The following is a 72,089-nucleotide window of genomic DNA, read 5'->3' as shown; positions in this document are numbered from 1 at the left end:
CATCTGATTTCCCTAACTTCCTCTGTTTTGAAGAATTATCTTCAAAACAGATTTTTCCAGGCTTGAGATACATTCTACAGCAGTCTTCACATGCTTTATTTATATACGTATATTCATTTGCTTTTAAAGATGCTGCAAATGAATTGTTGTAATCATTTGTAATTTTTGTTACATATTTTTAAATATAAGTAGCATATTTACATAGTAAATATTCAATGAGAATGTTTAAAATATTTTAAAAACATAAAATAAATCAATTCTCCCTCCCTCATCTCCTCTGCCCCTCTTTTCTCTACAAAAGAGTTTTAGAACTACAGTTATATTTTTAAAAGTTTAATACTTAAACAATTTGAAATCTTATTTAGGGTCATGCATTATATCACATATAATGTAGTTAAACTATATAATATTTGAACCATTAAAATTATTTTGAAGATGATTTTAAAATACTTTTCATTAAAGTCACATTCTCAATATTGATGCTTTCCTTTGAGTCTTAGTTTGATATTTTCTTTCCTGAGATAAAGTAATGGCACTGTTTATCTTAAACATTCCTATGAATTGACCATTAATATGACTCAACATTTTATTCATTTTTAAATATGTTTACCTATTACATTTGATCTCATAGGTTGATCTAAATACTTTTACCTATTACCAAATTTGATCTAATTTTTAAGGTAATAATCTAACCTTAAAAAATGTGTTTTTAAAAGGTTTTAAAGTTTTCAAAGACCTTTTGATACAATGAAGTTGCATCTTCAACTAATTAGTAAAATGCTTAGAAAATGTTCAATTTTCTCTGCAGTCTTCTTCATTTGGGTTTTCTAATAGCAAACTACTCCCTTATCTCACATAGGTAGATTAATTGCTGAACAGGACAGGGAATCTTGAATTATTATTTTTTTCAAATGTTTCTGTGTGTAGCCTTCTAATCGTAGTATTGAGTATAGTTTGGCCAAGCGAAAGCAAACTAGGTTTTTCTTCAATGGCTTTACACCGAGAGGTACAGAATGGCTTAACAGCTTCCTGGCAGCCCACATGGATGATAACAGTATTTGGAATGCAGACATAAAGCATAAGAAGACGTACACTGCCCCACGGCAGTGATTAGATAGGACAATCTTGGAGCTTTGGAAACAGAAAGCAGACAGCAAACAACCAGGCAGTCTGCAACCCTGAGCAAAACCTCTTTCCCATCAAAACTCTGCTGCCAACCCAGCTTCACCTCTCCCAGACCCACAGGCTGGCAGAGGCAACCGCAGCCACTCCAAAGTGGAGTTTCAGGCCCATCCTTAGTGGTTTCTGTCACCCTCTTGGTGCTTTTCCTTCATGAATGAAATATGCAAATGGCATCTCACATTGGCTCTTTCAATGAGGAAGAAGAAGGTCAGGAGACAGAACTGACACAGCCGGCACGTTAGAGATTTGGGACCGATGTACTTACACCTCCAAATGCCTCCAGATTTCAGCCTCTGGAAATATCTAGCCCATTTCTTTATGGCACTGTTGCTTCCATCAGCTGTGAAAATTAACATAAAATAATATAGTAACCCAACAAGTGCTGGACAGCATACAGAGCATCAGATTAAGTGCACACTCAAGGCACACGCCAGTGTACAGAATCTGAATGGTAAATAGCAAGTAAATACCTTCCCATCGACCGGAAGGGGAAGGATGCTGAGCGGCTACAGCTGCTGCCTGCTCTCTTGTGTAACAGCAAAGGCGGCTCAGTCCCGCTGACAGGCGGTGTGAAGCGTGGCTGCCTATGGGCGCCGGGGCGGTCCTAGTGCCTGCCCCTGGTTAGCTGCCAAGGTAGCTCAGAAGAGCCTCTTACTTCTTGTGATACTTCTGGGGGCTGTCACCAAGGGTTTCAGGGACGTCGGCTTGTTAAGCATCAGTGCAGTGGGTCTGAGCTGGGGAAAAGTGAGTAAGAAACAGGGTCTGCTAATGTTCCAGACACTGATAGTGAAACCAGAACGGAGGATGGATGCTCCTGTCTGTTAACTAAATGGTGCCCTTGAGAATGTTAAAGCCCTTTAGGAAGAAAGCTAATTTGCACTTTATGGACGGCTATCCATACATTTTGTCCCCACCCCACATTTAAAATGCACAAGGAAAAAGAATGAAGGAGTAAGGAATTTTTTAAAGTTTGATTTATATTTTCTTATATTTGCAAAATGTTTATTAAAGGCCTCAAAACTCCACGTTTAGCATATTCTGTCCATAAATCTCAAAATAAATGCAAAAATAAACAAAATAGAGGCCTCCAGAAGCTTATTTTCTAGGAGGCAAAATGCGCCAGGCTCCATATACTAGTATATCAATGCCTCCCTTCATCCTTCTCCTTTATTTGCCCCACTTTTTCCTCTATAGCACCTTTTCCCCATATAACATCCAGATTTTCCTAATTCAGTTATGGAATAACTCCCCCACCACACTATAATCTGTATGAGGGAGTCTGCTCTATTTACTTGGGGAGAGTAATAGTTTGATAAAGAGTTTGATAGCCTAGAGGATTGCTCAGCACATATTAAGCCCTCAGCAAATATTTGTGGGAAGAATGAACTGGACACTAAGCTAAGAAATAACACTAAAGAAAACAAGTTCAAAAGTTGATCTCTTCACTAATTAAATTCAATTAGCAGAGATCTCTGAGCAGCTGTTTTATTTAAAAGACTGTGTTAAGTACACATTTGCCTTTAAGGAGCTTATAATTTAAATACAGAGAAAAGATACTAATATATGTGTGTAATCAAACAGTTATATATACTATAATATTTGCTATAAGAGAGTGAACACTAAAAGTCAGAAGGTGCTATATTTGCTATGTTTTGACATCATGGGTGAGGTGTTGAGCCAGGAGATAGGGCTTGAGAATCCCACACTGATTGCTTCTCCTACCCCAACCTGAGTATATAGTTAAAGTTTGGTTGACAATAAGCAGTTTGGTTCAGAAGGGCCCAGAATCTAGAACATTAACTCCAATAAGATTTGTTAGCCGAGTAAATACAGATACTAACACAGGTAAAGAGAGGGAGGGCAGGTAGGTAGATGCTGAAGGCTCTGGACCAAAGCCTCCAATAGTGAGGAGACAGCATGGGGGCCCAGCACCCACCAACAGGTGGTTGCCTTCGAGAGCAAGAAGGGGCTGCTCATACCTAGCGATCTGGGTGGTCAGACCACGTAGGTGACGTATGGCAGCCAGTAGCAAGATATATTGGCTCATAACAAGGTGTGCTGGTAAAGCTGAGGCTCAGAGGCCAAGAGGGAAAAGAGAGAAATGATAAAAAATTAAAGTAAGATTCTCTCCATGGAACACTCAAGGCAGGGTTTTCTTATAGGAAAAGTGCATCCCTACGGGGCACAGAGGGGAGAAACCTGTGAAGCAAATGGAGAAGGAAGACAGAGGAGATGGAGAGAGCCTCCAGATAGGAAAGTAAGGGAAGCAGGATGGAAAACAGGAAGGTCTGAGACTAGAGTGCAGTGCAGGCATGTGCCTACCTGAATCTCCTGCCACACCTGGTCACTAGGTAGGCATAGCCTGAGGGAAGTGTGGCCTGGGCCCAGATGCAGTGATGGAGCTCAGAGCACAGCAGTCGGTGGTGTTTTGTGAATTGCTCTTATAGCAGAAGTTATGACAAGTAATTCCCACGGCTGCCCCCACACCAAAATGAGACACTTTAAATATGCAGTTAATTGTATGTCAACTATGCCTCAATCTATATATATAAAAGAGTAAGCGACCATTACGACTAGATGACCTGGATGACCAGCCGATAGCTATGATGTGCACTGACCACCAGGGGGCAGATGCTCAATGCAGGAGCTGCCCCCTGGTGGTCAGTGTGCTCCCACAGCCAACCTCCTGCGGTCCCTCCCCCCAGCCAGCTGGCCCCAATCGGCCCTGATCACCGGCCAAGCTGAGGGACCGCCCCTCCCCCCCCCACTGTGCACAAATTCGTGCACTGGGCCTCTAGTAAAATTATAAAAACAAGAAAGTCACAATGGCAGATAAAGCGGAGATTAAACATAACAAGAGAGTGCTGTGGACAACCTTATGCCAATAGATTTGGAAAGTTGGAAATGTGATTTATCGAATCTTATTCAAAAGAAACAGAAAGTCTGATTAATACCAGCATTATACAAGAAATTAAAACAAATACTTTATAACCTAGTAACCCTGTTCAAGGAGTAATACCCAAGAGACACATACAAAAATGCTCAGGGCAGTAATGTTTGAATAATAAAAACTTGAAACATTTAAATCAGTGGTCCTCAACCTTCTGGCCCTTTAAATACAGTTCCTCATGTTGTGACCCAACCATAAAATTATTTTCGTTTCTACTTCATAACTGTAATGTTGCTACTGTTATGAATCGTAATGTAAATATCTGATATGCAGGATGGTCTTAGGTGACCCCTGTGAAAGGGTCATTCGACTGCCAAAGGGGTTGGGACCCACAGGTTGAGAACCGTTGATTTAAATAGACATAAAGGAGCTAGATAAATCAGTTGTGCTCTATTTACACAAAGAATATACAGCAGTAAAAATGTATAACCTTAAACTGTACACAACCAAATTTTGGAAATATAAAACATAATATTTACTAAAAAAGTAAATCCCAGAAGACTAAACATAATACAGTGTTCATTGAGATAACAAAAAATAGCAGAATTAATATGTTATTCAAGCATGCATGCAAATGTGATACAATTATGTATTTTAAAAAGTGAGGAATTCATAATCAGGCTAGTAATCCCTTCTGAGATGGGGGGTGGAGGGTGAAGCATGACAGACAATCTGTCAGGAATGATAATTCTTGGGTTTGCGAACATTGATTATATTATGGGCATCTACCTAGGTCAGATATCAGTCCTATTTACCATAACTCACATCTTCTCACCTTGTTAAGAAGATGGTCTTTGCAAACTTGACCTTGCTTCTCTTAGCCAATGCTGATTAGTCATGCTACACTGCAGATTTTCCAACAGGCGTAGCTCTCAGAGAGGCCTTTCGGGTTACTCACCATGAATTCAGAATTCATGCATCAATGGAATTTTCCGATTGTGACCAAAGACCTGGTAGATTTTCAGTTTGCAAACATGATTTAGTATCCCATTTCAAATTTTTATCTCATCTCACTTCACAATTTTAATTGCATATAAAAGTGGCATTTTCCCTGGTGACAAAAAATAATACATGGTTATGATAGAAAATGTGAAACTACAGATAAGCACAAAGTAGAAAATAAAGTTCATTATGATGCTAGCACTCAAAGATACATCCTGCTGAAAGATTGGTATACAGACACATATACAAACATAGTTCACAAAATTAGAAATACTGTAGATATTTCAAAGCCTGTCATTTTCCATGTTATTAATTATTTTTGTTAATAGTGCCAGATTGTCTCTAATAATTACATAATATTCAGATATAGGGATTGTCAAAATATGTCCTGAGGCCACAGCCAGCCAGCCACCTGTTTTTTTAAAACAAGTTTTATTGGAACACAGCCCTGCTCATTGGTTTACATATTATCTACAGCTATTTCAGCCTGGCTGAGTGGTTGTGACATAGACTGTAACATGAAACTATTTTGACCTCTGGCAGAAAAAGTGCCCATCCTAGCTAAAAGACACAATTTAATGGCTATATAATATTCCATTTCATGAATGTATCATAAATTAATTTATCATTAGTGCACATGTTGGCTATTTTCAATTTTTTCCTGTTTTAACCACCTTGAATCACAAATCTTTTCGGCCATTCTAAATAGAAATTGGATGTATCAAAGTAAATATCCTATTTAAAGCTTTTCAAACATGTGGCCAGGTTTCCTCTGGAGGATGGCAACAATTGACATCACTACACTCTTCACAGTAAAACTTGTGGATGGAATAGCTCCCCCATGGCATGCACACTCTTACCACCAACTTCTCATCATTTGCTCTTGGTGGGTTTTAATGATCCCTTAGTCACGATACTAATGACTTGTTTTGGTCTATCTTCCTTGACCTCTCTCAGGCCTTTGACATACTGACCCCCCTATTTCCGTGCCTCTGAGGCCCTCCAGTCTCCCGCTTTATCTCTGCTCACTCTGTCCTCTTAGCTATTCTTCTTCCTCCAGTATCTTCCTAGTGGAAATTTCCCAAGAACAGGCCTTGACTCTTGCCTAAGTCTCTTTCTTCTTAGCATTTATGTTTGATCTCTTTTCTCACACCCAGCTTCATACTATCCTGCCACTGGCGTCTACCTGGCATATTTTACCTGTATCCTATGATGCTGAAATAGCCTCCCCCCCTGGTCTACTTATAGTTTTACATTTTCCTCAATTTTTATATACCCCGAACAGATTGCTTTCTTTTAAAAGTTGTAATTAATTTCTGCTCATGAATCTGCAATGGATTCACATTGCTTACAGAATAAAGTTAAAATTCCTTTCATTGTTATTTAATACTCTTCAAATTGGGCCCCCAATTTGCCTTTTAGGCTTTAATTTCCTTAATTAGATTGTTTGCAAAACTGGTAGCTTTAAAATATTGAGCTATTCCCTATTCTTCAAGTATGCGTTTTTAAACCCTTATATATTTTGGTGAGCTCCACATGTATAATATGTTCTTTTATCATTTTCCTTAATGCCCTCTGCCCAGCCCATCAAATCATACCCATTCTTCAAGGCCTAGATTTCATTTAGAGTCTTTTACAAAGTTTTTGCTTTCATAGCATCAGCCAGAAAATGTAGCTGCCTCCTATGAACTCTCCAGAGTAATTATATGGTTATCTGTACCTGTCATATGATACTTTATACACAATAATTCTGAAAGTCTTTTTGTGCTATTTGTTTTACATTAAAGTAGTGAATGCTTTGTGTGCCTTCTTTTTCTTTGCATCCTGGCTGTGCTGTCCACAAAATAGAGAGATTATTATTGAATAAACGACTGAATGAATGAACTGCTCATTAACCCAATAGAAGAGAGGCTTAAGGTAGTTCAATACTTTGTAATTCATCTAGAATTTGGCATAAAAGACAGAGAATTACAGATTCAGGCCTTCTAATGGTATTATATAACTTACCATACCAATGTTACTTGCTCACCTAAAAAGAAGTATTATTAGGCACAATATCTGTTCCTCATGGTACATCAAGATAAAATACTAATACACCAAGTCAACCAGGTTTGAATCTGTTTCTTTCTAATTAGATTTCATGAGGGTAGTCACTGCCGATCCATTCCACTGAATAGGTGGTTGTGGTGTGGAACCTAATGTACTTCGAAGCAGATGGAGAAGTCCTTAAGTTTGAGGACACTTCCCAGATTTGGAAGCAGTAAAGGCTTCTCATTGTTCTGGTTCATTACATTAGACACAGACTAGATGGTGGGTTTTGTTTTATCCTCACTCTATAGTCTCAAAGATTTGTTTACCCACAAAAATCCATATGATAGAGAGACAAAAACAATATAGTATTCATTATTAATATTATCTATAGAATATAAGTATATCAGATAACAAAGAAGCATTTGTTATTGTAGGAAGTCAAAAATTCCCAGGCATAGTATATTTGCATATTTGTGTATGTTTTGTGTATTTGCTGAACACTAACTTTATCTAGATTGTTTTGTAAGGTTTAGAGGAAAAAGGACTTACATTGAAGGCAATTTTTGTCTAGGGTCCTTCAATGCCCAGTTATAAAACCTTGGGTACAATATTTCACTTCTCTGGGCTTCTGTTCCTTACAGTGAAGGGAAGGGGTGCAACTAGGTGATATCTAAGACCCTTTCTGAACAGCTGCAAATAGAGAGCAACATCTCCAATAGACATGCCACTGAGAAGCCTATGTTGTGTTATGCAACAGCCACCATAAGGTTTTGTGTTGGGAGACCTCCAAGGACATCTCCCTCCTTAACCAAAACTGAACCTACAATAAGGGGCTTACACAAAGCATGTGTTCTGAGAAAGACCTAGATCAGCAGCCTGGGAATTAAATTTTTGTAGAAGCCACTAAGCTGAAATGGAGTTCTTTAATATGAAAAAAAAAAGCTATTTTCTATTTAGAAGTAGCTAGGAGTTCTGGTCTTCTACAGTGAAGTAGATAAAATGCCCTGGACAAGCGCTCCCTGTTTCAATGACGCTGTCAACAACAGTCCCATGTTTTGCATGAGATTTTACTTAATTTTTCTTTGTACATTTATCTTTACAATAGTGCAATCTCCGCAACTTTTCTGAGAATTATGATTAAATCACCTCCTATTTAGTAGATATCAGACCAGGAGTGCACTTTTAAAAAATACCTGTTCTTCCTATATTGCTTTAACTTATTTTCCTTATATTTCCAAAAATCCTAACTGTGCTACAAGGGTCAGCTTTCCCCCATACTTCCTTGGTCAAAAATTTTACTGATTAAATTATAATAATGGCATGCTAGAGCTTAAAAGAATCATAGAAATAATTTGGTTCAATCTCTTCATGTTCCAGTCATTAAAATTGAAGACCATGGAGATTTAATAGTTTAAGGTCACTGTACTATCCTGGATTTCCTAGGAAACAAAGCCTGAGGCAAGGCTTAAATACTAATGCTCCATTGGGAGGGAAAACCCAGCTGCTGAGAGTCAGAGAAAGGGGAAGTGAGGCTGGGAAGGATGGAAAGCAAATATACAACGATGTGTTATTATGCTGCCCACTGATCCCCAAGATCCAAAAGACAAAGCTGGTGACTCTGCAGATACATGTGCTCAGGCTTTCAAGACAGCTCCAGACACCCGTACCAGGCTTCCCAATGGTCTGTCCGAGAGAGAAGGAAGAGAGAATGTACCTTCTGGATTGCTCTTGTTCTCCCTAATGCTCTTCAAAGTTCACCCGTGGGGAGTTCACTCCCTCACACTTCCAGGTTGTGTTACCTGGCCACTTTGGCATCTTCTGGGAAAGTCAAATCCCACGCCCTGTAGCAGGTTGCCTAGAAGTGTTGGTAGAAGCCTGAGGCTCTGGATGAGGTGTTAGTAAGCCTCCTGGGGCAGAAACCCAAATGGACTTGGTTGCTGCTGTAACTGTCAAAGCAGAACAAGTAGCTGGGTATTTTGGAGCCAGGAAAGGCCAAGAGAAAGCTGAAGATGGGTCCAATATTGTTACATCGCTTCAGAATAACACAATCAAGATCACAAACCAATGTCTTTACACTAAATGTAATGCTCAGATATTACCCCAGTTTCTCAACCTACCTTCAAAATTCTCTGTAATCTAAATTGACTTATTTAGTCAGCGCTTTGCCAACTAAACAGCTTTCTGAGAATTAACATCATCTGCAACTAAACAACTCAACCATTGGGACTGAGAACCCAGAACGCTTGTGTTGACATGACTTTTCATTCCAGGAAATTCTCACCAAGGTAGATAAGAATGCAAACTAATTAAAAAGTCAGTGTTTGCTTTACAAAATTCTTGCAAACCCATTTGTTCAATAAAAAGTTTTCTCATCTGGGCAAACAGCTTGCTTTTCAAACAATAGTTTGTTATTTTCAAGATCCTCCCTCAATCTTAAACTGTTATTTCACAAATTTTACCAAATTCCAATCATTCACTTTGAAGGGCCTGCTTTAAATTCTTGAGCCAAAGTCTCTACCTTTTGAAATAAATATTTGATTGTCTTAAAGACCCCCCAAAAATAAGCCGACCAGGAGATAGGCAATTAATTTATTTCATTGACAAATGACCAAATGATTCACACAAATAAGTGAAATCATAGTCTGAATCCCCAAAATAAAGTCAGAAAAGACCCCACAAAGAATGGATAAGACCAATCATTTATTCAATTCTAAAAATTCAAAATATCACAATGCAATAAAATTAAAATATATCTATTTAGAATTACATGAATATCACCCAATTTCATTGTGCATAGTGCCCAGTTTATTGTATAAATTCATATACTTTTCACTACATTCCTCTCTGTTTGTAAAATAGTGTGAAATTTTCCCTCAGAGGTGGATTGAATTAAATACCAGCCAGTCAGTCCAATGTAAGCTTTAGGTTAGGAATTCTCTTAACACATCTGTGAGTTCAGAAGATACATAAGTAAGCCTATGACCTTTTGTAACCAGTGAGATGAAAACGTTAAATAGATTGATATTTATAATAGCAACAATGCCATATAAAATGCCAACATAATCCCAGTTAGAAATTAGCAAAAACTACATGAAGGAAAATGTAGATTTTTACTAAAGGACATAAAAGTAGACTTGATTAATAGAGGGAGAGAGAGACTAAGTTCCTTGTTTTAAGAATTTAATATCGTAGGATCAAGGAGTCTCACTAAATTCATCTATAAATGCAATGCCAATAAATGTCCCCAAAAATTTTTTTCTAAGAATTAACAAACTGAAAAAAAGAATTAACAAACTGTTTAGAAAAGAATAATTAATTTTCTCTTGTTCTATTAGATTTGAAACCACATCATAAAAGTAGATTACGTTGGAAATTTGTGACATTGGTGCAGAAATCTGCACATTTCATAATAGAACGATTGAGCATGAAACAAAGGCACATATATATGAAAATGTAATTTATGATAAAGGTGGAATTCAAAATCAGTAGGAAAATGACAAACTATCCAACAAATAGTATTGGCATAATTGACCATTCATTTGGGAAAAATATGTCAGATACATCATTTCATACACAAAAATAAATACAAATGGAGCAAGTAATTAAAAACAAATTAAAAACAAATTATAATGGGATATTTTATAATCTAAAGAGTTTTTCTAAGCAATACACTAACCCAGAGGTCATAAAAGTGACACATAAAATTTTTAAAAATATGTAAAAATTTAAATATAAACTATGTATAGATTTAACATCTATAATTAATAGAGAACAAAATCGAATTAAAGAAAATAAAAACAAGCCACTTGATAGAAAAATGGTCACATTAGGTGGTCAGCAAATTTCCAAAAGAATATACACAAGTAAGATAAATGAAAAGATGCTCAACCTCATTACAAATCTGGGACATTCTAAGTGAAATGAGTTCTCAAGTTTTGTCCATGACATTGTCAAAAATTTCAAAAAATTGATCCCATACATAAATGACAACAAGGTAGGTAAAGTCAATTGCTGTCATATTTTATTTGTGGCATTACACATTGCTAAATATTTAAAAAGAGAAATTTGATGTTATTGAACAAGAAACAATACATAAAATATAATTCAATTATACAATTTTGAAATATTATTTGTATGTACACATGTGTATAAATGCCATGGTTAGGGATGGCAGGATGTCCATGATTCATGTGATCACTTCTAAAAACTGAGAATAAAATTGGGGGAGGAAAGGTATAAGTAAAATGATGCTTTTATTTCTCTATTTTGTGAATCATTTACTAAAATTTTTTAGTCAGATCTCACTTATCTAACTTTTTACTGAGCATAATGTATGTTACACACACACACACACATACACACACACACACACACACAGACACACACACCCTCAGGCACTTAGGAGCATAGAAGGAAGCACACCTATGTGTATGCTTAATGAAATTTCCCAAGCTGAGCAAGTAATAGTAGTCAGGTTATAAAACCCTCTCCCTCAAAAGGTAACCATTATCCAGACATCTGACAACTAATATTATTTTTACCTATTTTGTTATTTTATACAAAAGAAATTGTGTGCTTGGTAATTTTTTTATATCTGGCTTTGCTCAACATTATGATTTTGAATCATGTTTATGAAGATTTTTCATTCTCAATGCTGTTGAACATTCCAGAATGTATTTATTCAATCTACTGTTGTTGGTCATTTGGGTAAAGATCCAAGTTAGGGCTAATATAAACAGTGCTGCACTGAGCATTCTTCTGCATGTCTTTAGGAGAATGAATATATGTACGTTTGTGCTGGGTAGACACCCAGTTATTCTTGAGAAGATGTTGCAAAACATTTTTCAATAGTGATTTTGCCAACTTCCACACCCATCTCTGGCATACAAGAGTTCAGTTTACTCTATAATCTTGCCAACATTTGATATTATTAGTCTTTTTCACTTAATCATTCTAGTACTTACTTAGTGGTATATAGTTATGGTTTAACTTGCACTTTTAAAAGAGTAATAAAGTTGAGTACCTTTCTGCTGGGGTCCAGCCCCAGCGGGTCCAGGGGTTCCCCATAGGTGTGGATGGAGTCCGAGAAGAAGGAATGACACAGAGGCAGCGTTCAGGTGATCATCATAGCCAGGTTCCTCCTAGCCAGGTTCCTCTTTTTATTGTCCTCTTACATTTGTATTTATACTATTTGATCTTAATCCTATCCATTCTATTCCAAATGTTAGGACGTTTCCTATCTCCATTCCAGGGTTACTCTATTGTTCTATTTAAGATACAAGGAAGTAACTGAAGGAGATCATTCTAAGTAAAGATTATGTTGTTTAAGCGTGATTGTTCGTAGTTAAAATGATTAACTACCCACCTGGCACTTAGTTAAGGGGTTTTACTGATAAAAATCCTCACCTGGGGAAACAACTTTTCTCAGAGAGGTGGTCCTGTTTAAAACACATAGCGTTAAGAGTGGGAGCAAATATATTAAGAACAGTATGCCATATACGCCAGGTCCCTTGAAACATAAGCTGTGCAGATGTTTCTTCCCTGCAGCGACTGCGTCAAGCAGCAAGGGTGGAACGGCTTCCAGCACCTTTCCATAGATTTATTGTTATTTAAATACTCTTTTGTGAAGTGTCTGATCAAGTCATTTTACCATTTCTATTCGGTTTATTTTTTATTTCATATATATATATGTATATATATATATTTACACACACACACATGCATATATGCTAAGTATCTGTTCTCATTCTGTGGGTTGCTTTTTAACTTTTTAAATATATCTTTTGAAGTGTATTTTGTTAATCGAGAGAGAGAGAGAGAGAGAGAGAGAGAGAGAGAGAGAGAGGTGAGAGAGAAACACCGATCAGTTGCCCTCCATACTCGCCCTGATCAGGGATCGAACCTGCAACCTAGGTATGTGTTCTGACCAGGAATCTAACTGTCACTTTTCGGTGCATGGGATGATGCTCCTACCAAATGAGCCACCCAACTAGGGCTAAAGAGTATTTTTTTTATTTTAATATAATCTAATTTATCATTTTTTATGTACCGTTAATCCTTTTGGTATCCTAATTTAAAAATTTACTATTCCTAGGTGGCAAAGATATTATGTGCTATTTTAGCTTACTTACCTGGTCTTTTAAAAGGAATCTGTATAGCCCTGACCGGTTTGGCTCAGTGGATAGAGCGTCGGCCTGCGGACTGAAAGGTTCCCAGGTTCAACGCCGGTCAAGGGCATATACCTTGGTTGTGAGCACATCCCCAGTAGGGGGTGTGCAGGAGGCAGCTGATCAATGTTTCTCTCTCATTGATGTTTCTAACTCTCTATCCCTCTCCTGTAAAAAATCTCTATCCCTCTCTGTAAAAAATCAATAAAATATGTATATTTTTTTAAAAAGGAATCTATATAAAAGCCTAAGTGACTGACCGACTGACCGGCCAGTAGCTATGATGCACAATGACCACCAGGGGGCAGATACTCAATGCAGGAGCTGCCTAGCGACAGCAACTTTGCAGAGTGCCCCCTTGCATTCCGGGACCCCTCGGGGGATGTCAGACTGCTGGTTTTGGCCCCGATCCCTGCAGGCCAGGCCAAGGGAACCCATCTGCCAGAGGACCCCACTTACTCTGCAGATGCCTTTCAAGCCCCGGCGCCACCCCAGGTGTGGCCAGCCGGGGAGGGACAGCCGGAGCTTGGCTCCAGGGCCTGTCCCGCCCATCTCACCCAGTCCCCCCCCACTGGCCACCTTCTAATTAATTTCCTTTCAATGTGCACAAATCCATGAACCGGGCCTCTAGTACAATTATAAAAGACTAGGGGCCCAGTGCATGAATTCGTGCACCTTGAAAGGAACTGTGGGCTGCGAGGCTATGGTGGGCACAGGGGTGAGTCTTGGCCCATCCTCCACGACCTCACCCAGCCCCTCCTGCCGCAGGCCCTTGTTCCCTGTCTCCCATGCTGTGACGACACCGGCCCTGCCCACACCCACTGACGGCACAGTGCTGTTGGGGTTGGCGCCAGCAGCAGGTGCGAGCAAGGCTGGCGCCGTCAGCGGGTGCAAACAGTGGCTGCTGCCCTATCACCCCTCAGGAGCAGGGAGAGATGGAGAAGCCCTCAGGGGCAATCAGGGCTGGCAACTGCCGCTCACACCCGCTGATGGTGCCGAGTGCAGCAGGTGCGAGTGGTGGCTCTGGCACTGGCCGTGGATGCAAGGGGGATCAGCATTGGCAGTGGGTGGGAGCGGCAGCTCCAGCGCCTGCAGCGGGTGTGAGTGCTGGGCAGGACCACGGCATGGGGGAGCAAAGAATTTTCAGTAACCACCAGAGGCTTGCCCCAATGACAACAACCAGCACCCCACTTTGGTCTGGTGCCCCCACTCACCTGCTCTACCATCCGGCCGCAGCCAACGCCTGCCATGTTCCGCACACACCCCCTGGTGGTCAGCACACATCATAGTGACAGATTGTTCAGTTGTTCGGTTGTTCTGATTGTTCTGCAGTTTGGTCTATTTGCATATTAGCCTTTTATTATGTAGGATTAACAAAATCTTTTTTACCCTGATAACACCTAAAAATTAGAGCACTAACCATCAATAGAATTTTACAGTGAAAGTCAGCACTTTCCTTGGCATGATCTTGCTAGGAGGAAATATATCGTTTCCATTTAGCATTATAAAGTTTAACACCACTTCAATATTAATAAATGAAATGCATTGCCACTTGACTATAAAACTGATGACTATAGTGAATAGGCATATGTAGAAAGTATAGGTGAATTCATTGAAAGACAATAGCTTAGGTATCTTCAGACTATTATTCATTATCCTGACAACTTTGGAAACAGACTCACCACCATGACTATCAAAAAGAACTTAAAAGATACTACATGCCTTCAGTGTTAAATTGAAAATGGTTATTGGAGTTAGCCAGCATAAATGAGAAAGCTATTTCTCTATCTTATTTTAAGCACTCTTTCTTTATGTCTTCTTATAAATTTCCTCTTTCTCATTTTCTTGGATTAGCAAGAAGAGTCTGATTGAAGATGGACTTTACTGAAAGAAATCAAATTTTTCTCTTTAGTCTATTTCTTTTCTTCTTAATTCTTAGTGATATTTTTGTTTAGAGTTCCACAGATTTATAGAGCTCAAAGAGATTTTAAAGTCTTATCCTATCCATCTTTCAAAAACATTCAAGCAATCTGAGAACCAATCCTGATTGTGACAATTTGCCAAGCCTTAAGCCTTAGGGAACATAATCATCTGGTTCTGTTTTTCATTTTGACTAAGTAAAATATGAAGACTATAAACAATACTGAAAAATCACTGAAATAAACTGGAAAAGTTGTTTTATTCAATGTCAGTTTTTTTTTCCTAATTTCTTTTACTACTGCAAATTCTTCAGTGATTGTAAAGTGTTACAAGATTAAATATATTCAGTGTCTTAATGAAGAAAATGCGTTCCATTATTCTCCCAAGGGTTTGGAAAGAAATTATATTGATTTGCTTAATTTCCCATGTATACTATTTTGTGTATATATTATCCTTTTTAAAAAATTCTGCTTGTCACCATTTGAATCTGAAACTTGCCCCTGGTGTATCTGTCAGTGAAATAGCTCCCAACTGCACTTTATCTCCTTAATCTCCTATATCTCCAATGTACCCTGATATTTTCAAGTTTATCTTCTTACTTTACCCAATTTTTTATGTTGTTTCACTTTGTGCATTAAACTTCAGTGGCTTCCCATAATTAAGGAAGTAAAACTCAAAGTGTCTCAATCAAGCATCATAGTTCTTCTAAAAACTGTTCTGAACTACCTCCCCAAACAATACTCATACATTCTCTGATGGCTACTTCTGATCTTCAATAATCACATACGTATGTATCTCAATTTTGCAACTATAATCAAATAATGTTCTCTACTCCTGGAAAGTTCTCCTTTTTCCTTGACTATCTGCCTCTTTCAAAGCTACCGTCAGGTCCTCGGCCTTGTCATTTTACTAATCACCCTTTCCCAGGGATAAAAACTTCTATAGAACACATTGGTTTTGTCATACATTTGAAGACTACTCAACACTGCCTGTCCTTCCATCCATCCATCCATCCATTTATTTAATGAATATGTTTTTAAAAACCTACTATTACTAGACATGAATCCCAGGCAGTAGATAAGCAAAGTCTCTGCTCTCATTAAGTTTACTTCTATTCTGGAGAGACAGAAAATTAATAAATAAATATTTGTAGGTGAGAATGAGCACTATGAAAAATAGAGCAGAGTAAAGACACAAGTCAAAGTGACAGTGCAGGTATGTGATCGATTTTACAAATGATGATCAGGGAAGACTTCTTCACAGAAGCAATATTTGAGAAATAAATATGTGCTAGGCAAAGTAGCTCTGATGTGCAATAAAAAGTGTCTGCATATTTCCACTGAGGGGGAATATCATATGCAAATCTCCAGCAAGAGAGTCTGTTGTCTAGGAATTCTGCAGAATTATTCTCTAAAATATTTATCCAAAAGATTTCTAAAGGGGAGACTTGTCCCTTTTTCTCCAAATAAAGTAATATATCTAGTAGAATTTCACCTGAGTGGAGGTCACAGCCCTGGGATGTTACAACACTGGATCATAGGGCCTCCTGGATTGCTATGAAAGTAGTCTGAACCTATATTGATCTCCTTTGGGCAAATAGGAAAACTCTTGGTCTCCCTCTAAATCTCATTTGTGGGAAATCTATGTCACTTATGGAGCCCATGATGATCCAAATACATGAAGTTTCCTACTTTCATATAAAGGCCAGATAACAATAAGGGGAAAGCCGAAACATGCCATGGCCATTGCTCTTAAAGGAGAATAAGGGAAGGGAGACACTTTGAAGATCACCTGTCTCCTGTTGTCTGAAATTTCCTTCTCATTGTGATGAAGAGACCCAAGGAGCTCTCTGGCTAGAGGATGAAAGAATCTCTGATTTCGGCAGATACTAAATTCCCAATAAATTAATATATAACTTTTGAATGAATGAATGAGATATTCTATCATCCTCATGGTAATTAAATCTTGGAAAGGAATTAATATACACAATGATGGTCAACCCAATATATATTCAGGAAATATGAGTTATAGAGCTAATTAATGTCAGGGTTTAAATCTAGTGTCTTAGTGTGCGTTTGTTCTAAATTCAGTATTTTTAATTTGGCTAGAGTAAAATGCACTAACATGAGAAGTATTTATTTTTATATTTAAAATCAGTCTTTTATTTTTCTAGTATAAAATGTTTTGCCATTAGCAGGTCTATAGTACAAGCAGATCTACAATAACTTCATTTAACCTTCAAAAGTAATTCTCTATATGATACTTTATACAATGAGATTACTTTCTATTGACTGAAGATGTTTGAAAACTAAAAGTTTCTGAAATTACATCATTAGAAGTCATTAAAATGAGATTCTGAACAATTTGAGAGATATTTTCTTTATATCTCCCATATTTCTTCTTGTTTCTTTCATTTCCATATTGAGTCACCAGGCTTGCTCACATCCCGAATTAATTTCTTTTCATCTTCCTTCTATGTTGAAGCTATCTGTGTAATTGTCAGTACGTCACTACTCCATCTTCATTTCGCAGATGACTACACTGAGGATGAATGACTTGACTTGGGACTAAGTTGTTAGCCTGGGTATACTTTGAGCTCTCAGCTGGAAAAGCACTGGCCGATGGAAGGTGTAATTACAATTTACAGCCCCTGATTCTGCAGCATGTTGCTTAGCTACTAACTCACCCTCCCTGTACACTGATCTACACTTCCCCTTTTGGTCTATTTCTCCTTACAAAAGCTATTATTTGGATACACCTCACTGTTACTCTTGTCTTCTCCATATATGAAAAGGAATAATTTTTATGGCAAATTTATTTTCTAAAAAGGTGAAAAAAATCCATGGAGGAAAGTGTCAAATCATTTTTAGGACTCTTTGTTTTTAAAATGAATTGTCTGCCGCATCTTTAATATTTGTGCAGTGCTACAAAATGTTCCTCATAAAATGATGCATGTGTAGGTTTGAGCTCATTATGAGTAAAGCTTTAAATTAAATTATTATAAGTGGTTTTAGAATACACCAATAATCCATTGACCATCTGTCTTCTCGATTGCATTTCTCAGTAGCTGACTCATAAAAAGAAATTCCTCTCAAATTCAGCAAATGTATAAATAACAGTTGATAATGTTTTTATTCCTAAAAATGTTAAATACTAAAATATGTTATGGTCTTTTCTGTTTTCCCTTACTGATTCATATCATCAATAAGAGAATTTTATGTAATGTATTTTGTGTCATTAAGAAGACTGAAATCTAAATGGGAAAAAAAGATTTCAAGGAATGATATAAAAGTGTATGCCACTATATTATTAAGTGAATCATATAATGATTCATAGCCTGGAAGGTGTGAAGTACTCAAGATTAGAAACAGACTCCTTGAGGTCAGGCTAATCTGGTAAGGCTTCAGAGAGTAGGAAAATGAAAAATGTAATGTGAATGAAATATTAAATGAGGAATGGCAGAAAGTAATCGCAATAGCAGAAAGCAGATCTTTACATAGTTGAGCAATAGAGAAATAAATCTAGAATGGTGAAGAGATGAGCTATGTGAATTGAAGATTTTGTACCAGGATGATGTGAGATGAGGTCAACTGATGAAGTTTAACCACCAGGCAGATTAAAAAATTTGAATTTAACCTGCAAAAGTGAACATTATTTTTTCATGAGCATTTTAAGTGGCATCTAATACTAATGGGAAATGTTTTCTATTCATTTAGTGAGCTGTAGACATGGAGGGTTTCTATGGTAGGTTGAGAATAAAATACAGATTTGGGCATTTTATAAGCAGAAATACTACCAAATAATTTTAAAAATGAGAATGAATTTAATTCTGTCTTATACCTTTATTAAATTGACTATACTATATCTATATTCATTAGTTGGATAGTAATATTACTTGGGGTAAAGTTTTCTGAGGTTATATGTCTCCAGATATTTTCTATATGAAGGTGTTTGACCCCCCAAACTTTCTTGCTGTATGATTTTCAATCCTCACCCAAGAATGTGTTTTTATTTATTGAGAGAGAGAGAGAGAGAGAGAGAGAGAGAGAGAGAGAAGAGAGATCAGTAGCCTCCCGTACATGCACCAACCAGGGATGACACTGCAACCAATTAAGCCACCCATCCAGGTCTTGCTGTATGATTTTGTAGAGTCACTTAAGCATGCAAATTTCTACGAGTCAGCTTCTTTCTTTAATGAGGAGTAATACTCCATAAGTCTAATAACAGAATTTCTTAACTTGAAGTTCATGGATTAAATTCAGCAGTCCTAAATTCTCCTGAATATTGTAAGCAAAATATATCTGTACATATTTTCATTTTTTATTTAGGGAATACAAAGCTTTCATCAGTTCCTTAAAGGGATCCATGATGTAAAACAGAGTTGAGAAACATAAAACTAAAGAATCATCATCAAGATCAATGAAAAAAATATTGTTATTAACATACATAAATAGTACATAGTACACTTGACAAATGCTTGTGTGCTTCTCTTTCTCCTTTCTCATTTATTCAGACCTCACCTATATGAGCTTTATTCCCCCAATTATATTACGACTCTCTTACTGGCAAAGTCTACCTTATAGTTCCTTGTATGGCTTCCATTGCAACGAATTACAATAGAAGACTGCTACAGATTGAATATCTGTGCCTCCCAAAATTTCCAATATTAACACCTAATCTCCAATGTGATGGTATTAGGAGTTGGGGCCTTTGGGAAGTGATTAAGTCATAAGGCTGGAGCACTCATGAAAGGGTTTCATGCCCTTGTAAAAGAGACCCCAGACAGCTCCCTCACCTTTCTGACATGTGACAATATAGGGAAAAGACAGCCGTCTAGGAACCAGGAAGTGGGTTCTGATTAGACACCATGTCTGTCAGCATCTTGATCTTGGACTTCTTCTGTTTAAAATTCTATTTTTAAATAAGTAGTGTATTCACATAGAACAAAATCCAAAAGGTGCACTTCATTGTATCATTGAAATTTGCTAAGAGAGTAGAATTTAAATATTTTCAACAACAACAACAAAAAGATAAACATGTGCAGTGATGTGTAAATTAACTAGATCTTGGACTTCTTAGCCTCCAGAACCATGAAAAATGTCTGCTATTTATAAGTAATCCAGTTTATGGTATTTGTAATAGCAGCCTGAATGGACTAAGACAGAACCTAATAAGTATTTTCTGAATTGATTGCCAAAACAGTCACCATGGATATATGAGTGTGTGTATGTATATGTGTGTGAAGAATTATTTTCAATATCAAATGGTTCTTTTCCTTTCCATGTTTTTTCTTGCAGTTTTTTATACATGGAATAAAAGGTTCATTTAAAATTGGAACCAAAATCCATCACCAACTCCTTTTGTCTTTCTCTTTATAATCCTATGTAATAAAAGCCCGATATGCAAACCGACCAAACGGTGGAAAGACCAGAGGAACGACTGGATGCTATGATGCACACTGACCACCAGGAGGCAGAAGCTCAACTCGGGAGCTTCCCCCAGCCTGCAGGCCCCAGGCCAGCCAAGGAGGGTGCCAGCAGCCCCCCCCCCCCCGCCCACTCCCGATCGCCCCACAGGTCGCCCTGCAGAGGGAGGCAACCGCCAGTGGCTGCAGGGACAGGACTGGCAAGTGGGCGGCACCAGGCTGGCCAAGGCGGGTGCCAGTGGGGGCCCCCCCGATTGCCCTGAAGGTCCCTCCACAGGTTGGCCCTGATCACCAGCCAGGCCTAGGGACCCTACCCGTGCACGAATTTTGTGCACCGGGCCTCTAGTATTTTAATAATACTTGTATTCTGAGAGTGAGAAGGACATCTTTACACAAATAATCCCATAGCCTACTTTTTCCTCAAAACTATAAAACTTTCTGGAAATGTGGAGAGAAAAGTTTTGGCAGCTACATCTCTTTACAATAATATCTATGATTGTGTTCTCCTTTAAAACTCCAGGCATCTTACCACTGGGTTATTTCCCTCAGAAATGCTGTTGTGGAAATTCCCTGCCACTCGGCTGTCGCTGGCTGCTCCCTTCCCTGCTCAGACTCCTCCAGGGACACATCCCTCTTGGTTGCTATGAAGTCACCCTGGGAGGCAGTGTCACTGTGCATGAGCTTTCCTCCAGATAGATGACCTCTTTCAACGTGTTTTTATTCAGCCATAATTTGAATCTAATTCTTTCCAACATTCTCAACTGTGGCTCTACTCTTGGATTTTGACAAACTATTATAGTACACAGGACCTGAGATTTCTACTCTTTATTTGTATAGGGTTTCTTTTCTAGGAATTCCCAAAACACAGTAAGAAACCAAGACAATCCAATTAGAAAATGAACAAAAGACATAACAGACATTTCATCAAAGAAGCTGTATAGATGGTAAATAAGCATATGAAAATATGTTCAACCATCATTAGCTATTAAGGAAATGCAATTAAAAATACAATGAAATATTACTATATACCTATCAGAAGAGCTAAAATAAAATAAACATGATAATAGCAAATGCCGACAAGGAGGCAGAGAAACTAGGTCACTAATATATTGTTGGTGAGAAATTAAAATGGTATGGTCACTTTTGAAAACAGTTTAGAAAGCTGCATAGAAGCTGCACATACCACATGACCAAGTAACTGCACTCCTGAGCATTCATCCCAGAGAAATGAAAACTTATGTTTATACAAAAACCTGGATGTGAGTTTCGTGTCAGCTTTAGTTGTAATAGTGAAATACTAGACTCTGATCAGATGTTCCTCAACAGGTGAGTAGTTAACCAACTACGGCACATGTATAGCCTGGAAAGCTACTCAGCAGTAAAAAGACACCAACTATTGCTCTACTGGAAAACTTGCATGAATCTCCAAGGAATCATGCTGAGTGAAAATGCCAATCCCAAAAGGTTATGTACTGCATGATTCTACCAATATTTATATAACAGTTGAGAAGTGAAAAAAGTTGTAGAGATGGAGGATACATGAATGATTGCCAGGGTTTGGCAACCCTGGGTGAGGGGGGAGCTGGGAAGGGGCTGCAAAGAGGTAGGTATAATTATAAACGGGCAACAGGAGGGGTCCTGTGGTTTAGAAACTGCTCAGTATCTCAACCATAAGTGGTGGGAACACAAACTTACATGTTGCGAAACTGTACAGAGCTGAACACACGCACACACACATACACAGATGAGTACACACAAAACTGAGGAAATCTGAATACAATTAGTGGATTGTGTCAGTGTGATATTATGGTATAGTTTCACAAAAGGGTCCATTGGAGAAATCTGGGCAAAGTGTCTACTGACCTCTCTGTATTATTTCTTACAACTACTTGTGAATCTGTAATTGTCCCAATAACAATGTCAATTTAAACATTTTTAATTAAAATATCCACACTTACAGAAAAGACGTCTTATGGCAATTATCATTTGCTTGATTCAATAAAGAAAAAGATTTTTAACCTCATAAGAGGATCATCACAGTAATTCTTCAACTAAACTTTAAAAAATATATGTGACGTGTAAAGTTTTTTTCCTATAGTAAACTCACAAGGAGATGCACCCATTGTTTAAAGTGAGCTGAGCATCTTCTTCCTTTACTGTCATTAGAGAGCAGGTAAGTCCCACTCTAATAATTTCTCTGCAAATATTCTACTTACAAAATGGACCCGGGATGATTGCTTTAGTGCTAGTGAAATCTCTACATTCCATCCTGAAATGCTAAAGAGAGTTGAAGGGACTCTTGAGCATCATGTGATTTTCCCAGGGGCAGGTCGCCAGCACTGAAGAAATACCCAGTGCCCCAGCCCAGGGCCCCAGCACTGAGGCCACAGTAGAATGCTTGAATGGTAACAGACAGGAAGCATAAGCTCTGCGGGCCCCCAGAACCTTTCCAAATTGTCATCTCTACTGTCAGTGGACTCCTTTCATGATGTCCTGTTTCCTTCCGGAGTGCCTTTTCCTCTGCTATTTGGGGATTAGAACAGTTGAGTATGACACAATATATTTTTTCTTGGGTCAAATGTCTTTCACCTGGATACCCGCTTCCAAAATTATAAATGTGATCATTTTGCAAAAATTTGTTCAATGTTCATAACTGACTATCTTTGTAAAGTACCCTTCTTTATTGTTTTTAAGATGAGATCAGAAGTGAAGATGTTAATGTAGGTATATTTTCAGATAGTATAGAAAACTTATTGTGGAAGAGTTTTGGTATATTTCTAGGGCGCTTTGGGCCTCCACGCACCTGCCCAAAATAAAAGGTGCAAATCTTCATATCATTGCTTCTCTGAACCCACAGACATCTGTGGCTAAACACCCAAAACCACGACTGAACTGAAGCACCACAGAGACATCTACTGGTTGGTTTCTTTTCTTCTGGTCTGGGTTTTTTTAGAGCTTATTTTCTTAATAAGAAAATGTGACTAACCGGCATCATTCGGCATTGCATAGAAGCACTGAATATACACTATGCAGACAATTATATTGCCCAATCACCTGGGACAATTCATCGGAAATCTGGAGGGACTGATGTGCTCACAGTCCAATCTTCTCACTACACACACTCCCCTGGTTTTTATAGGGATTCTGACAACCAAGATGGCAAAGAGCCAACCCTGTCAAATCCAGCCTGTGAGGCAGGGGGTGGGCACAAACAGGGCAATGCACAAATATGACCCAATTGGAAAAATACATACATGGCATTGTAGTCTTTACACAGCTTATTTCCTACTAGAGGCCTGATGCATGAAATTCATGCATGGGTTGGGTCCCTAGGCCTGGCCAGTGATCAGGGCCAATCTGTGGGGTGACAGGCAGGGCGATGGTGGGGGGGAGAGGGGGGCACTGGCACCCGCCTTGGCTGCCTGGGACTTGCAGGCTGGGGGCAGCTCCTGCGTTGAGCATCTGTCCCCTGGTGTTCAGTGCATGTCATAGCAACAGGTTGTTTCACTGGTCCTTTGGTCCATTTGCATATTAGGCTTTTATTATATAGGATAGCTCCATAATAGGCAATAATTCAGAAAATAGATAATAATTAGAAATACTTGTTTGGGACATATTCTTAAGACTCACATCTGCAGCTGAGAAACTAAGGTTTATTTTTAAGAGGGAAGACCAGGGGCAAGTGTTCAATTCCATTAGGCTCCCCCTGGAAGGGGCTGACCCCTTGGACAGAAAGGGATGGTGGCTCTCAGGTCCCTGCTTCGTGATACGTTTGCGTTTTATAAATCCACTTTTACTTGGCTAGAATGTTTCAACCGTTGTTCTGTATTTTCATGCTTTGTGGACATCTTTGGAGACCTGGCTGTTTTAAGTTTCACTAGAGAGAATATTTTACCTCAAATACAATTGTGGAGAACAATGATGGTGCAAGCTGAGCTGTGTGATAGCTGATTGAATTTTGATTCAATTATAGAATGAATTTGGAACGTATGAGGTGGTTCATGGATATTAGGTACAATTGAGCTAGACATTTGACATGAAGTTATGATTTATTCCTGTGACTGTCCTCTCTGGCTTGCCTACACAAGGACAAAGCATAACTTTATGCTAGAACCGAAGACAAAAATATGAACTGTTGAGCAAATTTCATATACAATATATTTCCAATTATATAGAAGAGAATGATATTGACTTGCATAAGAGAAATAAAGAGATAAAGAAAAAAGGCACCACCTTTCCTTTGTTTTGTTAAAAATCTACTTCAGAATTTATCATATGCCATAAACATTAGCTATGAGGTAGGATTCCTATTGTTTTCACTGCTTATGAAAGCAGCATAGCTCGTTGTAAAAATGCAAACCCCTTATTATCCCATCATTTCCCACAGTAAACCAAAACGGCCAAGTTTGCTATATATTCTTTTGGTGTTTATATACATACACAAACATGCACATCTACACATAAGCAAAAACGTGAAAACACACCATAGCACTCTTTTGTTGCCTTTTTTCTAAACTAATTGTGTGTAGGATATATTTTTTTGTAATACAGATATAACTACTTCATCCCTTTAAAATGCATTCTCTATTCACCCATACATTAGCTCTCCTCTAATTTCCTCTTTAAGGGGACAGGGCTCTTTGATCCACAGCATAATCAGAGGGTTTGGTTGTCCTGTTGAGGGTCTTTCCCCATATCTTCTAGCTTTGACACAGGCCTCCCTCTCTTATTATCTGTTGCCACCTACAGATGTTTCTTTACATCCAGCAAGTAGGAGGACAATCCTCCCTTCTTGGTACAATGCCATGATTCATTCTCTCCCTTGTCTTAGAGAGTCATTCAACAAGTATAGAGTGCTGACTATATTTCAATCATTGCATAGGCATGAGTCATCAAAACAGACATGAGCACTGCCCTCTTGAAGTTTATAATGGTGTACATATTTCCTTTTAAAAAATATATTGTTGACAATATTACAAACATCCCCCATTTCCCCCCTTGGCTGCCCTTCCTGCCCCCCCCCCCCCACCAACAGCACCCAGCCCCATCTCCTCCCCAGGCCTTTACCACACTGTTGGTTATGTCCATGGTGTACATATTTCTTGATTAAAAGAATGTTTGAAGAAATCAGGAAACTGAAGCTTGAAGGAAATAAGGCACTTGCTCGAAATAACTCAGCTAGTAAATGGCAAGCTGTCATATCATCACACTCCACTGATTTAAATACCTTTGTTTAAAGTATCTATTCACCACCACCACCACCCCCTTTTTTGTTTTGTTAATCCTCACCCAAGGATATTTTTTAGAGAGAGTGGAAGGGAGGGAGGAGAGAGAGAAAGAGAAAGAGAGAAAGAGAAACATTGATGTAAGAGAGACACATGGATTGGTTGCCTCCCATATACATCCCAACTGGGGCTGGGGATCGAACCTACAACCCAGGTACTTGCCCTCGATGGGGAATCGAACCCGTGACTCTTAGGTGCATGGGGCGATGCTCCAACCACTTAGCAACACTAGCCAGGGCTCTACTCATCTCCTTTTGAAAAAAAACTCAAAGGGAGAGTTGTTTCTTCCTTCCTGACTCTCCTGAATACCCCAACTATGAATGTTCTTTCCAGAAACCCTGTGGGCTTGGGACATATGTTTACTAAGGCATGTGCCCCGGCCCCAAGTCTCCCAGAGTAGCTGGAAGGAGGGAAAGTATGGCAGGAAAGGGAAAGGTCTCATGTCTCCACGTCCCAAGTACAGGGACAGTAGCAGAGTTCTCTATGTTTTATATTTTAATATATTGTTTTCAGTGTGCTTTTCTTCAGGAATGAAGGTTTCTTTTCATAGTGGGCCATTTACATCAAGCACATGTAACCTTCCAAAAACATATATTAATTTTCGGAAACAATTTCTTAAACCTAATCATGGAAATATCTCACTATTCTTGTAATTTCTGTGTATTATCAGTGCGGTCAAGTGTCTTCCCAATCATTTCTATGCATTAGTTGTTGTTGTTTTTTTCTGACAAGCACATTTATGTCCTTTGTCCACTCCTCTTTTGTGCATCTATAAGTATCTCATTAACTTGCAAGCACTCACTAAACACAAAAAATATTTTTAAATTTTTATCATCTGTTGAAAGTATTTTTCTCAGTTTGTTGTTGACTGTGTTTCATTGTGTCTTTTCTGTGTCAAAATGCAAGGACTTGCATGCAGTGCTATTTGCTAATATTTATCTCGACAGCTTCTGAGTTTTGACATGGGGTATACAGTGTCTCTACAGAAATATAAACCTAATATTGTCTCTAATTTTTAATGAAGAGAGATGGTATAATATAGTCAGTATATTTTTACTCCATAGCTATCACTGTATTTAGAAACTGCTCAGGAAATTGCACTTTAGTTCTTTCCTTAAATTCTTACAGAGGTGAAGCCTGTCAGAGATCAATTTGGGGCGTGGCCTTGAATCTAAAGAATATAAAAAGAACTTCCTGGAGATCTAATGTACAGAATGGTGATGCCAGTTAATAATACTAAACTGTATACTCAGAATTTGCTAAGTGTTCCACATACACAATAGTTAACTATGGGAAATTATGGATATATTAATTAGCCTGATTGTGATCATTATTTCACAACAAATATGTACATCAAATCATCCCATTACACACCTTTAATACATACAGCTTTCATTTGTCAATTATACTTCAATAAAGCTGGGGGAAAAAAGGAAATCCCTATGTCAGAAAAGAAAATCAGTAAATGCTCAAAGAAAACAAAGGAAGTGTAGGAATAAATAGAGAAGGTGAAAGATGTTATTCTCTCCTACTTTCTCAGATGGTCATGGGTGTGTGACCCACAAAAGCAACCCCATGTGTGACCAATGAGTCTCCCAAAGCATTCTGGCGTCTGTGTTGTCAGCCATTTCAACGGCCAATTACCACACAATTGATTGGATTAGGCATGCAGTCGTCTAAATTAGACTTTCAGTAATCTGACTGACCATGTTAGACCCTGTGCAACGCAGACTCCCTCAGGCTAACGCTAAGGACTTCAAACTGTGAGAAAAGAGGCTGTACACTAGCAACACAGACTTTTCCAGGACAAAGCAAGTCAACCAATATGGACCGCAAAGGCTACTCAGGATGGAGAGGCCGTGGAACAAGGGTTTTGCTTGAAGCCCAGTTTCACCCCATGCTGCCTATGTGACTTTAGATAAGTTATTTAAGTCTGTAAGCTGTAGTGTCCTCCTAAGATGAAATAGATAAATTAATATCTCTATTTCGTGAACACTTTATTAAATTAAATGACAGTGGCTATAGGGCCCTAAATTATAACCAAATGTGCAGCAAATTCTTACCAAGCTTCTTCATGAGCTTCTCTTTCTATCTTCTATTCATGTTTCATAATCTCAAGGCCTCGTCATATTCTTATCCATTCAAAAAATTGTTCCCGAGTGCCTACTTTGCATAAGACTGCTATGCCTTTATTGAATAAAACATGAGTTTTGCTCTTAAAAGAAGCTCATAGGTTAATTAGAGAGATAATAATAATAAAAGACAATATTCATTGGGAAAGTATTCTGTGCTAGATGCTTAATTCTCACTTAATTTTCACAGCTACCCTAAATGCTACATGCTATCTTTACCCACATTTTACAGATGAATAAAGCAGAGTTAGGAAACTTGTCCAAAGTCACGTAACCTGTAAGTGTCTGAGCAAAGATTCAAACCCAGATTTCCATAAATTCAGAGCCCAAGTTTTTAACCAGGCTTAAGCACTCTGGTATACTAAAAAGTAATGTGGTATAATATAACTAGAACGTGGTAAGTGACATGAGAAGTACAAATAGATTTGCAGGGAAATTTAGAGGAAGGGCTGACCATATTTGGCTACAAGAATCAGGGAAGACTCCGCGTAGGAGATCTTGGAGATAGATCTTAAAAAACTATAACGTATTAGCCTGTGCTCTGCCCAGGTTGTATTGTTCCTTTCTGCAGGAATGATTTCAAGTGATACCGGGGGTTTATCCAATGATAAACCAGCATGAGTAAAACACAGCCTTAAAAGCCAAGTGCCCACTGCTGTGAAATAAATGTTCTTGTCTTAGGCCTCCAAATGCCAAGCCTGGGAAGTGGAAATTTTCCATAGAGGAGCCAATGCTATTTCTTCCTTGACTGACCATGGGTGGAAGCCAATCTGTGATCTCTCTCAACACGTTATCTGGTAAGATGGACTATGAAGAGCTGGTAGTGATGTGACAGCCTAACCACTGTGTAAACAACTACAAAGTGTTGCTCTTGGAACCATGCAAAATTATCTCCTTGAAACCAGGGTTTCCTATAGAGCGTGGGATGGTGTTATCTATTCCAGGGGAAGGAGAAAAACGAGGATTTCTCTAACCAGGATAAGCAAATATTTTGTGGAAAATATGTATCCCAGGACTTTTGATCAACACTATTTAAAAAAGAAGAAGAAGAAGAAAGGAAAAACTCATGGACACAGACAACAGTGTGGCAATTGCCAGAGGAAAGTGGGGTAGAGGGCGATAGAAAACAAAGGGGGAATAAATGATGATGAAAGAGACTTGACTTGGGGTGATAAACACACAATACAATATAGAGATGATGTATTATAGAATAGTACACCTGACACCTGTATCATTTTATTAACCAATGTCACCCCAATAAATTCAATTTTTTAAAAAACCCCGCTGTGATGCTATTTACTTAATATAATGCATTTCACAGACTAGGTCCTATCAGGTGACTAGTTATGGAAATGAAAGGGAACTCATTCCAGTCCTATTCCCGCCCCTCCCTGGGCTGTAGGTTTTTAATACCTGCCAGAAGCCATGCCAGCGCTTTCATTGCTTTCGATTTCCCCGTTTCCACCTATGGTTGAGTCCTGTAGATATCCCAGCTGGAATTTCTACAGACTGACTCTTACTAGGCTCCAAGGTGAGAAGGCAAAACTCTCTTGTCTACTTGTCTTTGCTACCTTTCCTGAGGCCCTTAGTCTTGCTGAATTGAAGCAGATGTTTGTGGCTGACCATCGCCCACTTGTCCCCCTAACTCTGGCCTCCCTGGAGGCCACACACACATGCCTTGCTAAGGCCTGCATCATTATCTTTTGTTTGTTGCATCCTTATGTTGACTTGGACTCCCTTCTCTGCTGGCTGTCATTCTCGGGAGCACAGGTTCCCTGTGCTGCTTGTGTTTGTCCCCTCAGCCTGTATTGGTGAGTCGGATGGAGGATCCAGCTGGTCATCTATCTGATGTCAAAATCAAAGTTGATTTCAGTGCAAATAATATTATTTTCAACTTAACTATCTACAAGTTCCATGTTGTGGTATACAGTACCCATGTATTGGGCATCAGTTTTCAAATATGCACTCCGATGAACAAGAAATGTCTTATTATTTTATTTGCATAAAATATAACAAATAAAATTTATCCTAAGTCCTTGTAGCACTTGGCTGTTGGGAAATGCAATCACATCACTACTGGGCTTCCTTGCTTTCCCCCCTGTGTCTGCAGACTAAATCTGAAGGAAATCAGTGAGAAAGCGGTTATATTTGTGGTGGAGATTGAAACAGGAATTTGGGGGGTGAAATAGGAGAGGTTTAGGAAATTTTAGAAATTTTGGAAATTAAGGGGACCATGGAAGAAGCACAGGGCTGCAGAGCAGCAGAAGGTATATTTCCATAGAATAGGGAAGCTGAAAAGCTGCAACAGGTTCATTTCCATAGAATGAGGGAGCTGGGAACAGCAAAAGGTCTATATTTACAAAATAAAGAGAAGAAAGCCCTTCATCCAGAAGGAAAAGAAGAAAGCCCAAAGGGAACAGGAAAACAATATGGAAGGAGGGGGGAGAACCTCACATGTCCCATGTGAGGTTTGACCTTTGAGCCTAGGAGTTACTATAGTAACCAGTCTAAGGGAATAGTGACCAATCAGAGGGGATATCAAGGCACCAGGATCTGCAGCCTTTATAAGCCATAGGGAAAAGGAACTCAGTGGGACCCTTTCCCCCTCCCCACGTGGGAGTCTGTACTTGTTCTTCAATAAATCTCCACCTTTGCTATATTACCCTCTGTCCGTGAATTCATTCTTCGACTCCAACAAACAAAGAATCCTGGTTCCAGTCCAAAAATTCCGAATCAAGATAAAATATTTTGAGCATAGGACATGCTCAATAATATGCAAGAAAATTCCAACTCGATTTAGAACAAGGGGCACTAAGATGGCCCCACCGGGAGGGAGGACACAGAGCAGAAGATAAGCTGCACCCTGGTGGTCCTAAGAGTTAGACCTCCGGTGCTTTGGGGAATGCAGATTCCTGAGACCAATGTTCAGAGATTCAGATTCTGTAGGTCTGAGCTTCCATCCACGAATCAGCATAATTAACAGGCATTCCAGGTGATTTGTTCACGGGCCACAGAGTGAGAAATGCAAGAGACAATGAGACTATTAGAGCACCCCTGCTCTAGACATGAGAAAGCTGTATCCTAGAAGGTCAATCAAAAAGTGTGTTATAAGAAAGGTCAGACCTAGAGATAGAAGAGACCAACTAAATACAATAAAAAGAATTTAGACTAAAAGTAATAGGGGTGGGAGGATGGATGAGGCTGGCAGCCCGCAGTCCCATTAGTTTTAGCAGCAGAAGTTTGTTTACAATTTTGTTGTAGACTAACCTGATCTAGTGTTCTACCTGTCACTCACTGCTCTGATACTACTTTATTGACAAAGATGTGGTAAGCCCTTACGTTAAGTGTTTATGGGCAGGCTAGCTTCACAGTTTCTCTACTAAAATTTTATGTGTAAAAATCTCCTTTTACATCATTTTATTCCAAGTCATCACTTTCATTCAGCAAGTTTTTCAAAGGGAAAAATCAAACATTATTTTTACTCTCCTACATTTTTTAGTCTGTTATTTGTACGTAAAATGACTTTTTTTTCTGAACTAATTTTAGATTTATAGAAAAGTTGCAAAAATAGTACTGGGAGTTTTCAAGCATCCCTTATCCATCTTGCCATCTTGAAATAGAAAAGCATCAGTGGAAAACCTGGTGAAGTTCAAATCAGGTCTTTAGTTAAGCATATTGTACTAATGTTAAATCTGGGTTTGACACATTTAGTCTATCTTATACTAATTAATGTAAATAGAGGCTATAGAGATAACTTTGTGAAGTTTGCTACTTCCTTAACAGAAACAAATAATTGTTTCTATGCATTAGGTTTATGCCTTAAGTGTATACATTCATTTTTCTTTATCCCAGGTGTTGATGAAAAATTATGAGGATTTTTTACTCCTTAAAACTCTGAGATTATTGCCATTTTAAAATTGGGGAAATGGAAGCACAGAGAAGCTAAAGTAATTTGCCTCAAGATTACACATGATAATTAGAGCTGAGATTCATTAAAACCTAGGCTGTCTGGCTCCGGAGTCTACAATTTATGCTATGTTGCTATCATATTATACTGCCTCTCGTATCTACATAAAAATCCATAAATGTAGTAATGCAAATAATTGCATTATGGTAAATGCACAGTCTACTATCATGAGAAGAAAAGCATCTTGGATTTTATTTGTATAATTTGAGTCTCACACTCTGTAGTAGATTAAAAGCAATAATAATCACCTGTAAGTGAAGGGAAATTATCATATGTACTAAAGGCCTGGTGCACGAAATTTGTACTAGGCGGGGGGGCGGGGGGGGAGGGAGGGTCCCTCAGCCTGGCCTGCTCCCTCTCCAATCTGGGACCCCTTGGGGGATGTCCCCTGAGGGATCGGGCCTAAACTGGCAGTCAGACATCTCTTTCGCTATCGGGGACCACTGGCTCCTAACCGCTCACCTGCCTGCCTGCCTTAATGCCCTAACCTCCTCTGCTTGCTGGCCTGATGCCCCTAACTACTCCCCTGCCGGCCTGATTGCCCCCCAACTGCTCCCCTGCTGGCCTGATCACCCCTAACTGCTCCCCTGCCAGCCTGATCGCCCCTAACAGCCTCTGTCTCCTCCCCCACCACCATGGCTTTGTCCAGAAGGATGTCCGGAAGACATCTGGTCTAATTAGCATATTACCCTTTTATTTGTATAGATTCTGAGATACAGTGAAAAATCATAGCCTAGCTGTGCTAACATCTCTAGTCTGAAATGTCAGGTCAGAACATTTCTCATGAAAGTTCTTTCTACTACACTAGAAAGTCATAATGAATTATATTTTTTAACCTGATTTATTGGAGACAGCACCAAAATAATCGCTTTGATGTCTGAAACTACTAGTAACTTTATAGCAATCACTGTGCTGGTGTTAGAAGTGGGGTATCATTAAGGGTCTTAGCTGCAAGCAACAAAACTAACTCTGATTATCTAGGCAGGAATAGGATTTACTAGGAGCATATTAGGGACTCACAGAATTAATGAGAGGCTGTTGAACCAGGCTGGTAAAATATGAGGGCCAAGGAGCAGAAAGACATCAACTTTTAGTAGGACTAGTCTGCCCAGGCCCCCTTCTCTGGCAACTGTCTCCAGGCATCGCCACCATTGTAGATAATAGTCAGTCATCCCTTCTTCCTTTTATCATTTTCCATGATTCAGAGTCCCAGGTGAGAGTATCTAATTGATGGAGCATTGGTTCTTTGCCAGTTCCTGCTGAGTGATGGGAGCCTACACTTACACAAAGAGGGTCTCCAGGATTAGGAAAGGTTTAGTTTCCTGAAAACCCAGATAAAGACCATGTCAACTGTAGGGTTATGTTCAAGTTTTATGCTAATTCTTATCCACAAGTAGAATTCTACATGGACTTCTTAAAGATTAAAACAATGAACAGTCACAATATTTCTTTTGTCTAATGAAAGAAATCCTTTCATGGAAACACACAATTATAGAATTTCAAGGGTATTTGAGGACCTTCTCATTCAATCACACACATTAAACCAGAAACTCACTTATGATTGAATGACATGAAATGAATGAATGATCCTAATTGTATGACCTCCAACAGTTTACTTCACCAGACTGTACCTCTTTTATATAATTCATGAGAATCAATAAGGACATTTCTTGGTACATAATAAGCATTCAATAATAATTTTCTTATGGTGCTATGATATTGCCATCACCACCACTATCACCGTTGTCATCATCCACAACATCATGACCATCAGCCAGCCATTGTTCACGTCTAGTGAAAAATCAGTATCTCACAAGGCAATGCGTTACATTGTGGCATAACTCTCATTATTATGCTCTTGTCAGTTAAGAGAAAACCAGATTTGCAATACGTATGAACTCTAATTCTCTGTTTCCTTCCATATTTTCAACTAATATCCTTGACAAAAATGTCTTTTCTATTCATAGCACCTTCTATTTAACCAATGATGCTGAAATTACATTCAATAAATGATGTTTACAGATAAGTACACACATATATTCTATGTTGAGCTACACAAAGTGACCATTAAAAAAGGAATTTTGTGTAATAGTGACAGAATTACACTAGCACACTATTTCTGAAGCTAATGACGAGCAAGCTTTGCATAATTGACATCATGAATGTTATGCTAAAATATGCTAGGATATTTCACTAAAGTATTTATTTGTAGTAAATCATATGCTTTCCAAACTAAGTAATTTTGTAAGAAATTACATTCTTGTTATTAACGTTTTACACTTAATAGCACTATCAACTCACTTCTTCTGAATAGCAAATTTTAAATTTTTGATTAATGAGGAATATGTGTTGTGGGGTTTTAAATTTTTTAATTTCTATTTTATTTACATTTAACTTTAATTTTAATTTCAATAAAAGAGAATGATTATAAGCTATTTGGGTAACATTAAATGTATTTCTCAGCTAATCAAAAAATAGTTATTTGATGCAATAGCAAATTATTTTAAGATTGGATGGCTATATCCTAATGTATAAAACTTTAAATTAAATTATATACATTCAATGGTATTATAAAAAGAATAATAAAATGCAACAAGCCTTTTTGTTGAACGTTTAGTTTTTGTACACAACAAAATTGGCCACTAGATGGCACTAAACAACTGCCAAAATTTTTCTAACGACATAAACATAGCAAGTCAAGAAAATAAACCAAAGAGCCTAATGATTGATGGAATAGTTGTTTCAGACAGACAGACCTAGACTCAAAATTCCTAAACTGCGTGTAAGTTTATATTTAAAGTACAGTCGGGGGCTATTTACTCAAGAAATATTACTCATGACAGTCATTTCACATATACTAGTACAGTAGTCTCTCCTTTATCCATGGGGGATACATGCCAAGTGCCAAACTACCATATGTAATATGTTTTCTGCTATACCACATGAAAACCTATGATAAAGTTTAATGTATAAATTAGACATAGAAAGAAATTAAAAACAATAACTAATAATAAAATAGAATAGCATACTGTAATAAAAATTACATGAATGTGGTCTCTCTCTCTCAAAATACCTTATTGCCCTGTATTCACCCCTCTTGTGATGAGTAGGGATAATACAGTGCCTAACTGGTGAGATTCGTTTGTAGGTGGGGGTGCAGATTTCTTTTTCCTTCGTCACAATTCCATGGATAGATTTGTTCTTACCGTAGATCCTAGCAGCCTCAGCGTATGATTTTTTCTTTCTTTCTTTAAATTGAGAACATTCACCTGTTCACTTAAAGGAAGCACTTTATGCCTTCTCTTTGGCGCGTCTGAATTGCCAGCATCACTACTTTTGCACTTTGGGACCATTAGTAAGTAAAATAAGGGCTCCTTGAACACAGGTTCTGGGAAATGGTGACTTTGGTCTGATAACCAAGAGGGCTATTAAGTGACTACATGGCAGAGAGCGCTAGTTGGAGGAGACGTGGATGAAGGGCTGAGCCCCCTCCTGGGCCTTGGGAAATTTCATCACGCTTCTCAGAACAGCATACAATTTAAAACCTATGACTTGTTTATTGCTGTGAATTTCCTGTTAATATTTTCAGACCATAGTTTATTAAGGGCAACTGATTGAGGAAAGAGAAACAGGGCAAATACTGTAAGTGAAACAGGGCAAATAGCTAGATATTAACAATTCAACACAAATGGTAACGGGTAAATGATCCTTAGGATTAAATTGCACTAATTCCCACCAAGATTCCACTATCCAAACAAGGCCTGGATTTTCTCAGTGCCCATGAGGAAATAGAGTTCACTAAATAACAGTAACAAAAAGGATAATGAAAGGAATTCCAGGAGCAACAATTTCATATAATTTGAATTTCATACTAAACTAAGGGCTGGTGAGTAAATATAAAAACATTTTCACTTCTTTGAAATATCCTATTATTTAGAATAATCATTTCCCAATGAATTTAGTTTGCTAACTCAGTTCACAAAATTAGAAATATATGTAACAAATCTAAACAAAGCCAAAACTTCCGATGAAAGCTCAAAGGTTTAAGAGATTTGCAAATTTGAAGCTATGTGTCATGCTATAGAATTCCACTCTCATATCGGTGCTGATATATATTAAGCCACAAAATGCCTAATCAAACGCTCTTGGCTTTGAAGGCACTACACTTAACCGTCTTGCTCCCATTTTTTTGTGTACGGGCAGGATAACATCTAATGGTAATAAACTTGATGCCCTTCATGTTGCCCCAGCTGTCTGTACAGGCCCTGAAATGAGGGCCCCTCCTGAAGGACTTATTACAGTGATGGCGAACCTTTTGAGCTCGGCGTGTCAGCATTTTGAAAAACCCTAACTTAACTCTGGTGCCGTGTCACATATAGAAATTTTTTGATATTTGCAACCATAGTAAAACAAAGATTTATATTTTTGATATTTATTTTATATATTTAAATGCCATTTAACAAAGAAAAATCAACCAAAAAAATGAGTTCGTGTGTCACCTCTGACACGCGTGTCATAGGTTCGCCATCACTGACTGAGGATCCAAAGGCCTGTCACTCATTCAGTAGCCGTACTCTCTATTGCCCTTTGTTTCTCCTCTAGTTCACCCCACCTCTGCTGGGAACCTAGGGGTCTCCCCGGCACTTCTGCCGCTTGCACCGTGTACCACCACGCGTACCTGGCACTGCAGTTCACCGTTACAGCTGAGCCGCTGAAGCCACGGAGACACCAAAGCTGCGTGGTTTCTCGGCAGGTCGCTGTCCCTGGGCTCTGGGCTGATCGCTGGGACACAGGGTGAACCAGACAAGCATGGCTCTTCCCTCCAGGAATTTACAATCATTGTCTTTCTCTGCTTCTCTCTCTATCTGCTTTATCAATTCTAAATAAAAATTCTAAAAATGTGGTAACTTCCATTAAGTTCTCTCATTTGCATTGCAAACAGAAAAAAAAGTTAAGAGGTAAATGGTGTGTTTTGAATTTAGATTTAAGTTATGACTGTTTAACACTTAATATATTTTTCTATCTGATATCTAAAAATATATATTTGTTTGTAGTAGAAATTTGAGGGAAAGCATTTAAAAATACAAAGAAGAACCTAACACTCATGCATAATCCCACCTACCAGTGATAATTGCTGTTAATATTTTGGCGAACATCCTTAAAAAATGTTATGCGTATATTTACATGTATTATTTCTTTATATATATTTCAAGCCCAGATCATTCTATTTTCTTACTTATAAAATTGTGATAGCCTGTTTGGCTCCGTAGATAGAACGTCAGCCTGTGGACTGAAGGGTCCCAGGGTCGATTCCAGTAAAGGGCACATGACCCCGTTGAGGGCTCCATCCCTAGTAGGGGGCGTGCAGGAGGCAGCCGATCAATGATTCTCATCATTGATGTTTCTATCTCTCTCTCCCTCTCCCTTCTTCTCTGAAATCAATAAAAATATATTTTTTAAAAAAGATTACATTTCTGGGAGAAGCTGAAACTGCTATTAGATCAGGTATTAAATCTAGGTTTGATATCATGGGCTTTTGGCACAAGTGATGCCATATTGAGCCTGTGGTTCTCTCTTTAACAGTTCAGTTCTCACCTTTCTTCTTCTCTCCAGCTGCAGCTTGAGAAGAGGGGACTATGATTTGCTTTTTCATCCCACTTCTTCCTCAGTTGGGTCTCACTCTTTAGCTGTTGGGGCATAGAAAGGAGGGGGTAAGATTGGGTGGGGGGGGGCAAAATGATTCTTGCCTAGGAGAGAGAGAGAGAGAGAGAGAGAGAGAGAGAGAGAGAGAGAGAGAGAAGGAGAGAGAGAGAGAAGGAGAGAGACTGCAAAAATTGCCTGTGGGATGTTTTGGTTCCTCTGGGTGACACCTCTTGGTGGCAGGTGCCACCCTAAAAAGAAGCTCTGTACTCATTAGTAGTCACTAACCCTTTCCCTCCCAACCCTTCCAGCCCTAAGGAACAATTAATCTACTTCCTGTCTTTATATAATTGCCTATTCTGGATATTAAATATAAATAGAATCACAAAATATAATTCTTTTATAGCAGCTTCTTTCACTTAACATAATGTTTTCCTGGTTCATCTCTGATGGAACATTACTTCACTTCTTTTTATCGCCAAATAACATCTTATTGAATAGCTATTTCAAACGTTATTTTTCCATTCATCAGTTGATGGGCATTTGGGTTCTTTCCATTTGGGTCTACTTATGAATAATGCTGCTTTGAACTACGCATGCAGGTTTTTGTGTAGACATATGTTTTCATTTCTCTTGGATACAGACCTAGGAGTCAATTTCGGGTCATATGGTAACTCTTTGTTTAACCTCTTGAGGAACTTCTAGACTGTTTTCCAGAGTACAGTATCTGCATCTTCTTACATTCCCACCAGCAGTGTAAAAGGATTCCAATTTCAACCCAGTCTTTTAATGAAGGAAAAAAATGGAGATGCTGCAGGTGCATTTATTAACCGCTGTAATTGAGGTAAGCTTTTGCTGCTTGCAGTGAGAGAAGATATTGGAATTCTCTCAGTTCATCAAGAAGAAGATTGCACCATACTAAAGTTCATAAACTGCTATCAGGGAGCAGTTTAGATCTTGAAACAATATGGCTCAGATGCAAAGAAAAAAATGAACATTTACAGCTGTTTTCATTTGTAATTTAATTGTATCTTCTATTCAATAGTTTTGGTTAAATAAGGACAGGAAAACTATTTTTATGTGCATAGCAATTATCATTTGAGTTTGTATTATTGTGAAGTTTAGCAAACTATCCGACGATGTGGCTTTCCTTTGAAGTTAAAATTGGGAAAAAATATTTGAGTTCAATGCATAACGTATCACTATCCATAGGGTCTCATTCCTAATGGATCCTTCCATCACTGAAAATGAGCTTAATCTAGTATTGGTAATGATTTTATATTCTTTAAAAGGAGAAATCAAATATAGCATCTTATGTTCCAGGACATTAGAAAACAATATAAAAGAAGATATCTGCATGTTATATAAATGAATACAAAAATTATAAGTTCATTTATCAAAAAAGATTACCTGTTCACAAGTCCTAATGAGAGATCCCATTTGGTGAGCATTTGGCTAATAACTCAGCAGCTGCAGAGCATTATTACTTAATCTAATTATTTCCAAGGAGACGTGATCTATGTGCTACAAACAAAAATGCACGCAGAGCAAAGAAATAGGTGTTTATGTTTCTAACTATTCCAAATTACCCACCAAATGTACAAAAACAATATTTACCTATGGGCCACTTGCATTCCCAATGTAATGCGAAGTCTACATCATCAGTGTCAAAGCATCTTGGAGAATGAAAGCAATTATGCAGATAATTAAAGAGAAAGCAATCATTTTGCCCCCCCCCTTTTCTCTATATCCCTCCAATTATCAGAAAATTAGCATGAAAATTTTTTCTTTGAAAAAGTGAACTGTATGAGTAATTGTTTTAATATTCTGCTTGATTTTTTTCTAGAAAGTCATATCAAATGAGAATTCAATTAGGAGGATTTGTTTCCTACCCAAATTGTTAATGTAAGGATTGATTGATAAAGCACCCATTCCTCATGTGGAAAAAATGGTGTCAAGAGCTTCGACCTTCATGGAATCGAATGGGACTGGAGATACGATTCTGCTAACAACCAAATGATTGCTTATTAGTTGTTTCCTGGGCCAAAAATAAGACTATGGAAACCAGTTTTGTGACAATTGGGAGATTTTGAAAATGGATTATATTGTGGCCATATTCTTTTATTTTCTTATATAAAATAATGACATTGTGATTATCTCTTTTGAGAGACAAGCTGAAATATCCAGTGTCAGGACATCTACATTTTCTTTTCAAATGGTTCAGAAAAAAAAAGTCTGGAGGTAAAACAAATGTAATCAAATGATGACACTGGGAGAATCTTGGTCAAGAATAAGTAGGTGTTGCTTTTTTCCCATTTCTTGAAGGTTTGTCCTTTTTTACAATCAAATATAATTTGGGGAAGGGCTGAAAGGGCTTCAGGTGAGAAATCTAAATATCCTCTAAATCCATGTGTGTGTGTGTGTGTGTGTGTGTGTGTGTGTGTGGTGAAATCTTATTATCTAGCCCAGTGGTCGGCAAACTCATTAGTCAACAGAGCCAAATATCAACAGTAAGACTGAAATTTCTTTTGAGAGCCAAATTTTTTAAACTTAAACTATATAGGTAGGTACATTGTTATTAACTTAATTAGGGTACTCCTAAGGCTTAGGAAGAGCCACACTCAAGGGGCCAAAGAGCTGCATGTGGCTCGGGAGCCGCAGTTTGCTGACCACGGATCTAGCCCATTGTGAACTGTCCCTCTCTAAGTTACTGTAACTCTTTCTGGCTATCCACTGAATTAGCAATAGTCATATTCTGCTCCCAATAAACATCTGTTAATTTGATTGATTGATGTCAGTTTGAAGTTCAAGCAATCAGTCTCTAACAAAGGTTTTGTAAGAGCTGGTGATAATAACAATGATGACAACAGCAGCTGCCATTTATCACACACTCATTGTGTGCCTGGCATAGGGCTAAACATTTCACATGAAGTACATCATATGATCATACTTACTTTCCATGTAGAATCCTGGATTTTCCAACAATTCAAAAAAACAAAACACAAAACCCTGATTTGCCTCAGTAAAGCAGTTCTTTTCCTGTGGTGTCACAAGCTGGAGATGTTTAATGGAGGTTGTGTAGCTCTAAAACCCAAGGATAAGCCATCTCAAGAGCAAAACTATGGAGAAACAACTTGTGAAGGCCAAGGTAGTGGTTCCCCTTGTAAGTGGTGATTTCAGGACAAGCTGCAGTGGAATAACCCCGAGCCAGTCACCACACCAATCCATCAGAGTGCTGGGCCAGACGCTCCATAGATCCTACATTTTCCCAACAACCTGCTGACTGCTTTTTCAAACTACCCCTGTCCATGGGTAAGGTTAATTAAGAGAAAAAAGCCCGGTGCCTATTTCTGAGAGGGAAGATGTCTTTTCCATCTACATAAAGCTATTTAAATGATATCCCGTGGCTTTACATTAGGTGTCCTTGACTCCTGACATCCAGCAAAGAATCCTGTGGGCCACACATGGTGCATAGAACTGTAAGAAGTCCATGGAGATAATCCCATATGTAGCTACTGGCAAGGCAATTTGTCACAGCAGCACTGAGGCTAACCTGAGGATGGACATGGTTGTAAGAAAATCATTGAAATGGATGCTGTAGAAATGAGAAGTTATGGGCACATTTAAGGAAAGAATAAAGCCTCAATATCTTAGCTGTATGATGTTATCTTTGGGTAATCAAATAATAGTAACAGTAATTAAAGTGAGTGATAATTTTCTATCAATAGATTTATAATGTGTATTGTTGAATGAGCTAACTCATGAAAGACAATGTGTTTATTCATATTTTTTCTGAAATATGTTTTATTTTATATGGAAAAGAGATAGCAATCTTACTCATATTTTTAAAATATATTTTTATTGATTTCAGGGAGAGAGAGATAGAAACATCAATGATGAGAGAGAATCATTGATCAGCTGCTCCTGCACGCTCCCTACTGGGGATCGAACCTGCAACCTGGGCATGTGCCCTTGACCGGAATTGAACCTGGGACCTTTCAGTCCACAGGCCGACACTCTATCCACTGAGCCAAACCGGCTAGGGCTTACTCTTATTTTTTAATGATTAACTCTAGTTAGTAGAGTTTATTTATATGACTATGCAGAAAGCAGAGTGAAAGATATTTTTCATAGAATAGAACTTTGTTGTTTTATAAAAATCATTTAATAACCCACGTGGTCCTTCATTTTTTAATGAAGTACTAAAGTCAAATACATTGGGCTACTGTAGCTTTTGGCTTTGTTTTTCCCCTCAGTGACATATGTCTACATGGGACAAAATAAATGATAAAGCAAACAGAAGATGTGAGCATCCTTGTCTTCAGCTAAATCCAACAGATTTATGAACGGGGAGCCAGAATGTTGGCACATTTACCTGGCTCTGGAATTTAGCTTTGCTTAACTCAACATCATCCTGCATGCCATGTGCCACACTGGCCAAGTTATTTCCTATGCTACAACCTTTGCAGGCAGCTTCTATTTCTGGAATGATTTTAACTCCAGTCATCACATAGAGGGGTCCTTCTCACCAATTGGGTCTTGGCTTCAATATCACCTTCTCAGGGAGGTCTTTCCTGAACCTCTTCCTACATAAAATCCTCCACGGGCATGCCTTTTATTTTTTAGCTCCAAAGGTTGTTTGATTCCTTCATAGCACCTATCACAAGGTTAAAGTATTTTAGTCTCGTTTGTTTATGTTTTGCTCATTTGCCTATTTTTTGTCCTTCCTGCTATTCTTTATGGCTCATGAAGGCAAGACCCGTGCTTTCCTGTTCACATTGTACCCTCCGCATACAGCAGAGAATGTGGCAGATGGTGGGTACTCAGTTGGCACTGGCTAAAGGAATGAACAGATAGGTCCCTAGACATTCATCTCTAATCTGGCCTGAATTAGGAAAGAGGACTGGATGGTTTAGACTGGGTCAGTTCCCTCTTTGACTAGGGTATGACGGTCTGCTAGGCCACAGTAAAATATAGACAAACATAGTTTGGCTTAGCACAACACAAGTTTATCTCTCAGTCATGAAACAGCAGGAGATGGTTCTAAGTCAATAGGGGTGGGGCAGAGTGACTGACGCGCAGCCCTGCCATCACGCATGGCTTCCAAGCCCACAGTGGGAGCTGACAGCCTAGTCAGCCACAGGGGAAAGAGCACCAGAAGTGCACATGGGAGGTTTCCAGGAGCTCAGCCTGCACAGGGTACACAGTCGTTTTGCTTGTTCCAGTCACGTGTCTACCTCAGCTGCAAAGGATGCTGGGAAACACAGCCTAGTTGTTTTTTCTGGAAGATTTTGGATAACATAAAGAATTTTTAAAATTCTTTTATTCATTAGTCTGATAAGTGCCTGTTAGAGGTCTGAATTTATAAACGTGAATAGATCCCTCCCCAGAAAGCTTACAGAGCAGCAGGAAAATATATATGTAAATAATAAATAGTCACTGTGATTTTTAGTTGTAATACAATGTTCCATCTAACGAATGGATTAACTTGCTTTATCCTGAATAAGATTCTGCTGTACAAAAATTAAATGACATTATCAAAAGTGCCATTTGGAAATGAATATCTTCTTAGTATCACAAGATTGCAGTAAAGTGACCCTAAGAACAAATTAGTTGTGTCAAATGCTGAGAACGTATTTCACCTTTACTGTAATATTAAACTTCCAGTATATCCCCACCAAAATTTTAATAGTAAAAATTTTAGTCATTATTATATTTAATAAGCTATCAGATTTTTTCTTTTATTCCGCATTTATTAATGGTAATATTTGGATTTGGCCTCAGCATTAGCTGAATATGGATTTTAACACTTGATCATTCAGCATTCAGTCAAAATATGAATTCTGTGAACTTCTAAATAATTTTAACATACACACATTTTTATATAAAAGATTTAATACTAAAATATACTTAGCAAATAGTTTAATGATAATACAGACCTACCTTATTCATTCTAGTGGTTATGTTTCATTATGTTGACATCCTCTGATTTATTGAATCACTCCTCTAGAATGGAATTCCAAGTGGTTTCTAGCTGTTTGATTTTTGCAAACAATGCTTAATGAACATGACTTTATCTTTGTATACTTCTGCCAGTGGATGACTGGCATATTTTCCTAGGAATAGAACACTCTTTCTCTGTGTGAATTTTAAACTCTGATAGAGATTGTTAAGAGCTATACAAAAAATGCATCATGAGAAAACTTTCCCCACATATACTTGGAGTGCTCATAATTATTTTCACCCCACCCCCCAAAAATGTATTAATACCTGGATCAGGACTAAACATGGCATATTAAAGATTTAGAAGAGCTTGTTAGCGAGAGAAAAAGATACATATCTAAATTTTAAAGTATTCAATCTAATTTAAAATTATTTTAACTGTTGCTAACAAAGGAAAACCAGTAAGCATTAAGAACTTTAACATGCTTTCCTTATGTCGTTTTTTATTTGTTCATTATTGTCAAGAAAGAAGAAAGAAAGAAAGAAAGAGAGAGAGAGAGAGAGAGAGAGAGAGAGAGAGAGAGAGAGAAAGGAAGGAAGGAAGGAAGGAAGGAAGGAAGGAAGGAAGGAAGGAAGGAAGGAAGGAAGGAAGGAAGGAAGGAAGGAAGGAAGGAAGGAAAAGAAAAGAAAGAAAGAAAGAAAGAACCCTTTCTAGGTCCTGGTCTCTGGTGACTTTTGCATTCTTTCCAACTGGCATCCACCAGATGTCTCCCCTTCTCTGCTCAGGTGTACTTTCAGAAATCTATAGAGGCATCTATTAGTAAAGTAAAACTTAAAATATTTGCTCATAGAGTTTGTTATTCAGGGTATATCTTATCTCTTTACAAATAAACATGAAAATGCTTCTTTTAGAATTAGACCCTAACATTAGTAAAAGTGGCTTGATGCTAACAAAATTTCCTCTATTCTAGAAAAAAATAGAACTGTACTGATAACAGAAAAATACTTTTTAAGAAAAGATCATTATACATGGGGATAATATATACCTTAACAACATAAAACTAATCTACTTTTTAAAATCCACCAACTAAACCAATCTGTTCTGGTGTGATAGTAATAACCCCCCTTCTAACTAAAAGATATTCAACCCTACCTACATTTTTATGAGAGCCTGTTAAATACTCCCAAAGTTGCTCAAGGGTAAGCTCTTCCCAGTATTGCCAAATTATATAAATATTAGGCTTTAAATGCATGTTTTAACCTCCTATTGCACTTGGTACAGACAGTGATTTATAAAAACAAAACGTTTAAAAAAATCCTATTTATGAAGGAGCTGTGTAAGCAGGAGTAGGAGGAGAGGGGAGAGCCTTACATAAGACAAGAGAGAACTCAGTTATTCAGTTGCGTGTGGTATTCTGAGTGATACACAGCCATGGGAGAAGTGCAGCTACAGTGAAACACACAGGCCAAAGTTCTTTTAAGATGCAGTCAAATCGTTTTCTTGTTCAAAACTGGGAAGTGGAAGAGGAAAAGAACCGTATGTGTTCTTTTCCTTAACCCTAAATCTCCCATTTTCCTCCACTTTTCTTATTTCCCTGAAAGGCTTTTCCTTAGAATCAAGCTTGGAAAAGAATGATTTCACTCATATATGGAATTTAATGAACAAGCTGAACTAACCAGCAAAAATAGAGATAGTTTTATAGATAAAGAGCAGGCAGACAGCTCTGGGGGAGGGAAGGTTAAAGGGGGTGTTGAGCAAAAAAGAAAAAAGAACTCATGGACATGGACAACAGTATGGTGATTGTTGGGGGAGGAGGTGGAGGAGGTTGTAGAGGGGATAAATGGTGAAGGGGGAAAATAATAAATTAAAAAAATAAAGTATTTAAAAAATTAAATTATTTTTTAAAAACAACGAAAACTGGAATTCTATACCTCACAATCCCCACCATTCCAAATCCTCTAATGTAATATATATAATATAGGTACTCCTTTTTTTTCAAAGTTTTATTTCCTTTCATCCCATAGCAACTCTGCAGACATTACTGCAACTTAGAGCAGTCAAGAAACTTGCCTGCCACACACACTTGGGGGTGAGACAAGAGCACAAAACTCACAGGTATTTTCACCATTTGGCCATCTTTTCTCTATGGGGCGCCTTCCCCTTTTAGTACCGCCATGTACGTAAACTTCTAGCCCTTTAAAAATAAAGACAATTGAACCTTATCATATGAAATCCATCAAATCAAACTCTAATGGATTGAAGTTATAATAAAAAGTGCATTCAATAAGAAACTGTATTTGAATATTTATATAATCTTTAGTGCTGGAGAAAAACTTCAGAGGCATAGCCCTACAGCAAAAAATAAATAAATAAATAAAGAAAAGAGAGAGCTCTTCAGATAAGAACAATTCTATGCTTCTGAATTTAAGAAATCATAGCGAAGTCAAATTTACAACAGTTGTGACAAGTTACTTAGCTTTTCAATGTTTAAATATCGCTTACAAGTCAGTAAGAAGAGGGCAAAAGACATGAACAGGGCAGTTTTATTAAATGTACATCTAATAAGTAGACATGAAATAGCACAAGCAAGCATGAAAGCATGTCCACTCTCACCAGTAACGAAATGAAGCACTTAGACATTTGATGTTCAGCTAATCTTCTTATGTCAATTTGGGCAAAATTTAAAAATATTATTTAATTTGGTAACAGTGTCAAGAAACTAGACACTCGTACATTTTTGGCGTGAAATAAAATTTGTATGATCTTTATGCAGAACAATTGGATAAAATGTTTTGAAAATTCTTAAAAGTGTACATATTTTAACCAGAAATTTTAGATACAGGGATTTATCTTATGTTAAAAAATTACTCCTGATTTCAAAGATGTTTGTTATAGTACATATTTAAAAACATCTTAAAAATTGAAATCAACCTAAATATCCAACCATAGGGAATTGGTTAAACTAAAATGGATTATTAAATAGAATATTGTAAAGTCATTAAAAAATACCATGTTGTAGGATCATGTTGTTTTGACCTGGGCTGAATATAACATATTGCTGGGTAAAAAGAGAAATTTATCTCATTAAGTGAGGTACTTTATTTTGTGTTTTGAGGGAAAACATGACACCTCTGTACAATAAAAGAAATCTAAAGAACAATACATCAAAATGTTTATAGTGCTTGCCATTGTATGCATGCTGATACGATGAATAAAGTTGAAGGCCTGGGGAGGGGCAGAAGTGGGGTGGAAGGAGCCAATAGGGAGAAAAGTTGAAATCTGTAATACTTTTAACAATCAAGATAAATTTAAACTTTTTTTAATTTTCCAAATAGTCTTTTGCTTTGAACACATTTTATTTTTCAAATTAGGAAAATACTATTAAAGTATAGAAGTGCTAAACATAACAGACACTTGAATTTACTTATGTTAAGCCCAAGTAACTTCAGCCTGAGGCTGGTCAGGAAGGCTTTGGAGCAAACAGAAGAATTTGGAGTTCAGATTTCCCTTTCTCCCCAGCAGGCGAGAAGTATCTCCAGGGGAAGGACTCAGCCTCTCATTAGTTCCTTTATCCAATGTAGAGAAGTTCTTTCACAGAGAAATGTGTAATATTGCTATTTACACAAACAGGGTTGGGCCGGGATCTGCAATGATTTCCACTTGTCAGGAGGTGCTTAGCGGGCAGTCCTTTAGATCTTCAAATAAAAATGTCTCTATGAAAGGCTTAGGTAGGATTACTGCTGAGCCAGCTCATTCAAGTTGGAGGAAAATGCTCCATGGGTAGGTTTTCTTCCAATCATTTCTGTGGTCACTCAGGATTATTCAAGAAAGTGATTGCGACACCAAAGCCTTGAACAATTTAACAAGAGCCACTTTCCATTTCCCAGAAGCCCCAGGGCTCTCTGGGGCCCAGGTGTGGAGGACAGCTGGGAGGGCGGGAGTGACAGCGGAGAGTCCCTAAGGGGAGCTCCTGTCTCCTGGAAGCCACTGAGTAACTCCTAGGAAACACCACTGGGCACAACCTGGCAGGGAGGTCCACTCACTGTTTTTGTTGTCTCCACCTCAGAGCCAGAACGGATGCCTCCTGCCTTCCTCAGTTTCCCCACCAGACACGGCTTTGGCTTCACTAGTTCATTTCAGGCTGTCCCACATTTTAGTATTTCCTGACACGAAAATAGAGTTGCTCACTCATCATTAAGTCAGCTGGAGAGAGGATCCTGAGAAAGCAGAGTTGACATGTTTTTGTAAGCATGCACACTGTTTATCTGTGAAGTTATTCAATAATGACAAGTCAAAATAACTAATGTGCTGATTCTGTGCCATAAATATCTAGAACCATTGTGCAGTGCAGAAAAGCAAGCAGAAGATGACTTAGCCATGAGAGCAACCTTACAACTAAAGCCAGCCTTCCAACTGAGAACATCTGCCCTGAAGCACTATAAACCCCCACATTCAAAAACATAGATTATTGTCATAAAGACAGAAATCTTTTCACTTTCAGAAAAAATGCCCCTTGGGCTGGGAAGTAACCAAGCTCAGGTGAGGTGCTGGGGGAGGCCTACTCAACCTGTGTTGGTAGAAGCCACAGCAGGCCTGTGCACTCCTTACTAGTAGATGGTTCCTTTCCAATCCAACATGGGTATTGAAATTAGACCCACCTTGGAGGATAAGATGATCAACCCTGTTAAATTGCAATTATCTGAAAGGTGCTCTCTAATAATCAGTCCCTCCACCCATTTAAAGTGGAAATCGTAAGAATATTTCATTACTACTGACACATGACAAGCACTTAATTATAAGGTACAATTATTCAACCAAAAAATACTATTATATTTAATCTTATAAACTCTATACTTTATATGCAACTATCTCCAACTCCAAGATTTAGATAAAGGCCTTGACGAGATTACAATTTATACATAGAACTGATGTTCAAACCCAAGTCTCTCTCTTCAAAAAGTCCCACACTGGATCAGACTCATTCATCTAGATTCTAGATTCTAGAATAATAGAACCACATTGCACCTAATGTTGAAAATCAAGTATTTTTTCATTCCCAAAAGAAGTAAAAATAATAAAGCCACTCTTTACTGTTATGATTTTTTATAGCTTCAAAGTGATTTCATACCCATGATGTCAGATTTCTTGAAAACAAACCTTAGCAACCAGTTTGATTATCTCCATTTTGTAGATAAAGAAGCTGATTTCCCAAAAGTGGGAAAGGTTCTCCCAAGGGTACATAACTGTTACAGGGGTGGGCAAACTTTTTGACTCGAGGGCCACAATGGGTTCTTAAACTGGACGGAGGGCCGGAACAAAAGCATGGATGGAGTGTTTGTGTGAACGAATATAAATTCAAAGTAAACATCATTACATAAAAGGGTACGGTCTTTTTTTTTTTTAGTTTTATTCATTTCAAACAGGCGGGATCCGGGCCGCGGGCAGTAGTTTACCCACGGCTGGTTTAGAAGCAAGGCCTCCATCCTGCCTTGGTGGTTCCATGTGCAGTGTGGGTTCTGTACCCATGATGCTCTTCTAGGGCCATGTTTTTTGCCAGATGCTATCATTTCCTCAGGTGGTACCCTGGTATGTATGATAAGATCATTTACAGAGAGAAGAGAGACCTGTGGAAGTATTTGAATTTGCCCTCCTGCCCTGAATCACCCCCATGACTAGGATAATCTAGCTCAATTGTCAAAAGCAATCGATTTAAATGCATATATGTTATGAAGATGGCCTTGGGGGATAGAGTCTGTGAGAATTTAAAGTACCATATAAACTGAAATATACAAGAATGTATTTCATTCACTAAAACATTCTTAATTAAATGTATTGGGGTGACATTGATTAATAAGATTATATAGGTTCCAAGAGTACATTTCCATGATATATCATCTGTATATTGCATTGTGTGCCCACCACCCAAAGTCAAGTCTTCTTCTGTCACCATATATTTGACTCCTTTATCCTTTATTTTTTAAATTTAAATCTTAATTTTCTGTACTAAAATGGTCCTAACTGGTTCCCAATTTTTTAAAAATAGCTAAATTTGTTTTAAAACATTTTTTGTTACTATGAGGAGATGTGTGTATCTTAATGTGGCTTAGCCAGCTATTAGCACATTCACTCTGGTGCACTTGCAGGAGGGAAGGTGAATCCTTTTATCTCCCACTTGACCTTCACCTCCAATCATTGCAGGGTCTTGCTGTGTGCACTTTAATTTTATTCCACCCAACCCCTAACTTCCATTCAGCTTTAGATAAAGTAATACTTTCTCAGAAGCTTCAACAATCTTGTGACATTTTTCTTTGCTGAATGCCCATATTGGTTGTAATTTTCTAAATATTTGTAAATTATTTATTCAAGGAGGAACAATAGCCAGAAATATGCTAGGTGGCAAGGATAACACCATCCTTGACATAAGAATTCACCATTAGCCTCAGATAACATTTATTGAACACTTGCCAGGTGCCAGGCTAATATAGTAATCTATTCACTATTCACAATGGACACATGAAGTAAGTGGTCCTTTTAATGTCCACTTTCTAGATGAGAAAACTGAGGCACTGAGAGTCCAGGTAATTTGCAGAAGGTCACACAGTAGTTGAGAGAGCCAGGTTTCAAGTCCCTGGCTGCCTGGTTTTAGACCTTGTACACTTTAACTACTCTATGTACTATATTTAGAGACAAGTAAAACCCTTTGAGGACTGAAAAGAAGAAAACCTGGTTCTAGGGGAAAATAAAAAAATTGAAGATATGATTAAAAATATGAAAAATAAAATTCCATTGGAGTACATGATTTTCTTTCTTCAAACTAAAAAAAAAAAACACACATAAAAATGAGGTAGTAATAACAACTGAGTTAAATAGATTAGTAAATACAGGATGAATGTCAAAATGGAAGTCAGAAAAGATTTCATGTTAGCGCAGAGCCCGGGATGAGTCATGGCATTTCAGCGTTACCACTAATACACTGTCTGGAAAGATAACAGGGTTAAAGTCCTTTGCACTGTGCCAGCACTTACCACTTTATTTTAGCTTCAGGATCTTCATCTCAAAAGTGAGGGGTTTGGATGAGATAATCTCCATGATCTCTTCCTGCTTGATGTTTCTGGGATGTAATCAGTACCAGAACATCTTGCTTTGTAAGTTTTTCCGTTCCAAGAACAGGGCTGGGCTCTGTGGGGTTACTCACAGGCATATGGCATGGTTTTCCTTTGTCGAGGAGGAGTTGTGATGCTCACCTGTGCCAGGTGAATCTCCTGGAAACCTGAATCCTCAGCTGCTGTGTTTGGCACCTGAGGTCAGCTTCCTTTGACCCTGTAATTAACTATATCTGACTCATGGTTAGTAGACACTGTTAGAACTTTACAACTGTCAGAATGTTTATAAAAGAGTACTTGGGGCTCATAGAAGGATTAAGAATATGAAGTGAAATTTATTTGTCTTTTTATTAAAAAGCTCTTCTTACTTTGACAGTTGTATTATTATATGCCTTGAAGAGGATCTTTTTTATTTGAGTTTCTTTAGTGACCTATGAGTTTCATGAACTTTGATGCCCAAATATCTTCCCAGATTTGGGAAGTTCTCAGCATTATTCCTAAATAAGCTTTCTGCTCATTTTTTCCTCTCTTTTCTTTCTAGAACTCTAATAATTTTTAAACTGATTGTTTTGATGTAACCCATATGGATCATATAGATTTTTTTTCACTCTTTTTCTCCTCTTAATGCATAATGTCAAATAATCTGTCTTCAAGGTTCCCGATTCCTTTTTCTGCTTGGTCAAGTCTACTTGAAGCTCTCTTTTGAATCCTTTAGTTCAATCATTAAATCCTTCAGCTCCAAAATTTCTATTTGGTTCTTATTTTATGTTTTCTGTCAAATTGTTTTTCTGATGTTGTTAAAGTATTTATCTGTGTAACTTGTAGCTCTCTGAGAATCGTCAGAACAAGTAGTTGGAATTGTTTGTTGAGTAATTCCTGGAAACCCATTTCTTTCAGGCCAGCTACTGAAAGTTTACTGTATTCTTTTGGTAGATTCATGTTTCTCTAATTCCCCATGATTTCAGTAGCCTTGCATAAGTGTCTGCAACATTTGAAGAAGGAGCCACCTCTTAAGACTTTATGAACTGACTTCAGTATGGGAGGACTCTTATGTGTGGGAGGGGGCATATTACAGCACATTGAGAACCAAGTCTAGTGGTGTAGGGCGCAAGTGTGTGGTGGTAAGGGGTCAGGAGAACATGCTGTCTCTTTGGCTGAGGCTAGTAGAGTCCACAACGTTAACAACCATGTGGTTCCTGGCAAGCACAGCGAGGAGTCTGCAATGGCTTCAAGGGCTGTTGGGGTCTTCAGCAGCATCTCCAGGTCCAGGGACCATGTTCCACAGAAGGCAGCAGTTGTGGCCAAAGATAGTGGTGTATATACTTGCCTGCAGGGGCCAGCTTCAGGTGCCTATGTCGTGGCAGAGGCCTTTTGCAGACACACACAGTGGTCGGGGCCAGGGAAGGCGGCCAGGCTTCAGCTAACTGCAGGCACATGAGTAGCTACAGGGGTCCTGATTGGCCGTGTACACTACTCAGGCTGCTGTATTTCCCTACAGGTGCACTGCAATGAAGGCTAGTGTCAGGGGTTGGGCTGAGGAGATGCATTGCACAGCTGGAATGGCTAGCTAGAGGTAAGCACAGTGGTGCAGGCCAGTGACAGAAGACAGGGCCTGATTTGAGCCTATAAGCAGCTGTGGGGCCTTGACTGTCGCTGTGCTCTCCCATGGCTACACAGTCTTCCCCCAGCGATGGACACAGCAGTGGGGGCCTGTGACTGGCATCAGGCTTGCAGAGTGTAACTGCACAGCTGGAGCGGCTCTTGCCATGCACACAAGGCTGGGCATCAGCTGTGAAGGTCCGTGCTGGTATCTTGCACTCCCATAGCCACAGTGGCCCGGGCTGGCTGCTGGTGTAGTTACCAGGCTCCAGTGGGAGCAGGGATGGGAGGGAGTGAGGAGGAACTCGGGTGGCTTGAATAGTTGGGGCGCAAAAACTGGTGAAATCTGTTGGTGGTCCTCTGAGCTGCGCTGCCCACTGGTTCCTTCTTCAGAGGCAATAACCACTGGATCTATCTGTAGAACAGGTCGCCGAGAACCATGATGACTCTGGCTGCATGGTACCCAGTGCTTTTCTTCGTGTTCATAGCCATCTCTGCATGCTCGGCTTTGCAGTCTGGGTGGGGCAAGACCTAAGCCGGATCTTCCTGCAATGGCTCGAAGGGCTGGGGAAGCTGACTGCTCACCCTGCTCATCTTTTCCTGGCACGGGAAACTTTTTCTAGCTGGAAAATTCCCTTGGGCGCTAAACAATGTCTCCATGGGAGATGGGGTGATTCAGGCAAAATGAAACTGTCTTCCTTCTCTGTATTTGCAATTATTCTGGCTTTTGTTGTTCTGCTGAGTTGCTGATGTTTCTTCAGTGGACTCCTGAGCTCTTCCAGCGCTGTTTTCCTTCATGAGGAGCTGTCCAATGGGTGACCTTTGTCCGGGGACAGAACATCTTGGTGTTGTTCTCCCTCTGCACAATTACGTCAGTTTCTCCTTTTTGTTGTTAATCTACCATGTTTTTGTTTTGTTTGTGCTATGCCTTGAGGTACATTATGGACATTTAAAATTTTTTTTAATATATTTTTATTGATTTCAGAGAGGAGAGAAGGTGAAAGAGATAGAAACATCAATGATGAGAGAGAATCACTGATCAGCTGCCTCCTGCATGCCCCCTACTGGGGGTTGAGCCCACAACCCCAGCATGTACCCTGACCAGGAATCAAACTGTGACCTCCTGGTTCATGGGTCGATGCTCACACTGACCCACACCAGCCAGGCACATTATGGACATTTGAAAACTCATCCGGTGTGATAAGTGTGAAAGCACCAAGGAGGAAGTCTCATATGAAGTCAGGGTAAATAGAAAAAAATAATTTTTCAAAATTGAAACTGGTGGGAAAAAATGATGAATGTTGAATTTGATTTGAGGAAGAAACTGTTTGATGGTAGGAACCATTTTGTAGGACAAAGAGAGACTTTAACAAAATTTCAAAAATGTTCTCATGGTCCTAGCTGGTTAGGCTTAGTGAATAGAGCATTGGCCTTTGGACAGAAAGGTCCCAGGATCAATTCCAGTCAAAGGCACATGCTGGGATTATGGGCTTGATCCCCAGTAGGGGGCGTGCAGGAAGCAGCCGATCAATGATTCTCTCTCATCATTAATGTCTCTCTCTCTCTCTCTCTCTATCTCCCTCTCCTTATCCCTTCCTCTCTGAAATCATTAAAAATATTTCTGTAAATGCTCTCATGATGATATGACAAAAATCAGCTACAGAAGTGACAATCTAGAAACATGTTGGACTTGTTTGTAGCACTGATATCAAAGTCTATCACTGATATCGGAGTCTAAAATATCACATTAATGGTAATTAATAAGAAGCTTAGGGAGTTATTAAAGAAGTTAAGGACTAAATAGTTTAAAATGTACAAATAATTTGTTACAAAGTAGAGATGCTTCCAAAGTTCAAAAGCCTTTTGAAACTACAAAAAAAAAAAAAACTCAAAGTGAGTGGCTTAAATAATATAACTTCTGAAAGGGTTCCCTAAAATATTTTTTAATATCATCATGGGGCAGCTACTTATAACAGAAGATTTTCTATATAGATAAATTGACAGATTTGGGGGACCAACTGCCCAATGGAATTTTTTTTTTGTAAGGCATTCAAAGAAGTGAATTACACTCTTATTTGGTAAAATGTATTGGAAAACTTAACATGTTGATCCCACACGAATTACTTTGCATTTAAGAGCAAATAATGGACTCACAGAAGTGCTTGTAGGAGACATTGTAAATGGAGAAGCTTCTCGATTTAAAATAGATTTATTTCTGTCATGTGAGTACAGTGAATAAGTTTTTAAAATAAATATTAGAACATGTGTGGCTTTGATATTTGCTAAATAAAGCATTAAAACTTGGTACTTTTAAATTGAATATGCACACTTCACAGCATTTTCACAGTACTTTGTACAATTTTTGGTTGTTACATATTTTAACTTGTGAAGATATTTTCCACCACTGTTTACTATTTTAATATTTTATTAAACCATAAAAGTTTAAAGCAAAAGAGTATCTGTGAGCTCATTCACATCTCTATTTTACAAAGCACAGAACCTTGATGATCTCACATGCCCTTAATTACAATACCCTCCAACCGAATATTTAATGTAGGAATTTCATTGTTAAGAGAAGGTTCTCCTTAAACACACAAAAAAAATCATTCTTGTATTACCACACTGCATTCTATATTACCTAAAAGTAAAGGAAGGAAACATCAGCTCTAACTAAATATCTAGTTACGTAGAATGGCTTCTACAAAACTTTAACAACATTTTTGAGCTGTAAATTTATTTGTCTTTTTATTTAAAGCTCTTACTTTTAAATCACAAAGCAAAGTTTAAGTCATCTAGGGAAGCAAATCTTAACCTAGTAAATTGAATCTTTCTTTTTCACAAGTATTTAAATCAAAAGTACAATAGAAATTAATTGATTTAATATTATACTGGGGGGAGGGAGGGAAATGTACATTCTTATTTCCTTTTGTGGAGTTTTGAGGATGGGGGTGGAATGGGAAGACTGCTTCACTCTAGCCTTTTCCAGATTGAAATCTTTCTACGCTTTTACTAAGTATCAAGCACTTAGAATCCTATATAATAAAGAGGTGATATACAAATTGACCATCACACCCTCATACAAGATGGCCGCCTCATGTGGTCAAAGGTGGCCACCACAAGATGGCTGGCAGGGGAGGGCAGTTGGGAGCGACCATGCATGCAGGGGAGGACAAAGGTGACAAGGTCCACAGGGGAGGGCAGTTAGGGGGTGACCAGGCTGGCAGGGGAGGGCAGTTGGGGACAATCAGGCTGGCAGGGGAGTGGTTAGGGAGTGATCAGGCAGAAGCGGTTAGGGGCAATGAGGCAGGCAGGCAGGCGAGCGGTTGGGACCCAGCAGTCCTGGATTGTGAGAGGGATTGGAGAGGGTGCAGGCTGGGCTGAGGGACACCCCCCCCCCCCCCAGTGCATGAACTTTTTGCACCAGGTCTCTAGTCTATATATATAAAAGCCTAAGCGATTGTTGCAACCGAAACAACCAAATGGACGACTGAACAGGCTGCGTGGGGCAACCAGGTTGGCAGGGGGGTTAGTGAGGGCCGACCAAATGACTGAGCAGCAGGCAGCATGGGGCGACCAGGCCAGCAGGGGAGTTAGTGAGGGACAACCAAATGACTGAGCAGTGGGCTGTGTGGGGCAACCAGGCCGGCAGGAGGGTTAGTGAGGGGCGACCAAACAACCGAACAGCAGGCTGCTTGGGGTGACCAGGCTGGCAGGGGGGGGGCAGTAAGGGGCAACCAGGCTGGCGGGGGGTGGCGGGGGAGTAAGGGGCGATCAGGCTGGCGGGGGGTGGGGGCAGTTGGGGGCAACCAGGTCAGCACAGGGGGCAGTTGGGGGTGATCAGGCCATCAGGGGGTCTGTTAGGTGTGATCAGGCAGGCAGGCAGATGAGCAGTTAGGAGCCAGTGGTCCCAGATTGTAAGAGAGATGTCCCCCAAGGGATCCCCGATTGGAGAGGGTGTAGGCTGGGCGAATTTCATGCACCAGGCCTGTAGTAAAAGTAATATTGAACAAGAGTCTGTGTTTCATAGCAAATTATAAGCCATGTGCCCTCAAAGTTATAGTGCAAAGTATAAAACAATTTAAACATTCAAATTTTCTAAGTAGTAGTTTATAGTGGTTTAGAGATTAGGCAGAATATTAAATATGAAAAATAATATTGACAATATTAGTGAAAAGATGCCAATATAGAAAATACATCACCTGTTACATTCTAAGTGTGCTTTTGATTTTAAATCTTTTAAACCCCCTTAGCCCTCTCATTTTCTGTTTAAATTATCTCTACTTAAGTCCAAATGTTCACCCCTTTTCAACTTTCAGCCTTTCTCTGAAGTCTTCCTTGATTATTCCTATCCTTACTGACCTACCCCCTTTTTTCTGCATTCCCCATAGGAGGAACACTTCTGTAATGATCAGTAGGTACTTAATAATCCATGCCATGCTCATTAGCCACTTTGATTGGACATTTCTTTCTTTCCCTACTGGGATACAAATGCTGACAATAGACTGGGAAATAATCAATAACAGATGGCGAATACTGGCTTAAGACCCAGCATGTAGGGAGTGAAGTAGAGCAGGTCCACCTGGCGGCCTCTTCAGCAGCTGGAATCTTCATGGGTGATAAACGAGGTGGGTTGTACAGAAGGGGTGAAGAGAAAACTCTGGCTGGATGAGTCAACCAGGCTCAGTGAAATTTTTCTTTTCCAATCATTTGAACATTGGCGGTCCCAAGACTGAGTCATCACCATATGGGAATTCCAGCAAATGATTGAGCAAGAGGGGCAAGATTTCATGAAGACAAAAGCTGTGGAATCTCTTGGCAGAGAAGACAGAACAGCTTAGACATGCCTCCTTCAGAGTAAGAGTGTTGGCCTGGCTTGAGGAGGGCTGAGGGCTCAAAAATGTCATTCGTCATCTTCAATGTCAACTTCGTGTTCCGGGGTGGTGGTTTCAGCTGGCTGCATGGCAGATGGAGGCACCGTGGTAGGAGAGCTTTGATTGGGCACAGTGGCAGGTGGTGCGGTGCTCTGAGATTCAGTCAGGGTCGATGTGGCAGGAGATGTGGTAGGAGATGGGGTAGAACCAGGGGTGGGGGCAGGAGAAGCAGTAGCACTAGTGGTGGGGACAGGAGAAGTAGTAGCACTAGTGGTGGGGGCAGGAGAAGTAGTAGCACTAGTGGTGGGGGCAGGAGGGGCAGTAGTACTAGTGGTGGGGGCAGGAGGAGCAGTAGTACTAGTGGTGGGGGCAGGAGAAGTAGTAGCACTAGTGGTGGGGGCAAGAGATGAGGTAGAACCAGGCGTGGGGGCAGGAGTTGCGGTAGAACCAGGGTTGCAGATCACATGACTGGACTTTCCGTCTGTGTGAATGACGATGGTTGTACCCATGGTGTGCTTGCCAAAGTGAACAAAATATAAGACCAGAACAACGAGGGTTGTAGCAATTAGACAGGCCAGCAGACACACCAGAAATGTTTTCCAGAGTGACCATGGTTTTGCTGTAACCTGCAAAGGATTACAGTAAGTGGATATTTCAGCAAATTACATAGGAGCAGCTTAGGTAAGTGATTGCAATTAGAATAAGGCTAACCTTTTCCAAATGATATAATTTAAAGCACAACATATCAACCTCCACTCTGTCTTTCAAATAAGCACAAAAACACCCACAGACACACACCCCTTGTCCACTAGTCCACGAGAACAAAATGTTCCCTCTTAGTTACCCTTTCACAGTAAAGCAATAAGGCGTCATCTCAAATGCAAGTAGATTGCCTCAGGAATATATTACATTAAGTTATTATCTGCTACTAACATTGCAATATCAATTATCTAATTAGTCCTCATGGGTAGAAAAATAATGTATAGGCATATCAAAACATTTAGATTGGTTATGTTTGGGTGAAGAAAATTAACAAATATTCTTTTTTTCATCATTATTTCCTGTCTTTACATTATCTATTGAGAGTTTATAATTAGAGAATTATTTATTAAATACATTTTTATCTATTAACCATAAATGAAAGAACTCTCATTGAGCCTAGAAAGACATTAAAATGGGAAATCTCTAGTATGGAGGGGATCTTGAAGGAACAGACTACAGCTCTGATAAAAGATTGGGGGCTGCAGGTTCTAGGTTTTGCCCAGAGATTATGGAGGGAAGCTCTGAAGAAGGGTTGAAGACCCAAGAGACAGCAGCAAATGAAGGGTAAAGAAAAAGAGACCCCTGGGGGGCGGGGGGGGGGGGGGGTGCAGGAGCTGCGGGACTGCCTGTCCCATTTTTCCATTTTTCCTTTGTGCCAAAGGACTATTGAAAACTTCCCATGTCCCCCAGTTTTCAAACCTTACCCATTGCGGCTGGAAGGTCACAGGAGATGATCTACAACAACAGTGTGTTCTGCAATTTGAACAGTATGGATTTCTGGGTAACTGCAGAGAAAGAATTTAAAACAGACAACCAACCCTGGTTTTTGAGGTTAAAGAAAGTTTATTTGAACCAGAAACATAGACATATAAAATATATTAAAAATTATGTGACTCTAACATGTATCAAATGAAGAACTCATCAATCTAGGAGAATCTGAAACCCTAAAAATGATTTAATGATATAAATTATAAAAATACATTTTTCATATCAAATGACCAAAGAAGAAAAATAAATGATCATTTCAGTAGATGTCCAAGGGTCATTCAACAAATTTGAGTAGTCCGTTGTGACACAAGCAGACAAACAATACAAATCTCAAAGAAATAAAAATAAAAGAATAATTCCCAACTGTGGTGAGGAATATTGACCTCGAATCAATGACCAACATCATATATAACAGAGAAATGTCAGGCACCTTCCTTTAAAGTCAGGAGTGAAGAATATCTCCTACCACCAATATTAGGTAATATTTTTCCCATTTTTAAAATTGTAAATCATTTCTTATTTTTCAATTACAGTTCACATACAATATTATATTAGTTTCAGGTGTACACCACAGTGATTAGGCATTCTATAACTTCCTAAGTGATCATCCAGATAAATCTTGCACCCATCTGACACCACACATAGTTATTAAAATATTATTGACTCTATTCCCTATGCTATGCTTTACATTTTTATTCTGTAACTATCAATTTGTACTTCTTAATCCCTTCACCTTTTTCACCCAGCTCCCCACCCCCTCCCCATCTGGCAAACATCAAAATGTTCTCTGAATCTATGAGTCTGTTCCTGTTCTGTTTGTTCATTTATTTTGTTTTATTAGACGTTCTCATCAACATGGAGCAATAATAAAAGTGTGAAGATAAAACTAGCATTATGTCCACATAATATAATTGTGTACAAACAGAATCCCATATATCAAAATATGAAAAATATATGTAACAATACTTGTTGTTTGTGTGTGTGTGTGTATGTATTAGCAACTGCAATAGTAATAAAACATATGAAATGGTTAAGCATATAAAATACCATAGGGCTTATATAAAGAAAACCATGGAACTTTACTGAGGAACAAAAAGACAGCTTAAATAAATGTCCTCTTATAGAAGGTTTCAGTAGCATAAGCTCTCAATTCTCTAAATTTTAATTAAGAGCTTTATGGAAATTTTACAGGGAAAAAAATAGACAAAAATTTAATGTGGCAAAATAAATCAACCAACAATAAAATTACATTTGATTGGGGTGAGAGGAGACAGAAAGCAAAATATTAGCAGTGGTTTTCTCTGGGATGGATCATGAGTGACTCTTTTTCTTTGTAATTTTCCAAATGTTCTAAAATCATAGAATAATTGTAAAAAAAAAATGTCTCCTGCCCCTTGTTTGGGGGGATCTAAGAGATTGTCATCAGATTACTAAAAAAAAAAAATGAGAAATTCTAACTATTTCCTTTCATAGTCTCAGAAGTTGATTTTACTGTTCGTGTATTTTAGCACAATTAACTAATTATATGACTTAATGGAATAACCATAGCTCATTTAATATATTATGAAAAGGAGATAGAAACAAAATGATGTATAAGAGATACTAAAGCAGTGACATTTTTCAGCTTCCTTCCCACATAAGGCATGCTATACATTAATGCTATCGTGGTACCGTTAATGAATCCCCAAATACAGCCTTCCAGTTGAAAAGCAATTCGATGTCAAATCCTAGCCTTGTATTTATTTTGTTTCACTTGTGGCTTGGTTCTACAACCTCAAGCTAATTATAAAATTTATTTTTCTTTGTTAGGAACATAGTAGTCCAGATATTTGAAAAGTAGCCTATTACAACGAATAGATTATATGTGAGAAATTTGAGTTCAATTTCTGGTTCTGCCTCTGGCTAGCTAGACTTCTAATGTTTCACTTTTCTCATTTGTAAAATGAAGGGATTTGTTTGTGAATGAGACGCTTTATATGTTCCAAGAAATAGAATTTTTGCATTACTAGAGTAACACATTTTAAGCATACGTTCCTCTGCCATAAGACATTTTTCATAAATTATCACTTTAAGTACAAGTAGGCCAATGAGAATAAATATTTTCATTGGATCAAAATATTCAGAAATACAAATAATATTGTTAATATTTGCTATAAACACATTTCAAACCATCTACTCAAATTTTGTCTTCTGGTGTCTTCTGATATAAATATCAAAATTTAAGCAAAAAGTCTAATGCAAAATTCCCAAGTGATGTGAGAGCACTATTTGCCATACTAAATAACTCCCTCAACACTTGTGATCAGTGATAATAAAATCTCAGATTCCATAATAGCAACCATCAAAGATATGCAACTTAATTTTCTTGAAGGGTTAAATGTTAAGGGTCGAAAGCAAGAATATTAGACATGAAAGATTAAAGGCTATTTGCAATACTCACCAGCTCAGCTGCATTTTGTTCAGTATCCCCAGCGTGCTGCCCCTGTTTTCCATCCATCCTGAGGGTGCTGGGATCCCAGATGCGATGCTAACAATGTCTGTGCTCACTCTCTGGGTTAGAAGTTAGGAAACACTGGATTTATGTTAAATAACTGTGTATTTATTCAGTCTGGATTACGTAAACTAATAGGCATCTATTTCCTAAAAAAAAAAAAAAAAAATCCCAATTTCAATCCCAAAGTACAAATTGATACTAGTTGGAGAAAAATAAACAGAAAAAATTGCTCCCTTTAGAAATGACATGTAGAATGTTATCTCAACTGTGAGAATGACTCTGAGCAGATATAAACCCTTGCCCTCCTTATTTCACAAAACTTACTTGAAATCCCTTAAATTTGATTTCTAACAGGTTAGGAATTTAATTTTTGCTTCTAAAAAAAGCTCACAAAGCCACTCCTTAATTATAAAGATTGCAGAATTCTGTGGCTAAGCAGAGGGATTATGGTGATGACTAATTTTAAAACTTTCCAAAAAAAAAAAGACAATATTGATATTACTGGATCATGGTAAATTTAGATGAATGGTGACTAAATTCTATGCACTATCTATAAGTCAGTGGCTACATTGAGATGGACCAGGAAAAACACATTACAATGGCTGTAGCTACAGTTAAAAATAAAAATAAGAGATAAGTACACTTCGGTAGCTCTTAATTATATAAATCAAGGATTATCCACAGTAAACCGTGCCTGCTTGTTAGCACATTATATTTAGATTAGGTAATACTTGTCACTGTTGCTGATGACTCCTAATCTTTTAGAGGAGCAGGAACTGGAAAAGAATGTCTTTGGTTCTTTCTCATTTCTCACAGATAGAAGTGTACGTGATACAGCGAAATTGAGGTGGTGTTTCCAATTAGTCTGAGAGGTGATGCTCTCTGACCCTCTGGCAAAATGGTATGCAGTACAGACTAGAGAAAAAAAATGACTTTAAAGTTCTTTTTAGTCACGCATTTCCTGTAGGCCAACAACTTTGGTTGGGGGATGCTTAGTGACAGAAACTTCCAAAATATCAATAGACTTACACATACCCTAACTTAAGAGCAGACGTGCCTTCTTGTATGGAACAGGTATATTCATGAACTGTTATGTAAATAAATTCCAAATCTCTGTACTAATTAAGCAAACAGTAAATATCTTTTAAGTCACTGTTAGTTGCTAATTCCTTCCTTCCTTCCTTCTTTCCTTCTTCCTTCCTTCCCTTCTCTTTCTTTCATTCCCTTGTGGCCAAAATAAATCCTGTCTCATTAATCCAGTGTCATCTGATGGTATCTGAGCCCACTCTTATATAATGGTTGAATAACTTTAGATCTTCAAATTATAATTCTAAACTTCTCAGTGGTCGTCTAAATCTTAGAGTAGCAAATACCTGACAAAGTTAGCATTAGAAAGCTGGTTCCCTAACTTTTTTTTTCAATATAGGCTACTACATTTTATTAGAAAGACACGCCCTCTCTAAAGCAAAGGGTAACTCAGAAGACAGTGACAACGGCCTTCAATGCACTGAAAAAACAATTGCTGGTGAGCTAGAAGTCTATGCTCAACAAAAATATCTACCAGTGAAAAAGTTTAAATCAGATTATTTAAAGTTATCAGCAACAGACACTCACTAAAAGACATGCAAAAGAGCAGAAGGGAAGAAATCTCAGTGGGAAGGGTTGAGATGTAAAAAGGAAAGGTGACAAGATAAGAATGTCCACTATGACGCCTGCTCTGCAATATTGTACAGAAATTCCTAATCAGGGCAGTAAAATAGCAAATTAATTATATGAAGAAGTTAAACTGTTCCTATTTGCATATGAGTATAAACATAGAAATAAGAAGGCAAGCAAACTATTAGAATGAGTCAGAGTTTAGCAAGATTAGTAGATACAAAATCAGTACAAAAATAATTTAAGAAATCAATTGTGTTTTTGTATACCAACAATAATATTCAGAAAACTAAAACTTAAAGAAATATTACTGGAAATTTTCAAGTATCTAGAAATAAACCTAACCATAGACATGTAATACTTTTACTGGAAATATTCTAAAACTTTATTAAGTCATTAATGAAGTCCCAAATAAATATACTGTTGGCAACAGTTTCAATTGGTGAGACCATTTAGAAAACACTTGACATTATCTAGTAAATTGGAAGACATTCGTATAGTACTGTGATCTAGTAATTCCACTCCTTGTATATTCCCAAGGGAAATACACAGATGCACGCGCGAACACACACACACACACACACACACACACACACACACACACACACACACACGATGTAATTGTTCAGAATCCTTAGAAGACCTGAAGAGAGTATGTTTCTGGGTTCTGTTGTAAATACTCTGAAATGGAAAGCTTATCTATATGTCAAAATTATGGTGCCAATTTTAAATCCCAGAAATGTCAACTTTTCAAAGCAGTTGATAACAGTGCAGAGAAATTAAATACGTTGTCCAGAGAGCATGGCTATTGGGATCATTTGTGCTTCTTCTTGGTGCCAAAAATCAGCTAAAAATCAAAAGAAAAGATCAATTTCTGCTTCTCTCCCATTGCTAGTTGACTTGCTTATGGACTCCCAAATAGGGAAATGTAGAATTCTGAGAAAGTGATCCAGAAGCTCAGTAGAGTAAGAAAAAAAGTTGATAGACTAAAATATTAGAAGTTAAAACACTCTAGCTAAATTAATTTTTATTATATAATGTGTGTACATATACAATAATATGTAAATAGACAAATATTAATGACACACTTTACTATAAACATATACACCATGTATATGCATATAAGTGCACATATATACAAAATAGTAACAATTCCGGCATTTCACTTATAGATATGACATTAATATACAGTGGATGGCACTGTCTCTAACAATGTAACAAGGCTGCCCAGCTTACTGCGTTCTCCTCGCTTTGACTATGTTTTTAGTCTTTGCTAACTGGGTCAAGAATAAAGTTATGTGTGTGTGTGTGTAGTCATGTCCTTTGTTTTATGCTCTGAAATCAAACAATATAATAGCCATTTACATATTATTCAACATTCACTTTACAGAATACTCATAGGTATATATTTATATGTTTATTCATGTTCATGTTTATGTTTATTCACGCTCATATTTATGTTTTATGGCAGTTTGACTTTGTGGTTTAGTGTTCTTTTTTCTAGTAAATATTTATGTTACAAGATACTACTTACTTTCCCCCTCGCCCCCATGTGTTGCAGTTATTTTTTCTGTAGTTTTTTTCCTGTTTTATAAAGAAATTTATTTTTACTTACAGAAGTTTTTAAAACTTAGGAGGGTAAGCTAATTATCTCTGCTTTTTATGTTTTCATTTTCAACAATTAACTTTTTAGTACATTGGCAATCAATTTCGATTTCTTTTTTTCCCCAAACATTTAACCAATTGTTCCAGAACATTTAATATATATTCTTCTTTCAATTTGTAATATATGTTTTTACATTATAGATTATTTTTTTCAAGTTCTTATAAACAACCTAACCTAATTTCAAACAAACAATTATTTAATTAAGAGCTTAATACAGGTAAAGGAAGTTTGTTGAACATTCTTGTTATGACATACAGGGCATAAATATTTTGACAAATATGACATGAACATCCAAACTTTTATGTTTTATTTGAACTTTATGAAATTGGTCTACATATATTGTATATTATAACAAATTAATATTTGGTTATATATCTAGTAGATGACTTCCTGCTGTCTATTCTCCACAATCATTTTCCTAATTCTCATCAATACGAACAATTGACATTTGACACATGTCCTTTCTTTTGACAACACCTTTTTCTGAAAGTATGTCCTCCCTTTAATTACCTACGGATTTCTGCATTTTAATCCTGTGACTATAATTCTTTCTCTGAAGATATTGTAGTCCCAACTAAGCTCTGCTATGGCACTGAGCACGACCTATTGTAATTAAATATATTTCAATAGGGCAGGGACCAGGCCAATTTCTGAAATGTATTTCCTGAGTGGTTAGTACCCAACAGCATAATTTATAAGAACTTAATCAATACTGGGTGACTAACTGATAAATTACTGGTTGAGGTTACAAAGTTCCATAAATACGTGATTTATGGTAATTACTGGAGAATTTCGTTTGGGAATACATGACGCCCAACAGACTTGAAGCACTTGAGTTAATTGGTGCACCCAAGTATTAGGCGTCACTTTTCTGGTCTGAGAATTCTATCTACTCTGCAAAATGTTTCATTACAATGAAGGTTTCCCAAGTTCTCATTTCAGCCAACTTGATAGAACCTTTCAATCCGGCGTCCTTCTGGATGGCTATACTTCAGTATATCTCTTGCTTTGTCCTGATCAGCAGAAAATGGAGTCTGAGACCAAATCTGCACTGAAATGAATCCCAGAGCCTTTGTGATCACTATTACAATGACCTGCTGAAACTACCCCTCTAGAGTGATTCAAGCAGCCCATTTTGACAGAGTGGCACGAGTTGGGGAAGTAGAAGAATGGTTACATTTGTTATTGTTGGAGATATTTCCTGACATTCATCAAAAAATTTATAACAATCAAAATACAAAGAATAGTAATACAGACACCTACCTCTGTATCTACTGTCCATAATAAAACATAGCAGTCACTAATACAATTGAAGCCCCATTATACATTCCCCTATAATATCCTCTATCTCCAGAAGTTGCCAGAATCTTAAATTATGTGTTATCATTCCCTTCTATTTCTTTATAGCTAGACTACATACTCCTGCATTTTTAGAATCATAAATGGTAAAGGTATTAATCTGTATGCTTCTGGACTTGCATTTATTTATTTATTTATTTCTATTTTGAAATTTCTACTTCAAACCATGCTGCTATGAACATCTCATCCATGTCTTCTGGCACTAAGAGTTGACCCTTGAACACCAGGGGATGAAGGAAGGGCAGGGGCCTGAGGGTTAGGGGCACCCACCTCCTGTGCACTCAAAAACCTAAGTATAGCGTTTCACTCCCCCAACTTAACTACTGATAGTCTACCATTGACTGGAAGCCTTACTGTAACATAAATAGTCAATTAATACACATTTTTATGTTATATGTATTATATACTGAATTTTACACTGAAATAAGCTTGAGAAAGAAAATGTTGTTCATGAAATCATAGGGAGAGAAAACACATTTATAGTATTTATTGAAAAAAATCCACGTATGAGTGACTCATGTATTCGAACCTGTGTTTGAAATGATATAGATATAGCTATTACTAAAGAAACACAAAGAGAGAGAGGAGTTGCTATGTTACAGGGCATGCACATTTCAAATTTATTGGAAAATGCAAAAATATTTTTCTAAGTGCTTGTACTAGTCTGCATCCCTACAAGCAGTGAATGAGAGTGACCATTTTTCTATATCATTGTCAATACTTGAGATTTTCAGACTTTTAAAACATACTTTCCAATCTAGTGGATATAAATGACCCCAGAGTAAATCTAGTGGAGAATGCAATTCCAAAACCATTACCTCCTACCCAGACCTTTCCCTGGAGTCTCGACATCTGCCCTCTATTAGATTCCCTCTCTTATACATCCCAAAGACACCTCAACATGCACTGGTGGACCTGTATTGGACTAGGGCTCATGAAAAGGGGCATTGGTGATCACAAGGGAGTCCAAGAACACATATAATGGGAGTCAGAAAATGAGATATCCAGAAAAGGAAGTGTTTGTGGTTGGAGTATAAAATTGAAGTTTAAACTTTTAGTGGGGGAGTTGTTCTTGCAGGGGATAGGGTCTATGGGTTATTGGAGGCTAAATGACCACTATTTACATAAAGTGATGGTAGAGAAAATGAAAATGAAAATGACCAGGAACTGAATAATGATGGTCACAGGGAGGTTAGAAAGTAGGAGAGCCAAATGGCAAGGGCCTCAAATAATGTGTTTTAGTGAGAAAAGGTAAGTAATGGTTTGCCAGCAATGATGAGCAACTAGAATGCTTGCCTTCCCTTCACACCCACTGACATCCCCAATGTGGTCAAAACATGCTACAAAGAAGTAATGAGTCATAGTCACTAAAGACAAAGGGAAATGTTATCCTATGGAAAGAGACAGTGTTCTTTAAGGCAAAAAGATGGTGGAATCACTGTTGAAAGAAACCAAAAAGGTAGGAGAGTTTGTAACAGGTATTTCATAGGACACAGTGGGAGAGGTTAGGAAGAAAGGGACGAATTAAAAGGTGAACTAGGAGAGAGAAAGTAGAGAGCAAGATGGGGATGAAAGTCGGGTCAGGCATTGGTGATGAGAAGGGGCTATCTCTCCTTCAGTTAGAAGGGGTTATCCCGGTGGAATCTGCAGATCTCATTCTTCAAGGGGCACTTTGGTGAAAGCCTTTTCAGTGCAACACAAGCCAAGGCCTGATGTCTCAGGGTTCCAAATTGCGAGACATGGACACAATGAGTCAAGGTCTAATCCAACACTTGGAACAAACATTTCTGAACCAGGTAAAGCTTGGCACAAGACTAAGCACTGGGGATTAAACATTTGTGCAGCTCGGCTTTGGAACTATAGGCGCAATTAATTTATAGTCCCAACATGCTCAGTAAAAAACAACTGCTTATCCTTGAATTTGGTTTTATTCCCAACCTTGAGAGGTTATTCAATTTGCCCAGGGGTGGAATCTCTGAAAAACAAGTTTAAAGTACCTTATTTAAATTTTTAAAAACCTTCAGAATCTCAGAGCTTGCCTGGTTTGAAGATTCTCCCTGCACTGTTGGAAGTCTGTTTTTCATAAGTAGACAGTAGAAAAGGGTCCAGAAAAGAAGAGTATGGGACATCCATTATTAACACATTGAGTGAACTGCTTTCCTCACATCATCTTTTTTTAAAATTTATCTTTATTGTTGAAACTATTACAGATGTCCCCCTGTTTCCCCATTGACCCCCTCCCTCCTTCCCCCCTCCCAGGCCTTCACTGCACTGTCTGTGTCCATGGGTTATGCATATATGCATATAAGTTCTTTAGTTAATCTCTCCTGATCCCCTACTCTCCCACCCCCACCTTCCCTCTGAGATTTGTCAGCCTGTTCTATGCTTCTCTGCCTCTGGATCTATTTTGTTCATCAGTTAATTTTGTTCACTAGATTCCACATATGAGTGAGATTATGTGATACTTGTCTTTCTCTGACTGGCTTATTTTGCTTAGCATAATACTCTCCTGGGCCCTCCATTGTTGTCTCAAAGGGTAAGAGATCCTTCTTTTTTATAGCTGCATAGTACTCCATTGGGTAAATGTACCACAGCTTTTTTTATCTACTGACGGGCACTTGGGCTGTTTCCAGATCTTAGCTATTATAAATTGCACCACTATGAACATAGGGGTGCATATATCCTTTCTGATTGGTGTTTCTGTTTTCTTGGGATATATTCCTAGAAGTAGGATCACTGGATCAAATGGCAGTTCCATTTTTAAGTTTTTGAGGAAACTCCATACTGTTTTCCATAGTGGCTGCACCAGTCTGCATTCCCACCAGCAGTGCACCAGGGTCCCCTTTTATCCACAATCACACTTGTTTGTTGATCTGTTGATGGCAGCCATTCTGTGAGGTGATACCTCATTGTCATGTTTTGTTTTTTATCTTTATCTCATTGTCTTTTTAATTTGCATCTTTCTGATGATCTTGAGCATTTTCTCATATGTCTCTTGGCCGTCTCACATTATCTTATTTCAACTCTTAGAGAATAAGACTACTTCCACCTCAACTCCCAATCTTTCCTAAGGGGTTTATGTGGGAACTGCAAATACAAATCTACTCTGCTACTTCTGCAGAGGAAAATCTTCTAGAAAAAGTAGTAGTCTTTTAGAGTATACATTGCATGTGGCACTATTTGTAATAAACTGGTAACAGATCCATTTTTTCTTTTTTATTGAATTTATTGGGGTGACATTGGTTAATAAAATTATATAGGTTTCAGATGTACATTCTATGACACATTATTTGTATATTGTATTGTGCATTCACCATCCCAAGCCAAATGTCCTTCCATCATCATTTATACCCCCTGTACCTTCTTCTACTTCCCCTACCCACTTTACCGCTGGTAATCACTATCCTGCTGTCTGTATCGTTGAGTTGTTGTGGGGTTTTTGCTTAATTCCTTTACCTTTTTCACCCATCCCAGCAACCTACCTCCCCACTCACATCTGTCAGTCTATTCTCTATCTATGAGTCTGTTTCTAGTTTGTTTGTTTATCACGTCCATTAGATTCTACATATGAGTGTAAATTTTAGGTTTAGGCTGCTAACTATGCTTAATTTGAGAGGATGTTCAAAGAACTTTGCTAAGTCCTGAAGAACCATAAAGAAATTGTTCTCTGAAATCATGCATTCTATCTTCTACCTGGCTGTTTGCATAGTTAACCATGTGGAAAAGTAACATTGATTCTGTATCTGCAGAAATTGGTTTCTCCGGTGGTTGAAATCAAAAAGCAGTTTAATTCTATATCTACATGATTACCATTGAGTCACACGATAAGAGGTCTGTATATTACAAGTGCCTTTGTGAAATCGTACCTATTTAACCTTAATATAGGTGAAATAAACATTGTTGCCAAACATATTGATTTACCAGTAGACAACTAGATATTTCATGACAGGTGGAGAGTTCAAAATATAGGTAAAATGGAAGAGTTAAAAATATTTCTACTATTCACCGGGTTTCAAGTTGTCAACATCTATAGGCTTGTCTTGTATTTTCCTTCCATTCCATGTCAACCATTTCACAATCCCAACTCTAGAAATATTTGTCACTTTGTTTAATGCCTTTTGTAGTTGCAGATTTCAGGAAATACTGGACTTAATTGATGTTAAGCTACCTATGATACATATACCTCAGGGTGGATTCAGTACAACAATAATGATTTCATATTATAGGCTACACCTTTTGGGATAGGATGTTTGGAGCATATACGTTCTGTAAAACAATAATATGACCATGCCACCATTTGACAGAAACTTTATATAACTACTTTTTTTTATGAGCTTTTCTAGCAAGACAATGAATCTGAAATCCAGTATAAAATTTGTTTCATCGACCTACTAGTTTATGTTAAAGTATCTAAAATGACAAAGACCATTTGTCTTTGTAAAAGCTCCGAACTCTTTATATAAATTACTAGAAAACTCTATTGGCAACTGCCCTAATCACTTTAAATTCTAGACTTGAATAACTTCAAACATTGCTTGTATGCAAGTGTCAATTACCTCCTACTGACAAAAAAGAAAGCAAAGATCTAGTTTACCTGTCATCTCCTACTTAAAACCATGCCTCCAGCCTATTGTCTTGACTTATGTAATCACTCACCTGTTTTCTTAACTGAAACATGAAACTTAAGGGACCACAGAAATTACCTAGTCTCATTTCCTCACTTATCAGATTTGCAGAGTTGTGGTGAAGTGAGGTTCCCTGACAATCAACTTCACCATTCACAATTTCTGTCCTTTTAGCTTAGTTTTAAACTTTGACTAAGGCAGAAGTTGAAGTTTCTTTGAGAAGTTACAGGTAAATAACCAAACTGGAAAAAAAATTATCATAGTGAATTGAAGCCAGCTTAGCTACAATGATGGAGCAAGAAGATCCTTTTCCTGCTAGCAGGCATGGCTCAGTGGTTAAGCGTTGACCTATGAACCAGGAGGTTACGGTTCAATTCCCAGTCAGGGCACATGCCCAGGTTATGGGCTTGATCCCCAGTGTAGGGCATACAGGAGTCAGTGGATCAATGATTCTCTCTCATCTTTGATGTTTCTCTCTCTGCCTCTCCCTTACTCTCTAAAATCAATAAAAACATATATTTTTTAAAAAATTTTAAAAGAAGTTCCTCTTCCTAATTGGAAGTAGGCTGGCATGGGAAATTGGATGGTGTATAGTGTGTAAATATATTCTGATAGGTAAGTTACAGTAGTGTCTCTCTCTTTTTCTGTCTGGAAAATCTGAATTATTCTTTGAATTGAATATGCTGCTCAAGACCCACATTCTCCACTAAACCTTGCCTGGTAGCTATAAAGAATCTATAATCAGGACATCATTCCCCAACAACTTTACCTTCTAGTTTACATTTATAATAATTGTACTACGAAAAACTCTTTTTTAACTTGACAACTTGGCATTTTACATTCATCTTGCTTAATGCTTTGTTCCATCATACAGAGGTAATGTAGTTGACAAAACTTGGTTCATTACTGAAAAATAATCATTCATTCATTCATTCATTCAACCAACACCCATTGACATCAACTTTGTGCCTGGTATAGTCCTATGCTAAGTGCTGTGGGTTTAGGAGATAAAAGACAGTGAGCTCAGTCAGTAAGGAGATTACAATACAGTGTGGTTTGTGTTTTGATAAAGCAACTTACTTCTTTGAGCCCTCAGAGAATGGTGCCAAACCACATAAGCCAGTTGGTGATATTAAGGAAGTCACTATAGGATTCCACAGCTAAGCTGGGGGTTAAGAATGGGTAAGAAGTAAGCCAGGTAAAGAAAGAAGAGTGAAAGTTCCAGGAAGAGCCAGCAGTAAAGGAAAAGACTGGTGGATCCCCGGGAAATGCATTAGGCGCAGGCTGGAAAGGAAAGGCGGCAGATCTCGTGTAGGAAACTCGATGCTATTCTGAAGGCTATTAGAAATCAGAGGATTCGCTTAAGCGACAAAATAGAATTTGTATTTTTGGAAAGATTCCTCTCACTGAAGCATGGAGAATGAATTGAAAGGGCAAGAGGGGGAGAGAGGGAGCCCAGGCTAGAAGTTGAAAGAACCAATCCCTGGGATCAGGCCTATACCAGCAGTCGGACATCCCCCAAGGGGTCCCAATTGGAAAGGGTGCAGGCTGGGCTGAGGGGACGACAGCCCCCCCCCCCCCCCGCATGAATTTCATGCACT

General features: G+C 38.2%; 1 protein-coding gene across 1 annotated transcript; it reads right to left on the bottom strand.

The window, feature by feature from the left end:
- Positions 1-56,376: 56,376 nt before the first annotated feature.
- On the bottom strand, positions 56,377-61,466 carry LOC106696914 (cell wall protein DAN4-like). Its single transcript, XM_014454365.2, has 3 exons — positions 61,129-61,466; positions 58,625-58,705; positions 56,377-57,784 (listed from the first exon to the last, which is right to left on the bottom strand). Exons 1-3 carry the CDS (start codon positions 61,183-61,185, stop codon positions 57,188-57,190), a joined length of 735 nt encoding a protein of 244 aa, XP_014309851.1. The 5' UTR covers positions 61,186-61,466; the 3' UTR covers positions 56,377-57,187.
- Between the last annotated feature and the right edge of the window lie 10,623 nt (positions 61,467-72,089).

Source organism: Myotis lucifugus, unplaced genomic scaffold (assembly GCF_000147115.1).
Source record: "Myotis lucifugus unplaced genomic scaffold, Myoluc2.0 scaffold_36, whole genome shotgun sequence".
NCBI classification, from domain to species: Eukaryota; Metazoa; Chordata; class Mammalia; order Chiroptera; family Vespertilionidae; genus Myotis; species Myotis lucifugus.
This window is presented reverse-complemented; position numbering and strand designations above follow the sequence as displayed.

Coding starts and splice junctions, on each gene's coding strand:
- LOC106696914 (XM_014454365.2), bottom strand. CDS start 61,185: ATGGATGGAAAACAGGGGCAGCACGCTGGGGATACTGAACAAAATGCA. Junction 58,706..61,128: donor AACAAAATGCAGCTGAGCTG/GTGAGTATTGCA, acceptor CTTTCTCTGCAG/TTACCCAGAAATCCATACTG. Junction 57,785..58,624: donor TGACCTTCCAGCCGCAATGG/GTAAGGTTTGAA, acceptor AATCCTTTGCAG/GTTACAGCAAAACCATGGTC.